The sequence below is a fragment of the Miscanthus floridulus genome, chromosome 13 (genome assembly GCF_019320115.1).
Source record: "Miscanthus floridulus cultivar M001 chromosome 13, ASM1932011v1, whole genome shotgun sequence".
Lineage (NCBI taxonomy): Eukaryota > Viridiplantae > Streptophyta > Magnoliopsida > Poales > Poaceae > Miscanthus > Miscanthus floridulus.
Window position 1 is genome coordinate 76121655 of NC_089592.1, and position 71351 is coordinate 76193005.

At 47.7% G+C, this 71351-nt stretch overlaps 3 protein-coding genes and 4 pseudogenes across 3 annotated transcripts; 4 read left to right on the top strand and 3 right to left on the bottom strand.

The window, feature by feature from the left end:
• Positions 1 to 3700: 3700 nt before the first annotated feature.
• LOC136500068 (protein ANTAGONIST OF LIKE HETEROCHROMATIN PROTEIN 1-like) lies at positions 3701 to 4849 on the bottom strand (annotated as a pseudogene).
• Positions 4850 to 5948: 1099 nt separating this feature from the next.
• Positions 5949 to 8632, top strand: LOC136501241 (E3 ubiquitin ligase BIG BROTHER-related-like). The gene is made up of 7 exons (XM_066496742.1): positions 5949 to 6391; positions 6504 to 6795; positions 6914 to 6981; positions 7552 to 7593; positions 7708 to 7829; positions 7916 to 8024; positions 8262 to 8632. The coding sequence occupies exons 1-7, from the start codon at positions 6158 to 6160 to the stop codon at positions 8322 to 8324; spliced, it is 930 nt and encodes a 309-aa protein (XP_066352839.1). The 5' UTR covers positions 5949 to 6157; the 3' UTR covers positions 8325 to 8632.
• A 1734-nt stretch (positions 8633 to 10366) lies between these two features.
• Positions 10367 to 12458, bottom strand: LOC136500069 (uncharacterized; annotated as a pseudogene).
• A 38-nt stretch (positions 12459 to 12496) lies between these two features.
• On the top strand, positions 12497 to 13333 carry LOC136501004 (uncharacterized). Its single transcript, XM_066496492.1, has one exon. It carries the CDS (start codon positions 12597 to 12599, stop codon positions 13047 to 13049), a length of 453 nt encoding a protein of 150 aa, XP_066352589.1. The 5' UTR covers positions 12497 to 12596; the 3' UTR covers positions 13050 to 13333.
• A 14140-nt stretch (positions 13334 to 27473) lies between these two features.
• Positions 27474 to 45394, top strand: LOC136500070 (kinetochore protein NDC80 homolog; annotated as a pseudogene).
• Positions 45395 to 53177: 7783 nt separating this feature from the next.
• LOC136502002 (uncharacterized) lies at positions 53178 to 55471 on the top strand (annotated as a pseudogene).
• Positions 55472 to 70333: 14862 nt separating this feature from the next.
• LOC136500071 (uncharacterized) lies at positions 70334 to 70942 on the bottom strand. The gene is made up of 2 exons (XM_066495494.1): positions 70869 to 70942; positions 70334 to 70736 (listed from the first exon to the last, which is right to left on the bottom strand). The coding sequence occupies exons 1-2, from the start codon at positions 70940 to 70942 to the stop codon at positions 70334 to 70336; spliced, it is 477 nt and encodes a 158-aa protein (XP_066351591.1).
• Between the last annotated feature and the right edge of the window lie 409 nt (positions 70943 to 71351).

The following is a 71351-nucleotide window of genomic DNA, read 5'->3' on the forward strand; positions in this document are numbered from 1 at the left end:
TTTACCAAAAAATTTCTTTATCATGGTTGCTTCAATTTCTTCTATGTTCTCATCACAACTATCATACTTATCACTAGAGGGATCGGGTGTAACATGTACCTTCTCCCCTTTAGCCATGAGGCAAGTTGGAGTGTAGTAGTCATTGTCGATGAGGTTGGAGAAGAGCTTCGATGGTGAAGATAGGTTGGGGAAGAGTTTTGGTGGTGAAGTTGAGTTGGGGAAGATCATGGTTGGTGAAGAAGAATGGTGGATGGCGATGTTTGTGGCTCCCTTCTTCTTCTCATCATCACTTGAGTCACTATCATTTGACTCCCACTCTTCCTCAAGATGAGCTTCACCTCTCTTCTTGCCTTTGTTCTTCTTGTCTTCATCTTTATCGTGCTTGTGCTTCTTCTTCTCATTAGGACAATCGGCTATGAAATGACCGGTTTGACCACATCCATAGCAAAACCTCTTTTTGAATCTTCTCTTTCCATCACCATGAGTCTTACAGTTGCTCTTCTTCTTCATAAACTTTCTAAGATTTCTAATCACAAATGCAACCTCTGCATCAAAATCTTCTTCTCCACTTGAGGAATCATCCTTCACTTTCTTCTTCTTCTCTTGACTTAAACCTTGACCTTCATATTGTTGAGTTGCTTTAAGGCCCGCACTCTTGTTGTATCCCATTGCATTAGTATTTTGATTGTGAGCATTGATTGCATCTTCATCTCGACACTCATGATTCTTGAGTTTTGAAAGAACTTGGGGTGTCATCTCATCATAACCGGGCCTTTCCATGATCATGGACGCTAGCATGTTGTTCTTGGCTCTATAGGTTCTCAACATCTTTCTAGCAACCTTGTTGTCATCCCATTTGGTGCTTCCAAGAGCTCTTATGCGATTGACCAATGACATAAGCCTATCAAACATGGATTGTGTTGTTTCATTTTGCAAGAACACAAATATTTCCAATTCACCTTGAAGTAACTCAATGTTGCCTTTTCTCACACTTCTATCTCCTTCAAATGACACTTTCAAAGTATCCCAAATTTGTTTTGCACTCTTTATTCCATTCACTTTTCTAAACTCATCCAGAGCTAGGCTTGACACAAGCAATGCTACAGCTTGTGCATTTTGATGGAGATTGTGCACTTCTTTCGGAGTTATCTCTCTATCTTCATTGATAGGAATCATCACACCAACATCCACAACTTCCCAAAGTCTTGTGGCAATGAGATGCATCTTCATCTTGTAAGACCAATCAGTGTATCTTGTTCCATCAAAGTGAGGTGGCTTGCCAATGTTGATGGAAGGAGTACATAGAGGTGAACCTTTAATGAGTTGTCCATAGTCAAAGCTCATGTTTGAATATATTCTCTTTCCATGAGCATGCTCACCGGCTCCAATATCACTAGCGACATTTTTGTTTGCTTCATTCTTGTCACTTGTTGTATCATTCTTACCACTTATTGCATCATCAACCTTCTTGCTCAATTCTTCCTTCATCTTGATCATCTCATCTTCATCTTCTTCATTTCATCTTGGAAGAACTTAACTTGAGTAGCCATCAACTCTTTAGCTATATTCTTGGTCATCTCGGCGGCAACGGCTTGCATCTTGTCGGACTTTGGCATTGTTTCTTCTCACACGGTGAAGCACTAAAAGAAGACCTTGCTCTGATACTAATTGAAAGGATCTAATAATGCATAAAGGGGGGGTGAATAGGTGTATCTAAAAATTAACTGCAAATGCTAAGTTCAAATTTGTCAGTCAATGTCGGAAGTCCCAACATTTTGGGTTGGAACTCCTGACGTAGTCAGAAGTTCCAGCACAAACGCTAGAAAATCCTGACGCCTACATGAACTACAAAAGCAGTGCCAAATTTAACTTTGCGGATAAATAATCTTACAACACCACCTTCTAGTGGTTTGGTGAAGATGTTGGCTCACTCCCTTGATACCAAAATGCCTCCAAACCATAGATCGAGTCCAAACCCTAAAATGAAGTTCGGGAGAGAGAGAGACAAGCAAATACAAGTAATCTTGAGTAAACACAACAACAAGCACACGGGACACAAAGATTTATCCCGAGGTTCGGCAACCCCACAAAGGAGCTCCTACGTCCTCATTGTTGAGGTGACCACAAAGGTCAGAGTCTCTTTCACCTCCTTACCTCTCTCAAAGCAACCACAAAGGTCACTTGAGCTTTCCACTAAGAAATCAAGGGTAATACAAACTTCCCAAGACTCTTCCACAAGATGGAAGCTCTTGGTCAACGCCTAGCCGACTAGGGGCAAAGCCCTAAGAGTAATAGACGCAAATCTAACCGGCTTGACGAAGAAATCAAGTGCTCAAGCTTGTCAAAGTGATTCTCTCACTTAATCCACTCTCCTTTCACTCAAAACCCTAGGGGAATCGAAGAGTGGAGCAAAGGAGGGAGGAGAGATGTGCCTTTGTTGCTTGGGAGCTATTGAACATGAAGGTTGGTGAGTTGTGAATAAGTCCTTAATGGTTAGAAGTGAAGAGAGGGCTATTTATACTCATAGTAGAAATCTAACTATTTAGATCTACGTTGGAAGTTCCGACGCAGATCTCAGGACTTCCGACCTTAACAGAAAACACTGTTCACACAGGGTCAAAGTCCGCATGAGCAAGTCAATGTCGGAACTCCCAACAAACGTCGGGACTTCCGACTATCGGGACTCCCGACGTACGTCGGGACTCCCGACATGCGCAGATAGCCAACCAGCAAAACCCCAGGTGTCGGGACTCCTGACATGGGTTGGGACTTCCGACTATCGGGAGTTATGAAGTACGTCGGGACTTTCGACAGGCGCAGACAGCGGCCAGCAAACCCCCAGGTGTCGGGACTCCCGACTTGGGTCGGGACTTCCGACTCACGTCGGGACTTTCGACGGCCACTGTCATTGCGCAGGCTAAGTGACAGGGCGTTAGGACTTCTGGCATGAGTCGTGACTTCCGACGGTCGGGAGTTTCGGCTTACGTCGGGACTTCCGACACCAACAGTCACTGAAAAATATTCTACGTGCTCGTGGAGTGCTAGAGTGTCTCTCTTTTGATTTTATTTTTATGCTTGAGCACTCTATCTTCCTTAGACCAACTAAGTTTGCATCCCTCTTTATAGTGCGACGGATCCTAAATTCAAAAACAAAAATAAAACCTTTGGAGAGCGCTTTGAGTTCGTCCACCTTTACAACTTTAAGAATTGAGGGATACCATTTCATCTTTATCAACTCTTTGAATCTTTCATAGGACTAATAGCTGCGACATATCTCATTAAGATCATATTAGTCCCTAATTTGGATGTCATCAATACACCAAAACCCACATAGGGGGCAAATGCACTTTCACTAATTGAACTCATGTTTTAGTACTGTGTTGCATTGAGGATTGTTGTAGTTAAGGCTAGCTTGTGTCTGTGTTGTATGGACTTGTTGTCGTGATAATAAGCTCCATACATAACATGATTACAATATTTATGACTCCCTACATAACAGGATTTCAATGTTCATGACTCCACACATAACAGGATTACAATATTTATGACTCCAAAAGAACCATATGCAGGCAGAGCAGCCACTTGTGCTGGACCATCTTAGAACCTAGATTAGGATGAACCATGCAACATCCATTGGTGTTCGATAAGATCCATCTGTAACTGGCTATGGATGGCAGTATTCTTCAACTTATGATGTTTATTAATATACTCCACTCTCTTGGGTTATGGTCTGGTATGGAGTAGCAGGAACCCCAACATTGTCATAGTCCATGTTCTCCGCAAGTTTCCCTTCATCCTCGATAATCATATTATGCATAAGTATGCACGCTGTCATAATATCCCTAATCTGTTCACGATTCCAACCAGATGCAGGGCCTCGAACAATAGCCCACCTAGACTGAAGGACACCAAAAGCGCGCTCGATATCTTTACGAACTTTTTCCTGCTCCTTAGCAAAGTGTGCTGCCTTCATATCTAGGGGATGGGAAATGGTCTTCACAAAAGCCGGGCAATTGGGGTATATACCATCAACAAGATAATAACCCATGTCATACGTGTGACCATTAACGGTGAATGATATCGGAGCTGCTTGGCCTTTCAAATATGCGGAGAAGACGGATGACTTTTGAAGGACATTAATATCATTGCAGCTGCCTGGCATGCCGAAATAGGCATGCCATATCCAAAGGTCATGCGAAGCTACCGCCTCAAGTATCATGGATGGATGCTTCCCACGCTTTGTGAACATGCCTTTATATGCCGAGGGGCAATTGCGCCACTCCCAGTGCATACAATCAATGCTTCCAACATTCCCGGAAATCCACGTTGCTCTCCAATTCTGAGAAGCTGTGCTACATCTTTCGCGTTCGGAGTGCGTAGGTAGTACTCCCCGAATACAAAAATGATAGCCCGACAAAAATGGTGGAGAGCCTTACGAGCAGTTGACTCACCAATACGGACATACTCATCTACAGCATCAGCAGATAGACCATATGCAAGAATGCGAATAGCAGCAACTGCCTTTTGCAAACCACTGAGCCCAAGACGGCCAATGGCATCCTCCTTTTGCTTGAAGTAGGAGTCTGCACCTTCAATCGCTTCGACAAGGCGCTCAAACACATGGACGCGCATTCGAAACCTACACACAAAGATAAGGTCTATCAATGTACTGCAAAGTAACACATGACGGAATCCATGACTACCAGATTATAGAAACACACCGTCGACGGAACTGGAACGCCGAGTAAACATGATTGGGACCAAAGTAGTCAGCACGGATCCTCGCATCCCCGACCGCATAATCCCTCTGTCGTATCTGCTTTGGTGGACCATCGGAACGACGTCTACGACGAGAGGGTCCAACATTCTCGAGCTCGAACGACTCCAGTACCTCCAAGTCATCGTCATCAACAATCAAATGAGAATCATCTTCGTCCTCCTCTTCCTCTATCACCCACGTTCTACACATGGAAGAACCAAAGCAGCCTGCCATGGCCGTGGAGGGAACAGGCGACGGGGGTGGACAGAACAAGACCTCGATGGAGTGGAGGGAACAGGCGACGAACCCTAGCACTCTAGCAGCCAGCCATGCCGAGATCAAATCTGGCTATTTGGGCTGCCAGGTGGGGCATATGATAGCTCAAATGGATGCTTCTAGGCCATGGCCACTCGTAGCTACAAGGAATCGACGAGGAGCTCATCGGACAGGAAGGAGACGGCGGCACAGTCCACGCTCAGTGGCGGCAGCGGCAGGTTTGTTTGTTCGTTGAGTTGGGGATCGAAATACAGGCGGCTGGCGGCTGGCGGCAGGGCCGATGGGCCATGCCCTGTTTACAGGCTGCTTTAGCGGAGGAGCGGTGCGCTTAGCCTAAGGGTTGAGCACCTGCCCAAATACACCCTATGGCTCCAGATGTCTGGATGGATGCTTTGCTTCCGCATCATAATTGGTTCTTGGCTCTGGACTCTGCCGGAATGTGAAGCTGCAAGTTCAGCGATGCTTACGATTTGGGGCCTGAGATGACTTATTTCCTCCATCATTTGGGCACCGGCTGGTTGGAGCCGATCTGTTATCGGCGTACAAGCGCATAGCGTAAGCAGAGGTTATCAACCCAGTGCCTGCACCTTCAGACGCCTCAAGAATATCCATGGCGCATCCGTGCAAGAAACCAGTTGGCGCTCGCATGCTGATGCCGGGCCCGTGCCAGGCATGATCTACTTGCCGTGACCCCACGGCCTGCTGCTCGCTAACTTCGCCGGCAAGGTAGAAGTCGACCACAAGTTTCAAACTTTCAATTGAACTTGTCTTCCGTTGTGCTCCATTCCGTGACCGTCACCTATTCGATGCGTATTCTGACTAGGTGGACCCTCTGTGTCCGACATGAAGGGCCCACCACCCACCGTTATATGAAACGCTGCAACACGCCACGCATCACAGGCGGTGTGCCGTTGTCTTCGTCTCGCGTTCTCAACCGGATCCCCCCTGTTTTAAATCGGAACGCGACACCACAATCCCACCGGCCACAACCCAGACCACGCCGCCGCCACCGCGCTGCTCGCCGCTTTCCCAACGTTTTAACCCCCACGCGCAGACCGAAGCACACGACACCGCCTCCCATCTCCTCCGTCGCTCTCGAATCCCACCGCCGTGCTCAGCGCGATGGACGGCTCATCCAAGCGGATCGGCGGTGGCGGCGCCGACAAGCCCAGCCCCGACCACGACCAGAACCAGAACGCCAGCCCCAACGTCCCGGCGTCCACCGCCGGAGACGACGGCGCCTCGGCAGCTGCTGCGGCGGCGGCGGCCGCGCCGCCCGCCAATGGGAGGCGGCCGTTCACTAGCCTCAGCCAGGAGGAGGCCGACCTCGCCCTCGCCCGCGTCCTCCAGGAGCAGGTAAGTGCCGGAGATCTTGCGGGGTCGGTTGCGCCCGAATCGGTCCCCATGGGGCTAGCCGGGTAGGGGCTTGCTACGAGACTTCGCCGCTGATTCCTCGTGCTTTCTGCAGGAGCGGGCGTACATGATGCTGACCGGCGGCGAGTACGCGATCTCGGACGCCGGGAGCTACGACTACGACGAGGAGGAGGGGGAAGATGACGATGGGAGCGACTACGAGGAGGAAGGGGAGGCGCTCGACGAGGACGAGCAGGTTGGGGACGCGGAGGCGGAGGGGGGCGAGGAGGGCCTCGACCTGGACCCTTCGCAGTACGAGGACGACGAGGCCTTCGCGCGCGCCCTGCAGGACGCCGGGGAGCGCGACGTCGCCGACAGGCTCATGGCGCTCGTTGGGATCGGTGATTGTGAGTATACAGACTGATGTCGAAATTTTTTTTGACCGAATACTGATGTCGAAATTCAGTCACCTTTGATCTTCTTTTCCCCTTTTTGTATGATGCTTAATCTGCCGCTGTGTACCAGGGCGAGCCATGGAGCAGGATGATGCTGGGGACGAGGAGGAGGATGAAGATGATGGGGTTCATACACAGGTGACATTTTCTATCTAATTCAGTTCACGAACAGGACGAATCAGATTATGTACCTTCGGATAGTTTCATAAAGAATTCCTAAGATTATTAGTAGTAATAATACAAATGCATGATTATTAGTGGTGATAATACAAACACATGAACTGTTTAAGCTAGTGAATTTTCTTGGAGCTCAATACGGTGGTAGTACATCATAATCTTGAGGTGTAAGTCGTTTTGGCTTTTATATATGCATAGCTTTTGTTATGTATCTAGATATACATTATGTATATAGATATAAAGTAAAAACTATGTATCTAAAAAAACACAACTTACAATTTGGAATGGAGGGTGTAGAATTTTAATCGAATGTACTAAAAACAGTTTAATTAGGAATGAGAATTTTCATGTTACTATTGATGATTGGTTGTTGAGAAGCAATCATGTAACTGCTTCCATTTGAAATCTCATATTGAAAACAATTTCTTTTATTTGGAAATGGTTCTTATTTTGTTGATAATATTGATTGAAAATCTCCTTGGAATAAAGCTGGTATCTGATATTTAATTGTTATGTTATTTTGAACTTTAGGATGCATGGGAAGATGTTGATCCAGATGAATACTCTTATGAGGCAAGTTATCTTTATTGAAGAGAATAGGATGTTTTGTGTATTTTTTCTACTTTCCGTGTAAACCTGGAACCTGAAAGATGTGTTATTAAACATTCATGAATCTGGTGATTTCAGGAGCTAATTGCATTGGGTGAAGTTGTCGGTACAGAAAGCAAAGGCCTTGCTGCTGATACAATTGCTTCATTACCTTCGGTAACTTACCAGGCACAAGACAAGCAAGATGGCAACATGGAACAGTATGAACATCATTTTCTTATGCTTTGTCCCTAAAAATGCTATCTGTGTGCAGAGTGTTATCCTGATTTATCAAACTCATTTGCAGATGTGTTATTTGTCGTGTGGAGTTTGACGAAGGCGAGTCATTAGTTGCACTTCCTTGCAAACATCCCTACCATTCTGAGTGCATAAACCAGTGGCTGCAGTTAAACAAGGTATAAGCACCACCATATATTTTCTGAAATCCTTCTCTAAATATGATGTTTAAGCTTTCCCGGAAACATCGGATTTTGGAATGGTTTTACGATTCTATCCTTTTATTAAGATACACCATTTAGCATGATAAAACAATCAAGAACAGCGTTACTCTGAACGCAACTTGGACATACAATTGAATAATGGATAAGTGTCTGAACTGCATGAATTTGACATATATCCTTTGACCGTGTCAGGTATGCCCGATGTGCAGTGCTGAAGTTTCCACATCTGTGAACAATGTGAACAAGCAGGCATGACTATTCAATTGGAAGAAAATAGCGGCGGCTTGATATTTATCTGCCATTGGTGAAATAAAAGCAGCGGCAACTGTTGAATTGTTCAGATAAGCAAGGGAAATGGATGGGTCTTTTTCCCTGGTTTCTTCAGTTCAACAGGCTTAGTCTCCCTGTACCTGCTGCTTATTTTTATGGCCACGCCGCTGGTTATTTATGCATTCCATTAGACGCTGATGATTCATTCGTGATTCATTGCTTGTAGATGTAAAATAACAATCATACCAATAGACAATAGCCATTGTTTTAATATTTATCTGATCTTTTCATGTTTAAAATGGTGGCATTTTTGTTCCTTTTTTTTTTGATACGGGGCATTTTTGTTCCTGAAGATGTTGCTTGTGTTCAAATGAGTTGAGTTGACTCAGGTCAGCACTGATGCGTAAGGGGCCTGATTGGTTCGCATCCAAAATTTGCCATATGCCAAAGATTTGGTAAGCTATGATTTTGGCTAGTATTTGGTTTGCTACCAAAACTTGTCTAACTCTAATATTTGGCTTGCCAAATCTATGGCAATTTTTTTGCCCAATTTTTTGCTTGCCAAATCTTTGGCATAGCAAATTTTGGAAGTCAGCAGTGCCGATCACCCATTGAAACGGGCAGGAATCCATGAGTCAAAAGAACAGTGGTATGCTGGGGTCTGCGGAATTGCCTCTGCCGGATACTGAAATTGTTTAGTAGGTACCACAGAAGTTTCTGGAAAAATCTTACTGTATACAGTAAATGGGCTTACAGTCAAGCCTGTTTGGGGAGACTTACTGTAGGTACCACAGAAGTTTCTGGAAAAATCTTACAGTATACAGTAAATGGGCTTACAGTCAAGCCTGTTTGGGTAGACTCACTGTATATTATACAGTAAGATTAACTTTAGAACACGGGAATTTCATAAAAATTGTGTAGAAAATTTAAAACAAACACAGGAAATATAAGAACTCCTTCCTTCCAAATGGTGCATAAACGAGCTCACAACCAAGTACTGATAAACCAGAGCAAAAAAAGATACAAACATATGGCCATCATTCAGTGCAGGGCCTGATGTGTTTAAAGAAGTGGAGGACATGGAAGAAATAGTAACATAGTTTACTCTACTCAAGCTGTTGAGTGTTCTGAACAAAATTCTGACAGCACAGACTTGACATTCAGATACAAGCAGCACATGACCATGGTGATGGGCAAACAACATCACAGGTAAATTAGCACAAAGCAACAGTTGTCAACATGATGTAATTGTTAAATTGCACAGCAGATACAAATTCAGGACCAATGGTAACGCAAAGCTTATTTGCTGAAACTGAACAGCTTGGATATTAGCGCATCCTGGGCTCAGAAGAGCAGAACAAAATAACAGGTTTGATTGAACTTATAAATTACCGTAAGTACTTCTGTCTGCGAAACATTTCCAAAGCATAGATCAGGACAGGTAAAAAGGCCTGCATCTTACTGAAAGTTTCTGAATTACAGGATGAAGTCAAATTCAATTTACCACAAATTGGACGTTCAAAAACATGATCAGCAGCATTATAAATTTTACAAATCGTGTCTGTCCACAGTTCAGCAAATTTCATAAATAACCACAAAATCTAGAACAGCCATATCAAAACAGAACAATCTAAACAAAAACCACAATGGCTCTCGGCTGGCTGCATGCCTGTATTGATGTTCAACTTAAACAGAGTACCAACAGTGATATAACATATCACAAACAATATTCTAACCTGCAATCGTGGCTGCAAGATGGGTAGTTCAGGAAAGAAAGGGGTCCATCAGGAAACCTCAAATACACCCGAAAACATAAGAGCTACTACAGTCTACAGTACTACTGCTGCAATCACCACGTGATTACCACAGAGACAACGCAAATCATTAAGCAATCCATCAAATATGAACTGACAGCGAAGTCAACATAGTACAAAACTAACCTACAAAAAGGATAAGAATTAAGTAATGGTAATAAACCAAAAAAGATACAAAGATATGACCATCACGGCATCATACACCAAAAAAACTCATGCTGAGAAACACTGCAACTTGCGCAATCGCTTCACAGCAGATGAAGGCTGCTTCTTCAAGACCTTCTTTGCAGATTTTGCCTTTGGCTTAGGGCGCGTTTAGTTCCCAAAATTTTTTGGAGTTGGCTACTGTTTGGCCACTGTAGCACTTTCGTTTGTATTTGGTAATTAGTATTTAATTATGGACTAATTAGGTTCGAAAGTTTCTTCTCGCGATTTCTCACCTAACTGTGCAATTAGTTTTTTTTTTTCATCTACATTTAGTACTCCATGCATATGCCGCAAGATTCGATGTAACATTTTGGGGTGAAAATTTTTGGGAACTAAACGGACCCTTAGCCTTCTTCAATGGCGTCGGTGCTATGGGCCCTGGCCAAACGCCCTTTTTCAGTGCGCTTCCTCTTGGAGGAGCCGAAGGTGGCAGCCTCAAACACTGCGGTGTCAAAGGATTGTGAGGTTTCCAAACTAAATTATTCTTCATCGAGAACCTCACCTTCTTACCACTCTTCTCTCATATCTGCCTGTTCGTTTGGTTGATAAGTCATGGTTGAAAGTACTATTGACTGATTTGTTGTGAGAGAAAAATACTGTTCGTTGACTAAAAAAGTTTGACTTATAAGCCAAGCGAACAAGACGATTACCTTCGCTGCCATCATCCCCATGAGAAGCTTCAGACAGCCTATCAGCAGATCTTAAACGCTTCCTCTTTGTTGTGACTTTCCCACTAACGGCTGTCACTGGTGAAGCGCTTGAGCTGCTGCCCCCTTTGCCATACCAGCTTCTGCTGCAGCCGCTGCAGCCATCTCAAACTGCTTCTGCGGATTGGACTTTAATGCCTCATCAAATGTCATGCCATCAATACCATCACCCATCGTACTCTTCTCAGTGGCGTTCCCTTGATCGACAACCTCCACCTTCCTCTTTTTCTTCTTCTTCTCTTTCTTCTCCTTCTTGTTTTGCTTTACCTTCTTCTCAGGCTTCGAAACCTTGGCCTCCTCCATCTCACCTTCAGCAAGTGCAGCCTTCTTGGCTTTCTTCTTCTTCTTCTTTTGTGCCTTTTCCTCGCCCGCATTTGGCGGCACTGGCACCTCGGTAGCCTCAGACTTCAGCACAGGGATCTCAAGACCAGATCGCTGCAAACCCTTCTTCACAAATGCATCCCTCGACCCAAAGACCACCTTCCGTTCGATTGCACCGTCTCTGCCTTTGCCCTTTGCACCAATATCCAGGAACCTCTTACTGAATCCAAACAGCAATCCAACTTTCCCGAGCTTCTCCTCGACTGCCGCTCTCCAGTAACCACCACCCGATCCGTCGACTTCTCCAACACAGGGAAGAACGGAGCCAGCAAGGCGTCCATCGTCTCCAGGCTCACGGGGAGCACAGCACAGGCAAGAGCTCGTAGTACACATACATACTCGTGGGAGTCTTTGATCTACAGAACAGGACCCAGCATATCACTGCTGCGCGCGACACACGAGTTTGGGTCCGCCGGGGCCGTGCCGGTGTCGGTGCGGATCCTTTCCCACGCAGTTCCTGTGTGTACACGCTCGGAAAAGCGGCTTTTGCTCTGCATGGACAAAAGCCAACTCTTGGCGTGTGGTACGGTGCCGTGGTCGGCGGCGAACCGTCGGTTACCAGCAGCACTAAATTTCACCGGAACAGGGTGGCGGTGGATGTGGACATTGCAAGTCCGCCCGTCTGGCACGAAGCACCGGCCGTAGCGCAGGACTGCAGTGGAAAGCGGATGTCAATGGCTTGACAGCGAGGTACAGTGGTAGGCAAAACGCCGTTGCTCTCCTCAGCCGCGCAAGAGTCAAGAACCGACCAGTCAGTCCCAACTCGCAAGTCTCAACCGTCGTGCGGTGCCAAGAGGCGAACGCAAACACAGGTCGGCCGGGCGCCAACGGGGCAAACCCGCAGGAACCCGAATCAAAACACAGGTGCTCCCATCAATCAGAATCAGGGGGGGCAACTGGGCGGACGAGAAATCCGCGGGCGCCGGACAGCGACGCGCCCCCAGGTCCGGGTGCGCCGCCCACCGTGGCGCGGGCGTGTCCCCCAAGCACAGGACGACGCTGACGCGCATCCACCTCCTCTATTCTTATCTCCAACCTGTCGAAAATCAGCTATAAGACGCGCGGGCGGGCCACGGACGCCAACCGCCTGTGACAACTTCCCCCATTCCTGTCTCCTCAGATCTTTGGATTCTCCGTCCCTCCGTCTGATGATCTCTGCGCCTCTGCGGGTGTCGGCGCCGAAGGCTGCCATCGGGGGCTCGTTGTTCCTGTTCGGCGGCGCGTCCTCCGTCGAGTCCAAGTCCAAGCCCAGCAAGACCAAGATCCGGTGCGCCGCGGCGCCGGCGGTGGGGAGAGGGGCCGCCGCCGCCGCCACGCTGTACGAGGTGCTGGGCCTGCGCGCCGGCGCGACGGGCCGGGAGATCAAGGCCGCGTACCGCCGCCTGGCGCGGGAGCGGCACCCGGACGTGGCGCCCGCGCCCGGCGCCGCCGCGGAGTTCGTCAGGCTCCACGACGCCTACGCCACGCTCTCCGACCCGGACACCCGCGCGCGCTACGACCACGGCGCCGTGGCCACGGTGGCCGTGGCGCAGCGACCTTGGAGCGGCGGCGGCGTCTACGGCCGGCCCCGCCGCACATGGGAGACGGACCAGTGCTGGTAGCAGAGACACGGGCCCGAGCCCCCACGCTGTTCTTGTCTGTCTGTAGAGTAGTTAGACCTTCCCTGCCGCCAGCCATGCGGCCATGGCGGCTCACCTTGGATTTTTTTTTTTTGGGTATTGGTGGCCATCCATGTAGCGTGATTACGTTTTCCTTCTTCTACCTGCACCTGACCTATGTAAATACTACTTGGCGAGAGGTTTGAAGGAAGTAGCCCTGCCTCTGTTAAATCTACTCCTAATATGTCTGTGCGGTTCCAAATTTCCGGCGACCCTTTTCATTCTCTGGATGGCCAAAAGGGTCCAGGAAATGTCGTGCTTCAGTCTCGTTCATCCGATGCCAGCGAGCTCGAAGGCACGAACGTTGACCGCAAGTGCAAGAAGAGCGTGAATGTTCCATGCCAAGCCTAGCAAGTTGGAAGTTGGAACTAGGAGTGGCGCCTGGCTGTGCGCCTGTGCCGGTGTTGCGGTTTGCCTCTTGTCCGAAAGGTCAAGCATGCCAATTGGCAATGGCAAGCGAGAGCTGAGCTTCCCCATCTTCTCACCTTACGTGACGTAAAACTCTCGTTTTCATCACGTTGGCCTAACACATGGTTTCAGGCTTTCAGCACTCAGCAGTGATGGACTCACGTTGGATGCCTGAGCAGTCGTTCAACAAGCTGGCTGGTTTTTAGAAGTCATCGGTGCGTGAATGCAGAGCCTCCTTGGTTGTATGCCAATTTTTTGCCAAACCAAAGCATGGGCGAGTTCAAAAGATTTGACGTGCAATTGGCTTGGTGTCAAAACATTGGCAATACCTTCCAAAATTTTGGCAAAATAATATTTTTATCTCTTGTTCGTAGCAAACCAAGTACTGCCTTACCAAAATATTGATTTACCCTAACATTTTTTTTTTGAAACTCGGCTCTCTGGCCTTTTAATTAACTTCCAGCCCAGCTGAAACGTGGGCAATATGGCTAGTTACAAGAACAGGAATGGGATACTCCCAAATTTCCTCCCATCCTGGAATTTGATTCAAGCCTAGAGCTGCTACCTCGTGCGTAGACGAGTTGCAAAGCCTTGAAGCATGAAAACTATCAAACTGGATAAAATGTTCCCTTACTAACGAACGGATATCCTTGAAGATGACACCCGAAGGAGCTTGGTCCATCTCCGAGGAAAGCACAGCCTTCTGGAGCAGCAGCGTGTCAGTCTCCAAAATTACACGAGAAATAACATGATTCATAGCCGTTTCAAGAGCCTTCCAACATGTAACCGCTTCCGCCATTAAAGCATCATACACTTCATTTAGATGACCGGCACCTGCAAGCACAGGGTCCCCAGTAGAATCACGGACAATGAAGCCCCAGCCCCCCTGCTTAGTTGCCTGAACAAATGCACCATCAGTGTTGATTTTCAGCACACCATCAGGAGGAGGCAGCCAGGGAGTCGTCCTTCTATTTGATCTGTTCGCTTGGATTTTCGGCTCCCGTTGGACTGCATTCGCTAGATAACACATTGCTCTAGTCACTACTGAAATTGGTTCCGGATTTTCCCGCGCATTCACTTTATTACGGGCTGTCCACCATCTCCATAGCAAGATTAGAATTAAGTTGCACTTGTCTTCTGGCATTTGTAGAACTCTCTCAACCATATCACGGGCAGATTGCATTTGTAAGAGCTCACATCTTTCATTTTCTAGATTCAGCTCTTGCCAACATTTACGGACAGCTTTGGATTTTAGAAAGCAATGCCCCCATCTTCATCAAATCGCTTACACACTGGGCAGATAGTATCTGTTGGCACACTCCTTCTTCGTATATTCATCTTCAGAGCCAAACTGTTGTGAGATAAACGCCAGACAAATTGTTTTACCTTAGGTGGGTAGGTCAGCTTCCATATCTTCTTCCACTTGAAGCTAATCGGGCTATCAGAGCTTGAACCCGAGGACTCCGCCGTTGTCGTCATGCATCACGTTCTCGCTGGTCATCCAGTACATGATAAGCCGATCGAACTGAAAAGATGCCCTTTGAATCAAAATGCCATGCCACATAGTCATCATGACCCTCCCTCACAGGAATCAACATGATTTCCTTCACGTCCTCCTCCCAAAAAATATAATTAAGCAGCTGCACATCCCAACTGCCTGTGACAGGGTCAATAAGCTCTGAAACTTTAGACAACTCTTCGCAGACAGCCGAAAGGGTTCGTCCAGGCAAGTGCGAAGACGCAAGGCCACCTCCTAAATTGCACCGCGGAGTCGGTATTGGTTGTTTTTTATTTATGTAATTTTGAAACGTGAGTCCTTTTGCTAGGATGGTTCAGCTACGGCTGTTTTGTCAAACTCCTTCGGCGCTCGATAGATGCGCGTTGTTTGTAAGTTCAAACTCTTCTTCTTAATACAATGATACGCAAATCTTTTGCGTATTCGAGAAAAAAAACTTTAGACAAAAGTGTCACCCCTCTTGGTGTAATAAGCTGACGTATAACACCTCTCGGTAACCAGGGATCCTCCCAAATCCGAATCTGTTCCCCATCTCCTACTCTCCAAATAATACCATTCATCAACGCTTTGATTCCTCGGACTATGCTTCTCCATGAGTAGGATATACCTGGACCTTCACCAGCCTCCATAAGTCTCCCATTCGGACGATACTTAGCCATCAATCAAGGAGTCGTCACCAATCTCCAAGCCTGTCCAGCCAACATAGCAAGGTTAAATAGATGGAGGTCACGGTACCCCAATCCTCCCTTCTCCTTTCGGCTACACAATGTGTCCCATGAGAGCCAATGCATTTTATTCTCTTTGTATTGCTGGGCCCACTAGAACCGATTGATCATTTTATTGATGTCATCGCACAGGGATTTAGTAACATCGCATCTAATATTGGTATACCCATATTTTGGCTTGTCTTAAAATTGGCATAGCAAAGATTGGTGTTCAACCAATTAGGCCTGCAGTTGCGGCTTGGTAGCAGGTGATGTTAGACAGGCTTAGAAGAAGTTACTGGGCTCTACGTTGGCCCAACAATAGACCCAACGGATTAGCCCGCGAAATCATATGACTCCTCCCTTTGCTCCGCACCGCACGTGGCACGCCCGGCTCGCCCTTTCCCTGCCGCCGGTGCCACTCCTTTCCAAAAAACACCCAACCTAGTTTTTTTAGTTAAATGCATGAGTGTAGGGTTAAGATGACGCTCTAGAGGGGGTGAATAGTCATTTCTAAAATTAATCGTGTCGGCTAACCGTAATAAATACGGAATTAAAACTATCGGTCTAGCCAAGACTACACCCCTCTATCTAAGTTATCAAGCACCTTAAATGGATCCTAATAAGGCAACAAAGGTGCCGGGCTAGCTAGAGCTCACCTAACCTATTCTAGGAGCAAGATCACACAAACCTATGCCACTAGTACTTCAAGTACGGGGGAACTCCTACATAACTATTGAGCAAAAGCACAAAGCTCCTAAGCTCACTAGCAATGCTCAATAACAAGATAACTAATGTCAAATTAGAGAGCAAACTAAGCAATGTGACTAACAAGATTACCAAAACCAAATTAGCCACGTAAGGTAGCTGCTTCTATGCTAAACAAGTAAGAAGGTAACTAGCGAGCTACACAAGCTAACTTATTACAAGAGCAACTACACAAGCACAATGTATAAGAAAGTAATTGCAAGCTTGTGTAAAGGAGATGCAAACCAACATGAAGACAATGATGACACGGTGATTTTATCCCGAGGTTCACGTGCTTACCAACACGCTAGTCCCTGTTGTGTCGACCGCTCACTTGGTGGTTCGGCTGCTAATTGGCATCACCTGCCAAGCCCACACATTGGGCACCGCAAGAACCTACCCTGAAAGTGAGGGTAGCTCAATGACACGCTCTATTAGAGTTGCTCTTCGCTGCTCCCACGGGGCAAGCACAACACCCCTCACAATCACTTCTCCGGAGCACCGCATAAGCTTCTTGCGTGCTTCGACGGAGACCACCACCAAGCCGTCTAGGAGGTGGTAACCTCCAAGAGTAACAAGCACCACCGGCTTGCAACACAATCACCTAGTGCCACTCGATGCAATCGCACTAGAATCGCTCACTCACTCGATCGGATGATCACTATCAAGCACAATGAGTTAGAGGGCTCCCAAACACACCCACATAAAGCCACCAAGGCTTAAGGATGCTCAGCAACTGGCCATGGCCGGCCAACACTTGGTTTTATAGCCCCCACGAGAAAAGAGCCGTTGTACCCTTTCACTGGGCACAACACGCAGCGACCAGACGCAACCGGCCATGGCCGGCCAACACTTGGTTTTATAGCCCCACGAGAAAAGAGCCGTTGTACCCCTTCACTAGGCACAACACGCAGCGACCAGACACGCATGTCCAATCGACCAGATGCGCCAAGCCCTGTGTCCAATCACTCCTGGCCATCCACGTGTCCCTGCCATTCAATGTCGAGCATTCGATCCCAATGGTCGGTAGCCGTGCGCCAACGATCAAGTGATGACCGGACACGTCGAGCCCTGACCTGACGCTGTCGTGCTGCGTCAGATCACGCGTTGCCAGCACTCGGCCAGCAACTGACCGGACGCGCCACCACGACATGACCTGACGCTCCACCGCCAGAGTCTGGTCGTTTCTAGAGAGCTCCCTGAGCCTCTGTTTTGCGACCGGACGCGTCAGGTGAGTCACGATCGGACGCACCACCTGAGTCTTGGTCCTTCACAGCCTACCACGTGTCAACGCCACGCCCGTGCCACTATGTCAGTGTACATCACCACCAATCGGACGTGGCCTGTTGACGGTAGTTATCATCCATCATACAACCGTCAACTTAACTTGAATAAATGCATAAACATGATCACCAACATAGATTTAGGGGTTTAAACTGACAATTTCCATAAGTTTTGGTGAATCTGCATTTTTAGCAGGGTTTATCCAGAAAACTGACAAGAGGGATCAAATCGTCAAATAAAAACACGCTTATCCGCAGCGAAAACCACCCCAGAATGTTTCAAAAGACTCGGGAAGACACCACACTGAAGCGGAGGCCAAGGCACTAACATGTGGGGCTGCCCGGCCCTACCTGTAAGCCGCCCGGCCCCCTAGGCCCACATGTTAGTCCCTCCTTCGAATGTCGGTTCTCCACCAGCTCCTAGGTTGCATCAACATTGTTCTTTAAGTCGGTTTGATCCAAGTGCTCACGTTGGACGCTCCGGCCTATATAACCAGCCCCTGCCCCCCCCCCTCTAGAGCACGCTGCCATAAGTCAAGATCAGACCAGAAATTAGGGTTTCCAGAGAGAAGAGAATAGAGCTCCAATTCTTCGAGTTTCTAGAATAGGCTAGCTAGCAAGGTTCAAGTAGAGTATGGGCTATTGCTCAGGATTCTGTATCTATCGTCTGGAGACTGGTATAGCCATCAAGAGAATAGAATCTCCTGCTTAGCCATACAATATTTTATGAGTCTCTATTTCTATCTCTGGAATACCATGAACAGGACAAAGCTTATTATGTACCTTCGGATAGTTTCATAAAGAAATATTAAAATTATAGCCGGTAATAATACAAACACAGGAACTGTTTAAGGTAGTGAAATATACACCATTTCTCGGTGCTATGAATTAATACAGTGGTAGTGTGTACTCTTGATGATAAGAAATGGAATTTTAATTAATTTACTAAAAACAGTTGAATTGGAAGTGAGGATTCTCATGTTTCTCTTGGTGATTGGCTATTGAGAAGCAATCCTATAGCTGCTTCCATCTGAAATGCATATTGAGAACAAATTATTCTATTTGGAAACGGTCCTTATTTTTTCTTGGTATATTTATTGAAAAATCTCTTTGGAATAAATATGGTATCTGACAGTTAATTATTATGTTATTTTGAACTTTAGGATGCATGGGAAGATGTTGACCCTGATGAATACACTTATGAGGCAAGTTATTTTTGTTGAAGAGAACATGATGTTTTGTGCATTTTCTTTCTACTTTCCGTGTAAAGCTAGAACCTGGATGGTGTGTTATTTAACTTTCATGGATGTGGTGATCTCAGGAGCTAATTGCATTGGGTGAAGTTGTCTGTACGGAAAGCAAAGGCCTTGCTGCTGATACTATTGGCTCATTACCTTCGGTAACTTACCAGGCACAAGACAAGCAAGATGGCAACATGGAACAGTATGAACACCATTTTGTTATGCTTTGTCCCTAAAGATGTTATCTGTGTGCAGAGTGATATCCTAATCAATCAAACTCATTTGCAGATGTGTTATTTGCACTACTATAGATAAGCTTTGTAGGGACGGCTCATGGACATTTGTAGGGGTGGTTTGGCTAGCCGCCCCTACCAAAGCGTGGCTATAAATTGCCAATTTGTAGGGGCAGTTCCCAGATCGCCCCTACAAATCGATTTGTAGAGGCGGCTGATGTTCCTCTACAAAATCAATTTATAGGGACGGCTATAGTACCAACCGTCCCTATAATACCTGTTTGTAGGGGCGGTTCAGTCTAGAACCGCCCCTACAGTATATTTTTTCGTAAAAAAAATCAAATTTATAATTTAAATTCGACCAGAACACACATATATGCATGTATAATTCAAATCTGACCACAAGCACAAGAGCACAAGGTGTTGGTACTGAGGATTTCTACCTAAGTGAACGTTACAAGTATGCATACAAACATATAAGCTAATGAGGATCGTCGATATGTATACATCTTGACACATGCTGCAACTCCTCTGTGTGTACGGTGTGCCAAGAAGTGTGCCACTACTCAATGTAGTGATTGCATCTAACACCCCCCGGAGCATTAGATTTTCAGACTGCAATATATTATTTTTCTCAAAATCAAATAACCGTTTTGACTAATGCTGCAAACTCAGGTTACATACTGAAATTAAACAAATAGAGGACTCTGTAGCAGATACTACAAATCAACTTATATCTTAGTTACTAATGCACATATGTAGTAAAAATTTCAGAGGTAGTGACATTGTTTGGAGGCCCAACACTAAAGACAGTAGTTGAGCATCAGAAATTTGAGATATCTAAGAAGTCAATTGAGCTTACCTTCACTGTTATTGACTTAATACTTTCCATTCAAACAGGGTCTTGACTCCTAAAGACAGTGGTTCACTAGAAGTTTGGAGCATCCCCTGGGCCCTAATGATGTATTGATGCCCCCATCAATATTAAGAGCTTGTGATCTAAATAAAATATTATAAAAAAATCTTAGAACAGGAGGTAATGAATGTTATAAGAGATATTATTATTCAGATCATGACTTGCTAAATATACAAATTAGTATAATTCAGATCAAGACTCGCTAAAAATTCAGATTGCAGCCTAATATATGAGATAGTATATATAAGTCAGATCCAAACATGCTGAAAATTCAGACTGCAACTGAAATAATAAGAAAGTACTTGCTGTTAATTTAGCATAAAATAGAAAATCATAGGGACAACATTAAATTGTTAACTAGCCGAACAAGCAGTGTCAACTAGCAAAATAATTACACTTATTAATCATGTTTTGGACCTCTATCAATCATGTTTCTTCCAAAACTTAAAAATATACTTATCGAACTGGTTTATTAGTTCTTCCAGAATCCTAGTACACTAGAATTTATCATGCCAAGGTACAAAGTCAAAAGAAATTTAGGTATCTGAATATAAGGGTATTCCATAGTGAAAAGTTTTCAAAAAAAAGTGAAAAGTTGATAATAACTTTGAAACAAAATAACATGTTTTACGAGCACAACCACAGTTAGTCATTTACTATTATTAAATACATTGTTTGTGAATAGCACATACACATACAGATAGTTTCTGAACAGCTAGATTCTGAACATTGCCAAATTCTAATAATCTTATTCAAGTTTCCAAAATTTTAATGATCTTATTAGTGGCTGATACCTCTTTCTGTTGCCATAGATTTTTGCATGCATCTGTAATCTTGTTCTTGCTAAAATTTTAAAGAAACAAAGCTACCACGCACACTGTGATGCAATCCATTTATTAAAGATAGTAGCACCAACTATCACTTCATATGAGATTCTAGAGCAAATATAAAATTTGAGATGCAGATCCACAGCCAGTAGGAGACTTTTTCATAGAGCCACTAATATTTCATAGTGAAGCTTCATATATGCTCTAAAATAAAAGTCAGGGGCTGTCATAAGCTAACAACCTAGAGCTGTTATCACAAAAGCATAAATTTTTCTCCAGACCATCTCATGAAAAAACAAGCTTAATTTTTTAACTAGCAAAAGATAGAGGCATCCAGCGTTGGAACAACAGGCCATACCGCAGAGCTCGGGCTTACAAGCTCGGGCTTGCAAAGAAGAGGAATAAATAAGATCCTTGCCTAACGAGTTCCGGCTTGCAGAAGATCAATGGTGGCCTCATCCTTCATCTGTCTCAGCTCCTGCAACAGAAATAAGAACTCAACTTTGAGCTTCAATCAACACACATAGTGACAGACAATACAAAACTATCAAGTAAACCAATTACCAACACTTGATACACATGTTCAGTCAAGTTTTATGCGCTGGTTTTATTTCAAAAACCACCGGGTTACCAGCAGGAACTAAAAAGATAAGTTATCAAACATAGATTTTTTAGCTTCAGAATAGAGAATAATTTAGAGAAGCATAAAATGTACTATTAGCAAGATGCATGTAACCCAGCAGGATGTATGTAACCCTGTGGTGATGCTCCATGTTGACTATTATACATGACAGGCTGGGCGCCATATGGTGGTGGGAACTGCAATTGAATTATGCAAATGCAGTGACTACTGACTATAATGTATTGCTCATTTAAAATCAAAGTTTGACTAATGAAGTACAACCTTCTGAAAAGAATGACTCAAACCAGTTACACTTTATTAATGCTCAAACAATTAAATGGTACAAATATATCATGAGAGGCCCATTCAGAAAACAAAATAGATGCAAGTCTACTCGTTTCATGGAATACTTTATATCTGTCTGTAAAATCGTCATCTTACAGATATGACTATTGTTCACAAAACTTTCTATTCTACTTAATATTGTAATCAATTCAGGAAATAAGAGAGACCAATTCAGAAATATTAGATTGGAGGGAAAATATAACAATAAGAATTACTACAAATGGGTAGTCGTGTCGTCGTGGGTAGTGGTGGCCGCCGCTGCCGTGGCCTCGTCCTCCTCAGAGATCGAACAACCAGCTCCTTCCTGAGCGCCTCTTGATGGGCCTGCGCTGCTGCCGCATCTCAAACCGGCGCCACTGCCAGATCCCGGACCGGCAGCACTGCCGCATCTCATGGCTGCGCGCCTTTCGAGCCACGTCGCTGCTACCTCCTTGGCCCTCGTGGAAACTGCAGCTGCCGCATCCCGACCTATGCCGGCTGCCGCTGCTCAGACCTGCGCCATTGACGCATCTCAAGCCCACGCCTCAGCATCCCAAGCCCGCCCGTGGCCACCTCTTGGGCTCGCGCCGGATCCGAGACCCTCCTCACCAGATCGAGCTCTTTCTTGTAGAATCGAGCTCCTCCATGAGGAAGAGAGCACCGGCCACCGAGTGGGAGAGCTACGGAGAGGGAGTAGGAGAGAGCGAACAGAAGAGGAGGTGCAGAGGGAGCGGTGGCTCGATAGATTGTCCGTGTGTGTTGTGACCTAGGATTGCCTAGGTGGGAGAGATAGGGGGGCGACTGTGCTCTAGAATATATACTCAGAGTCATTTGTAGGGGCGGCTCTAAAGACCAGGCGGTTTCTGATTCAGCCGCCCCTACAAATATTTTCACATATTTTTAAATATTACTTCTGCATATTTTTATAAATATGTAAATGTATATATAAATGTATAAATGTAATAAAAATAATTTGCTACATTTTCCCGTACACATAAAAAAATTACTTGCTTATATATATATAATGATACATTTTATTTTATAAAATAAAAAAATATACTTAAAAATTTTAAAATTTTAATTTGTGAACTTCGAATTGAATTTTAAGACAAAAAATGATTTAAAATGAAAATATTGTAAACATGAAAGTTGTAGAACTCATCAAGATATACAACTTATATTTTGGTCATCTTTTCATTTGACAAAATTTGAAAAGTTTAAATTTTGAATTTCAATAAATGGCAACTTCAAACAAGATTTTAAAAACTTAAATGATTTCAAATAAGAAAGTCATGAACATAAAAGTTGTTGAACACATCACTATCTACAACTTTTATTTTAATCATCTTTTCATTTGACAAAATTTGAATAGTTCAAAATTTGAAATTCAATAAATGGCAACTTCAAACAAGATTTTGAAACCTTAAATAATTTCGAATAAGAAAGTCATGAACATAAAAGTTGTTGAACACATCACTATCTACAATTTTTATTTTGGTCATCTTTTTATTTGACAAAATTTGAACAATTCAAATTTTGAATTTCAATAAATGACAACTTCAAATAAGATTTTGAAACCTTAAATGATTTCAACTACAAAAGTCGTGAACATAAAAGTTGTTGAACTCATCACTATCTATAATTTTTCTTTTGGTCACTTTTTAATCTGACAAAGTGTTAGTAAATATTGTTCACAAATTCATATATCACTTATAGTTTTATGAACTATACGAGAGACATGTTGATTTATGAATAATGTTTACTATCACTTTGTCAGAGGAAGAAATAACGAAAATAAAAGTTGTAGATCTTGATGAGTTATACATCTTTGGTATTCATCACTTTTTCAGCTGAAATCATTTGATGTTTTAAAATCTTGTTAGAACTTGTCATTTTTTAAATTTGAATTACTCAAACTTTGTCAAACAAAAAGAATGACCAAATCAACACAGTAATTTGATAGGACATGATTTTAGAAAATTTTAGAAAAAAATCATTACATTTAGAGTTAGTATGAGGGAGAAAGACTAGTTACAAATTTTACCCAGAGATTAAAAAGAAAAATCATAACTGTTCGTGATGATCAATGATTAACAAGTGTGATTTCTCTTTTTAATCTGTGGCTGAAACTTGTAACTAGTTTTTCTGTCTCGTATTAACTCTAAATGTGATGGTTTTTTTTGTAAAATTTTCTAAAATCACGCTCTATCATTTTAGTCTGGTCATCTATCTTTGTCAGTAATTTTGAACAATTCAAATTTTGAATTTCAGAAAATAACAACTTCAAACCTGATTTTCAACCACTAAATGATTTCAGCTGTAATGATGATGAATATAAAAGTTGTTGAACACATCACTATCTAAAACTTTTATTTTGGTCATCTTTTCATTTGGCAAAATTTGAATTTTTCAAAATTTGAATTTCTATAAATGACAACTTCAAACAAAATTTTAAAACCTTAAATGATTTCAACTACAAAAGTCGTGAACATAAAAGTTGTTGAACTCATGACTGTCTACAACTTTAATTTTGGTCACTTCTTCATTTGACAAAGTGTTAGTAAACATTGTTCATAAATTCATATATCACTCATAGTTTCATGAACCATATGAGAGATATATTGATTTATGAACAATGCTTACTATCACTTTATTAGATGAAGAAATAACCAAAATAAAAGTTGTAGACCTTGATGAGTTATACATCTTTGATATTCATCACATTTTTAGCTGAAATCATTTGGTGTTTCAAAATCTTGTTAGAACTTATAATTTTTTAAATTTAAAATTTTGAATTGTTCAAACTTTGTCAAACGAAAAGAATGACCAAATCAACACAGTAATTTAATAGTGCATGATTTTAGAAAATTTTAGAAAAACAATCATCCTGGTTGGAGTTAGTATGAGGGAGAAGGACCAATTACAAATTTTACCTAGAGATTAAAAAGAAAATTCATAACTGTTTATGATGTTCAATGGTGGGAGCGGCTGGTGATTGAGCCGCTATTACAAATCGCAACACTGGAGGCGGCTGGGGAGTGAGCCGCCCGTACAAATCGATCCATTTGTAGGGGCGGCTCATATCATCAGCCGTCCCTACTGTGCCATTTGTAGGGGCGGCTGGTCTCGTAGGTCCCGAGCATGCCCACTGTGGAGACAGCTCCGTCACCCGCCGCCTCTACGGAAAAAAATATTCCGTTGCTATAAATTTTTTTAGTAGTGTTGTCGCGTGGAGTTTGACGAAGGCGATTCATTAGTTGCACTTCCTTGCAAACAGGCTTAGTCCCCCCTGTACCTGCTGCTATTTTTTATGGCCATGCCTATGCATTCCATTAGACGCTGATGATTCATTCGTGATTCGTTGCTTGTAGATGTAAAACAACAATAATAGCCAATAGCCATTGTTTTAATATTTGTCCGATCTCTTCATGTTCAAAAGGGTCGTTTTTTTTTTGAGACGGGGCATTTTTGTTCCTGAAGGTGATGCGTGTTCAAACGAGTTGAGTTGACATGAGTTGTGTACTGATGCGTAAGATCGCCATCGAAACGGGCAGGAATCCGTGAGTCAAAAGAAGAACAGTGGTATGCTGGGTCTGCGGAATCTTTGTTTCTGCCGGATACTGAAACTGGTTAGGTACCATAGATAGATGTGTGTACCTACACAAAGTTTTTTTTTTTGGAAACCGGAGCTTCATATATATAAACAAGATTACAATCATCGTCTAAGATATTCCTAAGACCAGGTGGGGTTATAAGCCACTCCTCCACCAGGTTGTCACAGAAACTAGACGAGCACACTCATGAGCTAATCTATTACATTTCTGACTAATGAAAACCAAATCAAGAGCTTCGAAGCTCTGGCTGAGATCTTCCATCTGTTGCAAAATGGGATTAATCTCATATTTCTGGCATGTGCGGTTCGTCCATAGATTGGCGTACCTACACAAAAGTTGAAACGCGAATAAGGTTTAGGGTGTATTTGGTTGGGTTGTGGTTTTTGGAAAAGCTACTGTGAGCTTTGGGCTTTTGAAAAGCTGTTGTGACTAATGTGCTTTTGAAAAAACTCAAAGCCCTTTGGTTGCACAACCGTAGCTTTTGGAAAAGCAATTGTCCGCATGTTCCACATGTCAGCCAACCCCACTTGTAAATCTCTCACTCCCTCGTCTTCTCCAACCTCACGTCCATGGCACCATCGGGAGGGGGCCAGGTTGCCATTGGAATGGACCGCGCCGTTGCCGTTGGGAGTGGGAGGGGCCGCGCTGCCGCCGTAGGGAGGGGGCAAGGCCCGCGCCGCCGCCGGTGCCGAAGCAGGTGCCGCGCCCGCCTCTAGCCGCTGGGACAGGGGCCCATGTCACCACCGGGCTTTGGAGCAGGTGGCGCCATCGGGCTCAGAGCAGGTGATGCCACCGTCCGCCGAGGCAGGAGCCTGCACGTGGATGGAGAGGAGAAAGTCGACGGGGACGGCGGAGCTCGCATCCGTGGTCGAAAGGGAGGGCGGAGCTCGAATCCGACCACATCTGCTGCCGGAGCTCAAGCAGGAGGTCGCAGAGTGGAGTGCATCCGCCGGGGCCTGTTTCCTCTGCTGGGATGGAGCCCACGCCCTCTGTTGCTGCTCGCTCCGGGAGGGGTGGGGGTTCACCGGAGGTGGGGAGGCCGGCCTCCGAAGATATCGCTTGTCGGAGTGGGGAGGGGGGCTCGCCGGAGTGGGGAGAGGGCTCGTCGGAGTTGGGAGGACGCGTCGCATGAGCCGCGAGGCTAACGGGCGGACGCGACTTCTCTGTTTCCTCTGGCAAAAAGTCTATACGACCCACGAGGTATCCATGGTGGTCTACGTAACCCTCTAACTATAAAACCAGGTATCGTGCACCCTAAACTTTAGAAAACCGGACAAAAAAACCCTAGGTGTTATTGAAAGGTGGTTTTGCTTATGTGTCAATCCATGCTGGCTAGCTTCAACCATGTGGCATCTAGGACCCACCTGTCAGCTTCACTGGGTGAGGTTAGCCCAAGGATGAAATATATTAGTGCAGCCCCACGTCCTCGACGATGACCTCCTGCTCCTGGTGCTCGCTAGCTGCCGAAGCACCACCGCCGGGCGCGCGTACGCACAGCTGTGTCCCCGCCGCAGCACCACCGCCGGCTGCGCGCACGCACAGATGTGTCTCCGCCGCTCGCGCTTGCTGTCATATCGTGGACGCCTCACCTCCCGAGTCCCGATTGACGCTCCGCTCACGCCTCGCGCCCATGAGTTATGGTCTAGGTCCAGGAGCCGAAAGCCCAGAAGCGATGTGGTGGAGATTTGCATGGATGCATGCATCGTGGAGCTTCAAGCTGTGGTCGATGGACGTGCATGGTTTGTTATCTCAGATAATCAGAATGTAGATGCATTAGTTTAGGTGTTGCGTGGTCACCTGTTGTCCGGTTCTTGCGGCGGGCTGTGCATGTCCTATAACATCGAGGAAATCTAGCTAGCGCCTATGTGTATAGGCCTGCATGTACTCATCGTTTGGAAAATTGAGAGAAATCGAGACAAGAGGCCGGGGGAGATGCATACCGCCAGTCACATCTGCTCGGGCTCCGCCGCCCGGTCCTCCGCTTGCTCTAGCAGGAGCGGCACTAATCTGGACGCGGCTCCTCTCCTCCGTCGCGTAGGTAGCGCTCACGGCCACGCTCTGGCGCCCCCGCTGCCGTCGTCGTTCCGGATGCCGCTCAGGCGTCACGTTCGTCCGTCCTCCTCCGGCCACGCTGGTGAGGCGTCCGTTGCAACAGTTGGTGCCCTGGAGAAGGAGGCCGAGGAACTGGAGACCGAGGTGAATAAGCTCATCTCGGGTCCCTCGCGGCGGGGAGCGCTGGAGTCAGAGAAGGAAGCCTTCAGTGCTGATATTCTCAAGTTTGAGGCAGTACGTGGTGGATGCTTGGAAAACTAAGATCAACGAAAAGGAACAGACGTTGGGGAATTTGGAGAAAGAGTTGGAGGCAAAAGTATTGGACACCCAGCGCTCTGCTGCTGAAGTTCAGGATCTATTGAAACAAGTGGATGCTCAGCCGGTGAATGCGAGGGGTATGGATAGAATGCGTACGGAGATGCAGGCGATTGAAGATGATATTGCCAACGCCGAGAAGGGGAAAACCGCACTGGAGGATAAGGTCTGGGAAGTTGAAGCTAAGCTGGTTACCAAGCTTGAGGAGCTTGAGAAGCTTGCTGAGCAGTGCAACCAGGCCCTCAAAAAGTACGAACGTGTTGCAGCATCTCCTATATTTTCTTAATTTTATTTCTCTCCATTCTAATAGAAATTGTCTGTAGCTACACCTAGGAACCAATGCTAACCATACCATTCTTATTTACCTATTGATTGTTGATTCCTTTGTTTTGGTAAAAATAAACCTTTCTGTTCTGATAAAGAAAACTATATATAATCATTCATTTGAATATTTTTGTAGTCAAGTGCCATGCTCAAATCATTTTGCTCTGTATAGATCTTTAGGCCTTATATAGTTGTGGTTCTAAAAATTAATTAATTTTCTTAATTGTTTTTTTTTTGTTTCAGATATGTTTTGTTTCGGTTCTATTTGTGCTCATCATAGTTTACATTGTTACTCCTGTTGTTGGCATGCCCCTTTATTTGTGCTCATTGTAGTTCTGTATGACTTATATAAATTAGTGTAGGTTAGGTTGTTATCGTTCACTTGTATTTATGGATCTGAAATTTCATGAGTGGTTTTATTACACATTTGAATGCCTGATTTTTCAGTTATCCTTGAGTTTCGATTGGTTTCAATTTACAGTGCTACTATCTATCTGCAATCAACAAAATATCAAATGCATGAAAGATTAATCAGCTTGGCCTTATGACTTTGGTGTTGATCTATTTTGATGTTTTTTCTCATCACCATGAATGGTATATAAATCAGAGAACCACAAAGAACTTAAAATGAAAACCATTGTAAAGAAAGTCAATGCACAATGTGAAAAGTAATTTATGTACAAACTATGTTATTCTATTATATATTTTCTTAAAAATATTTAATGCCTGGTCCTTAAGACCTCAACAAATTGAATAATGCCGACTGGATATGGACATGAGTGATAGGATAATTTTGCTAGACGAATAAATTGAACTTGCTGGAATATGTGCCAAACGGTGAATACTGTAATTTTTTACGCTGAAAATTCGATTGTGAAGTCCAACGATTAGTTTCCAAGAATTTTTTGGGGAAAAAAACATTTCACTAAACTTTTGGGGCCTTTGAATAGCCAGCTGACATCATGTTCTGTTTGCTGTTGTTGTGTTTACTGTTTACTAAACAGAAAGGCAAACAAAGGTTGAAATGTTATTTTTTTAACTGTGGTTCTGTTGTTTGTATCTGCTCTACTAGCTCCTTTTGTTAGTTCTGTTTGTATTATGTACTCATTTTTAAACTTCTGGGCCACTTTTCAGGTTGAAACCTACTGTTGATTTTCAGTACATGATAAATTCAAAAGGATCTTCTCCTGCTGAGATGCTTGGTACTGGTTACAAAACAGTACTAAAACCTGCACTTGTGGCTCATGTTGAGGAGAACAAGAGGAGTTGTCTCTCAAATCTTGAAAACCTAAATGATCTACAGAAGCAGCTGCATGGAAATGTTAAGGTTCTAGAGGAGGAAAGGAATAATATTTCCAGTCTCTACGCAAACAATGACGAGGTCAGTCCATCTTTCCAAGCCCTAAATTACATTTTATAGCCTGCAGAGTAAATGTGATCTGATTATTTTGTCCTTTCTCTTTTATTTGTTATGCTTATTCTGAAATTACTTTGCACTATTGGCCAAATAATAGAACCTGTTGGTGCAAAAAGTGACCAACACGTAAATATTTGTAGTTTTGCCGTACGTTGTGATCGGATGTGGCCTAGCACTCAATGACACAGAGTTTATACTGGTTCAGGCAACATGCCCTACATCCAGTTTGAGTCAGTCGGTGACTTTATTCCTGTCGACGAAATAAGGTCGGCAGTCTACCTAGGGGTATGCCCAAGGTAGTAGATTATCGGCAGACAGGTGCGCAAGCCCCAAACAAGACGGTGACGCAAGACGGACACGAGGTTTTATCTAGGTTCGGCCGCCAAGAAGGCGTAATACCTACGTCCTGCGTCTGATTTGTATTGCTGTATGTCAATAGATGATGATTTTTAGAGGGGTCCCCTGCCCGCCTTATATAGTCCGGGGAGCAGGGTTACAGATCTGGAAACTAATCCTAGTCAGTTACAATTGCCATATGTGGCCAGATAAGGATTCCTATTCTAACCGACCAGGATCCTGCTTGATCGCCAAATCCGTCTTGATTCCTTGTGCGGGACTCCAATCAGGTTAGCTGGGCCGCACGTCGTCTTTCGGGTGGACTGGACCCGTCGATCCGGGCCAGCCCAAGTTTAGCCGTAAGGGTATAGGGGTTAATACCCCCACAGCTAGTCCCCGAGCATCATGTATTATGCTGCGACACGCCATTTTAACCTTCTCCGACAAGTAAGGCTTGAGTACTTGACGCCTCTGACCATCGTCATCACCGGAGAGGTAGGTTGTCCCAAGAATATATGGTGCTCTTAAGAAAAAAGAAAAAGATTTCTGTCCTGAGAAGTGTGCCCACTTGTATTTCTGAAAAGAAATATAAGTGGTCTTGAAGCATATCGTCCTTGAACATCAGAAGCGTAGGGGTCGAAAAACAAACACATTCACCGCAAGGTGAAGTGTGCCCACTTAGTCCTCGAGCCTGGTAGTAGGTGACGTAGGCACGTGGTGCCAGGGTCTAAAAAGAATTCCCAGTTAAGTTGAGAACCCAATCGTTGTACAGGCGATACGAGATGCACCAGCAGGTGCATCGTACCGATGTAGTCCCCGAGCTTGTTGGAAGGCGAGGTTTGAGCCTTGTAGCAAGGTCTAAAGAAATGTCTCTCAATTGTATGTGAGTACACATGACATGTGGCCGAGGAGAGCAAAACTCCAAGAAGTGGTCGGGAGAGTCCCCGAACACAGCAGTGGTCATAACAGTTCCTGAGTACGGTAATGGTCGCAGCAGTCCCCGGGCAGGGTAGTGGTCGGAGCAGTCACTATGGTCGGAGTAGTCACCGTGGTCGGAGTAGTCACCGAGCACGAAAGTGGTCTGGGTAGTCTCGAAGCACAAAAGTGGTCTGGGCAGTCCCCGAGCACAAAAATGGTCGGGGCAAATCCACGATCGCGTGCGCTGTGTAGACAATTATTTTTTGTATTTATTTGTCTCTATTCTCTGCCAAGTCCAGTCTAACACGTCTGGTCAAAAAAGCAAATGGGTATAGTACGCCATTCTGTCTTCTTACTCTTTTCTGGCAAACAGTCGGTTGACACCTATGTTGAGGTGTGTCAGTGTGGGCCCTCTTACACTATCAACGAAGAGGCGCGTACACTGGTAACGAAGGAGCACGTTTATTGGCGTAGATTTCGAGGTTGTGTGAACAACCGTCTGCGGCGCGTGCGCACGACTCCCAATATTCTCGGGCGAACGAAACGACGGGACTCTTTGCTTTATATAATGTAGATCTGGTAAGTTACTCATACCGTTCCCCACTGCCATCCACCGCCGCAACCTTCTTCTTCCTCTAGCCGAACCCTATTCTTCCAAAAATCATCACCAATCCCCTCGCCATCCCGCATCCACCCCCTTAGCAAGGATGGACTAATGGCGAAGAGAGACGCCCAGAAGAAAGGCGGGGTCATGGCGAAGGAATGGTGGAAATCGCGGAGCAATGAGCAGACCATCGAGGACCTCGTCGCCATGGGAGTGCTCCACAACAAGGCACTCGCGGGATGGCGTGCGCTGGAAGGAGAGAGCTTCCCCGATCCACAACCAGGTGAGATTGTGATTTTCGAAGATTTCTTCAAACGGGGTTTCGGGATTCCAGTGCACCCTTTCCTTCAGGGTCTCTGCTTGTACTACGAGATTAGGGTTTGCAATCTGCATCCCAACTTGATTCTCCTTATCTCCACCTTCATCCATCTCTACGAGTCTTATGGTGGCTTCCAGCCCCATTTCGACCTCTTTCGCCACCTGTTCTGTCTTCGGAAGAAAGGGAGCGGTGGCTCGAAGATAGCAAGAGGCGTCTACCTGAATCTGTGCGACGACATGAAAGCACAATACTTGCACTGCCCCTGGAACACCTCGCTGGATGAGTGGTACAAGAAGTGGTTCTACATCCGTGAAGAGCCGAACACCATCACCCTGTGTGATGTGGGACTGATTCCAGAGAAGAAGAATAGCTGGACAGAGAAGCCCGAGAACCTGGAGCAGATTGCCGAACTGCTCGGGATGATCCCATGGGGGAAACTAGATGGCCCAAGTGTGGTCGGAAACTTCATCAGCCGAAGGATCCAGCCCTGCTAGAAGAGGGTTCATCCAGGCTTCGAGTACCAGGGGAGTTCCGATCCGACAAGGACCAGGAAGGAGCCGCTCAACAAGATGGAAATCAAGGCCAGGATTGGGGAGCTCTTCAACCTGGCCGATCCCAACTACGTTAGGTTGAACGACATCGAGCACGCCTTCAAGCTGGCTCGACCTCCCCCAAAGGTAAATGATGCCTCCTTTTAATTGTAGAGTCACGTTGTAACCATAAATTGACTGTTGTCCCCGCTTTGTGCCTCAGTGGAATGGTCGTGATCGGGCAGCAGTGTTCGTGTTGCCTCCCCCCATTGTAGATTGGCCGCAAACTACCGGCCCAGCAGCCTAGACCAGCACCAGGACTGACGACATCCACTGGGTGGCCCTCGAGACTGTGGAGGACGCATCGACCAGGGCCGCTGGGAAGCGTCCGGCGGCCAGCAAACGATGCTAAGCCATCTTCCCCCTATCGGACGACGAAGCGGAGGATGCGGATGTCATCCGGCTTGTCCCTCGAAAGAGGAGAAGGCAAATGGGATCGTCGGAGCAGGATGGCGCCTCCGTGCCAGCAATGGTCGCATCACCGACCACTGCAACACAGGGGACAAGCGAGGGAAACGTCGAGCGTCAAACCCCGACGCCTATACCGGAGGTGGGAAAAGACCCGGTGGAACCTGCCGAGCACGCGGAGCAGGGGCGGTCGAGAAGACGCTCCTTTGCCACATCATTCCGCAAATCGAAGCTGTAAGTATCTATATTTTTTATGTAAGCTTGTAATTTATATTGGATACCATTATCTTCTGAAATTGTCTCTGATATATTAGATCGGCATCCACCGAGAACCCCGACCAGTTAGCCGGGTGCGGCACCTCTTCGCCAGCAATGGCGAGACAAACTACCCGGCAACTAGCCGTGAAGGAGCCTATAGTAGGCACTCCACCTGTACCTCAGCAGGCGGACGACCAGACGCCGGTCCCCGAGCAGCTGGTCGACAAGACAGCCGAGCAGAGTACAAGTGCTCTGAGCACGAACTCTGCCAAGGCAGATACCCTGGCACCAAGGGAGCCGGATCTAGCCGAGGAGCAGTAGCCAGAAGTGGCCCACGACGTTCTTGTCGACGCGATGGCTCGTGGAAAAGCCCTGGTGGTCGTGAAGTTTGCAGACTCCAGACCAGCGCCGCCTCCTGAACAGGAGGCTGAAGAGGAAGAAATAGAAGAGGTCCTGGGTCGTCCTCAAGATAGGTGACAACATGTATATGTGTCACGCTATCGAAACGACGAATGGGTCATGCACGAAGAGATCCCAGAGGTCGAAGAGACCCTAAGAGTCGAACGGGCGGCCAAGCGTCTGGTGACAGAAGTCCAGGTATATTTGACTTGAGTTCTTGACCCTGTTGTGTAGTCGAATTGTCTGACTTAGCTTATCTATATGCAGGACTTGATGAAAACTGCAAAATACCGAAAAAGGTGCTTCGACCAGATTGAAGGAATCATGGCGACCAATAAGGAGCTGGCGGCCGAAGTGGAACGCTTGCGGCGCCAACTTGAAGCCGCCGACCAGGAGAGGACAAACCGAGAAGCACAACACCAAAACCTGGTCGGCCAGCTCAATAACAAAGAGCGGGAGAAAACAAGTAAGTTTTCACCCTATCATAGCAAGTGCAGGACTTGTATTATTGTGTTCTTGGCAGTGACGGCTGTAATGCAGGTTTAGAAGCTGAAGTGACCCGCCTCCAAGGGGAAAATAGCCGTGTGACCGCAGAATGTGGTCGCCTAAAGGAGGACAATGAGAAACTGGTACGCAACCAGTCTGAACTCCAAGACCACACCACCAGAATGAAGGATGACCTGAAAAGTAAGTATTCCAGATCACCTTTCTCATTCTACCACCCTCCTTGCCTTGTCGTGTCATCACATTTGGTGTCTTGTACTGCGTTCAGTATTGAAAGTCAATGCTAAGAGGCACCTAGAGGCCATGATCAAAGAGCGCGACGACTAGAAAGCACGATGCCTCAAGGCCACCGAGGAGCGGGACACGTGGAGCAAGCGGTGCCAAGAGATGGCCACTGGCATTATGCCCGTCCTCGACCTTATCGACCCGGCGCTCACAGATGAAGAGCTAAGGGCGCCCCAGCTGGGACTGGTCGAGAGATGCAGACAAGCTTGGGGATGGTTCCAAGAGTTCGTGAAGGAGGCGGGTGAGTACACGGGTGCCCATGTACTAAGCATGGTGCGTGCCCACTACCCCCTAATCGATCTCAAGCGCCTGGAGACTGGGTACCCAAAGGAGGTAGACCCAGACAAGGTAGAAGAGCTTCGAACGGCCCAGCGGGACTTGTCGTCAAAGATAATTGGCGATATTAACCTGTGTGGAGGTGGGACAGCACCTGTACAGGGGATGCCATTGACAAGTCAGCTGGAAATGCCATCAGCTGCAAGCCAACCAACGAAGCCTGTGGTCTCGACCAGCCAGGCACCGGCGGGGCCATCCCCTTCAGCTCGACTAGCGCAAGAGTCCCCGAGGCTTGAGTAGGGTATCAGAGGCGACGAGCAGTAAATGCCATGCTCCCCGACCAGCTAATGTAATAGGCTTAGAGCTGTAGAAGGAGGACATAGTTGTGTTATTGTAAACTTGACCCTATTCAGGAAAGTTTGTAATAACGTAACTGTATATCATTATAAGCTTGTTTGCTTTGTACAAAACGTACTTAAGCTTGAAACTTTTTGTTGGTGTAACTAAGTGAGAACGTGTTAACATTCTGTTTAGTTGTACCGCTTTGCTCGACACATCATCCCAAAGAGTTTGTGCGGACCTAGTTTGGCATGTAGTCGGAGTGTGAGGTATCGTGACCTGTGCACACGTGGACGCGGACAAGTCAAACCAGGGGGCACCTGCCGATCACCCGTAACGTAGAGAGCGGATCCCGTGCACGTGTTGGGGGGAACCGGAGACAGGGCCTGCTCCGAAAACCGTAGAAGGAGTGGTGGTCGGCTTGTACTGGCTGTAAGACGTTGGTCGTGTGACTTCCTTGATCATGAAGGGTCCTTCCCATGGGGTTGCGAGTTTGTGGACACCAGCCTGGTTTGTCTTCCACTTCAGGACTAAGTCCCCGACCACGAAGAAACGCTCTTTAACGTTCTTGTTGTAGTACCTGCACAAAACAGCAAGGTATTTGGCCGTGCGTACACAAGAATCGAGCCTTTTCTCCTCTGCGTTGTTTACTTCTAGCTCTCATATTTCATTGGCCTTGCCCTCGTCGAAGTTCTCTACCCGTGCTGATCTGAAAGCTATATCTGGTGGGAGGACTGCCTCAGCGCCGTAAACCATAAAGTATGGTGAGACGCCGGTGCTGCGACTGGGTTGAGTTCGGAGGCCCTAGACCACGACTGGTAACTCCTTGAGCCATCTTCCGGGAGCTTTGCCGTTTTCTCTAAACATCCTCTTCTTTAGTGCGTCCAAGATCATGCCATTTGCCCGCTCGACTTGTCTATTAGCTCTAGGGTGCGCCACCGAGACATATTTTACTACTATGCTCCTTTCATCGCAGAAGTCCCAAAAAGCATTCTTGGTGAACTGAGTACCCAGATCAGTAATGATGCTGTTGGGTACGCCGAAACGGTGGATGACCTGGTCGAGGAACGTGACAGCCTTCTCTGAGGATGCCTGTACTAGAGGCATGTATTCTATCCACTTAGAAAATTTGTCAATTAGCACGAAGACGCATGTAAATTTCCCAGGAGCCGGTCTGAAAGGCCCGATCATGTCCAGTCCCCAGCATGCGAAGGGCCAGGAGGCTGGGATCGTCTGGATCTCATGTGTTGGTACATGGACTCTCTTGGCGAAGAACTGACAACCCTCACAGCGGCGGACTAGCTTCTCCATGTCGGCTACTGCTGACGGCCAATAGAACCCTGCTCGGAAAGCCTTACTGACTAGTGTTCTTGAGGCCGCGTGGTTGCCGCAGGAGCCAGAGTGGATTTGGTCTAGGAGATGCTCGCCTTCCTCCTGGGTTATACACTTCATCAAGATTTCCTCCTTTGCGTTTTTGTGCCATAACTTGCCATTGACGAGCATATACTGCTTACTGCGACGCATCAGGCGCTCATTTTCTATTCGATCAGTATAACCACTACCATCTGTTAAGTACTTGATGAAAGGTGTTCTCCAGTCTAGCTCATGAGTGGCCGGTAATGGCTCGGTTGTGCTCGGTGCTGGAACCATAGCCACTAATTGCTGGTCTAGAGCATTGTCGACCGTAGGCTTTTCATCTTCAATGGAGGGCATGAACAGGTCTTGGACGAATACGCCATGTGGGATTTTGGCTCGGGATGATCCTAACTTTGATAACGCATCTGATGCCTGGTTCTTGTCCTGGACCACGTGCATGTATTCGATGCCATAGAACCTGCCTTCCAGCTTTCTTATCGATTTGCAGTATGCGTCCATCTTTTCGTTGGTCGTATCCCAGTCCTTGTTGAGTTGGTTGATGACCAGAGCCGAGTCTCCGTAGACATAGAGACGTTTAACACCAAGCTCAACCGCAATGCGTAAACCATGCAGGCATGCTTCATACTCGGCGGCGTTATTAGATGCTGGGAAATAAATCCTGAGGACGTACCGGAGCTGCTCCTTGGATGGTGACACGAAAAGGACTCCTGCTCCCGCACCGTCAATGTTGAGAGAACCATAGAAGTACATCGTCCAATATTCGTTGGATCCCGGAGGGGCAGGCGTACTTAAGTCTGTCCACTCGACGATGAAATCGGTGAGTGCTTGAGACTTGATTGTAGTACGGCTTGCAAATTCCAAGGAAAAGGGGCATAGCTCCATTGCCCATTTGACGATGCGCCCGTTCGCGTCCTTATTGCGAATGATGTCGCCCAAAGGATACTCGGTCATGACCACCACACGATATCCGTCGAAGTAATGTCTCAACTTTCGGGATGTTATCAGTATGGCATAGAGCAGTTCTTGGATCTGAGGGTACCTGGTCTTGGATTCATTGAGTACCTCACTAATGAAATAAATTGGCCGTTGTACCTTATAGGCGTGGCCTGGCTCATCGCGCTCGACCACCATTGTAGTGGAGACCACCCGATCGGTTGCCGCAATGTAAAGTAGGAGAGTTTCGTCTTCTCTGGGAGCAGTAAGTACCGGGGGTGATGTGAGATATTGTTTTAGTTGCGTAAAGGCAGCGTCTGCTTCCTCTGACCACTCGAACTTCTCGGAAGCTTTGAGCAGTTTGAAGAACGGTAGCCCTTTTTCTCCTAATCTTGATATGAAGCGGCTTAAAGCGGCCATGCATCCGGTAAGCTTCTGAACATGTTTCACCTTTTTTGGAGGCTTCATGTCTAAGACAGCTTTGACTTTCTCTGGGTTAGGGCGTATGCCATCATAACTGACGACGTTGCCGAGCAGTATGCCGGAAGGAACGCCAAAGATACACTTCTTTGGGTTTAATTTCCATTGGAACGTATTGAGGGCTGCAAAGGTGCGTTCCAGGTTGTCAACAAGGGTACGTGCTTCCTTGGTTTTGACAACTACATCGTCCACATAGGCCTCGACGAGACCATCTTTTATCTCATCGTTGAGGCAGGCCTGTATAGCGCGTTGGTAGGTAGCCCCGGCATTTTTGAGCCCAAACGACATAGTCGTGTAGCAGTAGGCGCCAAAAGGCGTGATGAAAGATGTCTTGATCTGGTCGTCCTTTTTGAGAGCGATCTGGTGATAACCAGAGTAGCAATCGAGAAAGGAAAGCAGCTCGCAACTGACGGTTGAGTCTATGACCTCGTCTATGCGAGGTAAACCGAAGGGGTCCTTAGGGCAGTGTTTGTTGAGATCAGTGTAATCAACGCACATTCTCCATTCATTATTCTTTTTGCGTACAAGAACCGGGTTGGCTAACCATTCCGGATGATACACTTCTTTGATAAATCCGGCTGCTAAAAGCCGTGTGACTTCTACCCTAATTGCCTCCTTTTTGTCATGAGCGAACCGTCGTAGCTTCTGCTTGATTGGTTTGGCCTTGCTGTTGACATTTAAGGAGTGCTCAATCAAGTTCCGAGGTACACCGGGCATGTCGGAAGGTTTCCATGCAAACACATCCACGTTGCTCCTCAAGAACCTGACGAGCGCGTCTTCCTATTTGGGATCCAGGCTGACCCCGATGAGGGCCGTTTTGCTAGGATCGCCATCGACCAGCTGGATCGTCTTGTGCTCTTTGGACCTGATGTTCTTGCGCGGAGCCTCGAGCTCTAGGATCTCCAGGTGGTCGGCTGAGGTCTTCTTAGCATTGAGCGTGGTCTCGGCCATGCGAATGGAGAGGTCGTGGGCCTCTGCTATTTTGAAGCTGTCGTCCTCGCAGGTATAAGCTGCGTATACGTTGCCCCTAAGGGTTAAAACTCCTTTCTCGGTAGGCATCTTGAGCACCAGATACCTGTAATGAGGTATGGCCATGAACTTGGTGAGAGACGGTTGACCAAGAATAGCATGGTAGGTGCCGTCGAAGTCAGTGACCACGAAGTTGATGTAGTCGGTGCGGAAGTGGTCCGGAGTCCCAAATTGCACAGGTAGCGTGATCTGCCCGAGAGGTGTAGAGCTCTGTTCGGGGAGAACGCCCCAGAACTGTGCCTCGTATGGCTTCAGGTCCGCCTGGGCTATTTTCAGAGCGGGCAGGCTGTTCTTGAATAGTATATCAATGGAGCTACCGCCGTCGATCAGTACCCTGTTGAATTGGACCTTGTTTATACAAGGATCGAGGACCAGGGGAAAATGCCCTGGCTCAGGTATGGCGGCCCATTGGTCCTTCCTGCTAAAGTAGATTTCATGGTGAGACCATAGAGGAAGCCGTGGATCGGTGAGAAGGTTGTCGGTATTTGCCACGTTCAAACAGGCGTGGGCGAGCAGCTTGCATTCTCGTTTGGTCTCAATGGACACCTTACCGCCGATGATGGTGTGCACGCGATCAGTTGGCTTGACGTATTTATGACGAGGGTCTGCATCATCGTTGTCGTTGTCGTCGTTGCGCTGTTCCCCTGTGTCGTTAGGCTTGTCTGACGTATCCGGAGCCTGTTGACGCGTGTAGATAGTCTTGAGGATGCGGCAATTCTCCATGGTGTGGTTCGACTTAGGATGGAGCTGGTAGGGCCCCTTCAATGCTTTGGCGTAGTCGTCCTCGTAGTTACGACGTCCGCCGCCCTTTTTCACGATATTGACCTCGCCATCATCTTCCTGAGCACGCTTGCTCCTATAATCGTCATGGTGGTTGCGCCGTTGATTACGTTGGTCACGGTGGTCGCGGGAGTCGTTGCGCTGGTTGCGGCGGTCAAAATTGTCGTTCCGACCACGACTGCCGCGGTAATTGTCGCGGTGTGGAGGGTGATCGGAGCGTGGAACCCTTGCTGCTTCTTCAACAATTATCTTTTTAGCGTCGTCAGCGTCCGTATATTTCTTAGCGGTGGCCAGGAGCGCTGTGACTGATTTAGGTCTCTTCCGAAGGAGCTTGTCTCTTAGGGCATCGTGGAAGCGGAGGCCAGTGACGAAAGCCTTGATTGCTTTATTGTCGGAGATTGATGGGACCTTGATGCGCATCTCTGAGAAACGCCGAACGTACTCGTGCAGTGGTTTGTCTTTCTGATCTCGGATTCGTTGCAGATCGTACTTGTTGCCGGGTTGTTCACAAGTAGCGATGAAATTGTCGATGAAGGCCTGCTTGAGCTCCTACCAAGAATCAAAATAGTTCGCTGGCAGGCTAACCAGCCATTGGTGACCTGCATGACCAACAACGACTGGGAAGTAGTTAGACATGACGTGCTCGTCAGCCATGGCTGATCGGCACGTAGTTTCGTAGAGCATGACCCATAATTCGGGGTTTTCCTTGCCGTCGTACTTCTGAAGTTTCTCGAGCTTGAAATTCTTAGGCCATATGACTTGGCGAAGGTGTGGAGTGAACTGCTTCAGGCCCGGCGGGCCGTGGGTGGTATCATACTCCATAAGGCGGTGGCTTTCATAGGATGCTCGATCATCGGCTCTCTGGTTGATGCGAGCGCGTAGATCGCGTCCACCGAGGTAATGGCGGAGATCGTTATTGCCATCGCGGCGATCTCGATTGCCATCTGGATTAGCTCTACGACCGTAGTTATCACGGCGGTTGTCGCGGTTATCTCGGCGGTTGTCACCTCGAACGTCGTGGCGGTTATCCTCCCGGCGGCGGTTGTCGTCCCGACCACCATCATGACCACCGTTTCCACCATGACGGTTATCTAATGGGTCATTGTTGCGCGAGCCACGTTGGTTGAGTGGCTGTGAGCGACTTGAGTATTGGCGGCTGTGGCTTGATTCGACGGAAATGGATGGAGCCCGGGCTTGATTCATCTCTGCGGTCTGAGCCATAGCAGCTGTCAGATAAGCTTGTATGTCGTCACGGACTGCTTGGGTCTCAGGAGTGTTGGGCAGCCACTGCATTGTCGCCATGGCGACGGCTACATTGGCGCTTGGGGTCTTGAAGACTTGTTTGTCCCCCACCCTGTCGAAAGCATTATTGAGGTCACGTGGCTGGACCCTTATGCGTCGTGCCTCCTGGTCTGCTTTAGCTTTGATTTGTCGGCGATTAAACCGGTCAATATTGCGTGCTTCGCGTGCGGTCTTTTCTTGCTTTGTTTCGCCAACTGCCGGCGGCTCGTCGTTGCTGACAACATGGACCAAATCCCCTCGTCTTGGCGGGAAAGACGGAAATTGGGGGAAACCCGGGGCGTGGTCTGGTAGATCCAGATCGTATTCGACGCCTTCATCTTCGTGACGCTGAAGCTCGATGTGAACAGATGCGTTGGATGCAGTGCCGGATGGGGAGCCGAAGTCGCCCTCTCGGACTGTGTGGACGGATCCTTCTTGATAATCTTCAATTCGAACCATGTTGACGAGGTTGCATGGCTTCGGCCGAGATCGGTGTATAGGACACAGATCCGAGCGGTGTTGTAGGTTGTACGCGTAGCTGGCAGCAGCGTTTTGCAGGCCGTAGGGCTGGACCTGGTGGTTCTCCATCGGGGCTTCGTACTCGTCGGATCGGAGACCCGTCGCAAAGGCTGGCTGGCGACGAGCGAAGCGCCCCTCAGGAGTAGATACGACCACGAGATCTATTCCAAATCGTGTAGGACGACTGGTCCGTGCTGGTCGGGTAGATCTGTTGTGGGGCACGATCCCCTGCTCATTAGGTTGGCTTTGAATCGTACTTACCAGAGCTAGGGTTTCAGCGAGTTTGATGCTGACCCGATCGATGGAGTCGAGCAGGTTGGTGTTGTCGATCTGCTTCCCCCTGTAGCGGGGAAGCGGATGACGGGTTGTCGGCGTGGCTATAGGTGTGGTCGGAGCCAGATGTACCATGGTCGAAGCCAGATCCATCGTGGTCGGAGCCGCGTTCACCGTGGTCGGAGCCGTGTTCGTCGTGGTCGAAGCCGCGTTCGTCGTGATCGGAGCTGTGTTCACCGTGGTCGGAGCCGTAGTCGACGCAGGTGAAGTAGTAGTCGGCGCGGGCTGATTCCATGCCTCCTCCGTGGTCACGGCGACGGGGTCGTCAGAACCGGTGGTCCAGGTGATCTGGCCGACGGTGAACGTGAGGCCGTTGGGCGTAGCCATGGAGCCGGAGATGATGACCATCTTGTTTGCTTGGAGAGCAGTACGCACACCCCCTACCTGGCGTGCCACTGTCGACGAAATAAGGTCGGCAGTCTACCTAGGGGTATGCCCAAGGTAGTAGATTATCGGCAGACAGGTGCGCAAGCCCCAAATAAGACGGTGACGCAAGACGGACACGAGGTTTTATCCAGGTTCGGCCGCCAAGAAGGCGTAATACCTACGTCCTGCGTCTGATTTGTATTGCTGTATGTCAATAGATGATGATTTTTAGAGGGGTCCCCTACCCGCCTTATATAGTCCGGGGAGCAGGGTTACAGATCTGGAAACTAATCCTAGTCAGTTACAATTGCCATATGTGGCCAGATAAGGATTCCTATTCTAACTGACCAGGATCCTGCTTGATCGCCAAATCCGTCTTGATTCCTTGTGCGGGACTCCAATCAGGTTAGCTGGGCCGCACGTCGTCTTTCGGGTAGACTGGACCCGTCGATCCGGGCCAGCCCAAGTTTAGCCGTAAGGGTATAGGGGTTAATACCCCCACAATTCCTGAGCCCAGGTGCTCGGAGTTTGTTGTGGGGTTACAAATGGAAGGGAGTAAGTTGGGGGGTGCAAGAGGTCCGATCGGACTCTGGTCTGAAGGACCGAGAGTGACAGGAGCTCCGCTATATGCTAAGTGTTCGAGCGTGCGCTCTATATAGCTTTAGAGTGTCTAAAGCTAGCAGAGGGTGAATCGATGTGAGTCTCCAATCGATCGAGAGTCGTCCTTGTTTGGGAGAGAGCGTATCCCCTTTTATAGACGAAGGGGACGGCCTTACAAGCGAGAGAGAGAGAGTACGTATGCTACTAAGTCTTATTGCCCAAGCTGTCGGGTATAAGATAATTGTAGGCGCCCATAGTACTGTTGATGTCAGACGCATGTGGGAGGTTTTCACCGTGGTCACCAGGTACGGTAAATGCCAACGCCCACAACACTGTGGATGCCCAGATGCATGTGGGAGGCCTTACCGTGTTTGCCTGTTATGGGAATTGATGGCGCCCACAACACTGTAGGGTAAATGTCGGCGCCCTCAACACTGTTGGGGTTCTGACATGCCTGGAAGGTTGCAGGTTGCCCTTCTGCCATGCCCTGTTGGTATTGTCCTGCAGGTGTACATGGTACGGTCCTTAGTATTGCTGTTGACTTGAGCGTCCTGCTTTACTTGCTTCGCCCGTTTCCTGATCCTCACCAAGCGGGCGTCCCTGGTCGGTTGGTCCCAGTCGGCTCCGACTGCGCCAGTCGGAGAAGAGCTGTAAGCAGAGGTTCGGTGCATCCTCGGTCGAAGACGCGGGTCGGAGTCACAAGCGGCGTTTGGCCAGGCCTTCTGGTCGGAGAGACGGGCCGGAGTCGGAAGCGAGACCTTCTGGTCGGAGAGGCGGGCCGAAGTCGGAAGCGAGCGTTGTTCCTCCTTGGCCAGGCCTTCCGGTCGGAGAGGCAGATCGCTCTTCTGGCCTGTCGTTCAGGTAGTTTTGGGCCGGCCCAGGAGTTGCGCGTTGTTCGCGACGTCATCTGCTGCGCCAAGCCTTTGCTGGAAAGCCGGTCCATGAGGGACCCCGGGTTTATGAACCTGACAGAACCCATCACATTTTTGGAAAGAGCTGTGCTACAATTTACTGTATATGTTTAATGGGTACGACCAGACTATTAAAAACATCACCAGGGAATTGCTAGAGTTCCCAGTTTTTTTTAAAAAAATAAAAATTGGTTACTTGAGCTACACATTTTAGGTGATCAATGTTTTCTAGTGATATTGTGATGATATATCAATAAGACAATTTGTCAGATGTTGATGTAGTTTCTAGAGTCAGTTGGTTCAACTTGATAAAGCTTTACTGCTGGTCCTTTTAGTAATTTATTAGCTGGATTAACCAGTAATCAAGCCTTTTTGAGCTGATATTTATTAAAATCAGGAAGAGTAGTGCTTTTTTCTAAATAGGCTGTGCCCTGGGCATATTCGCACATCAAATTTGTGGCAAAAAGGCCCAAGTATTTGAATTCGACTAATAATGATTAATTGGCGCCGTTATTGGAAATTGCAGTTTGGATTTTAGGTCATGGATTATACTTTGATGTGTTGTGATTTGACTTGAGGGTTATCTAATCTATTGCTTTTCTAATGCTATGCCTTTTGATTAGAGAAGCTAGACAGTGGGCATAATGCAATCATCTGTTTTAGGCAGATGTTCGACCCTCCTTTTATCTCATTTTATATTTACGCATGAAACTTATGGTGAAGTTAGCATGAAGAATGCCTTCGATTAATGAAAGTTAATTTGTGCTGTTAATAAATCGGATTTTGGATTTATGTCATGGATTATACTGGTATATGTTGTGATTAGACTTGAGAGCTACTAAATCAAACTTCTCTAACTTTGACCAAGTTTATAGCTCTGCAACATGAGATTTGTTTAATTACATTTTCCATGAAATGTCTTTGTGTCTTTATTTGAATTTGTAGATGTTAACATATTTTTCTAAAAACTCGTTCATAGTTGGAGAAGTTTGATATAAGACAACGCCGAAGTGAACTATAATTTGGAATGGAGGAGTACGTGGATGCCCTCCAACCTTCATCTGAGTTTAGGACTTCTATGTATGTGGAGTTGCAAGTATCTGGAAAACAATATCGAATTTAGAGCCGCAATAAAACAATGAATATGCCGATCAGAGTCAAGTGTTGGAACAGTTGTCAAATATTTGAAATTAGATTCTTTCCCCCCTATGTAGGAGCATTCAATTGATTTATTATTCCGGTTTGCATCTTTTTTGGGGTGTTAATGAATTTCTTGTCCCACTCTCTTTTCATGGTGATTCTAGAGTCTAAACAATTATCGATATGCACAAGTGCTTGGCCTGACTTTTACCATACAGCTCAAGTTTGTCTGGATTCTTACAGAATAATTATTGCAAAATAATAAAGTCGACACCTAGGGCCAGCCAGCCGCAGCAGCCGAACACTCCCTAGATGGTTGCTCGTTTGAATTCACTGGATCGTGAAATTATAAATGATGACTCAAGATTCACATCTGAAGCTGGACAAATGAAAGATGAGTTGGAGCAAAAGAAGAATAGTTTGATTTCTCTTGAAAAGCGGGCAGATGATTTTTTTAAGGTACTTCTGACCTTTTGTTTTGTTAATACTTAAAACACATTCCTTTATAAGTTTAGCACATTAGAGTAAGACAATTCAAACGAAATTTGATTTGATAGATATCGGAGAAGAGGCTCCAAGATGCAACACATAAAGTTGAAGAAGAAACTCAGGCGGCTGCTAGGAACCTGCTGGAGCTTCTTGATGGCATGGCTGAACATAAAGAGTTCATTGAAACAACAATTGCTCAGAGGAGGACGACCTCTATGAAACTGCAGATTACATCCAGCCAGCCTGTTGGGCTGACGTCATCACCTTTTAGAGATGCAACCGAGCAGCAAATAGATGTCCCAAGAACTTTGATCCCTAGCAGGAACCAGCACTGGCGCAGCCGCCACATCTGTACAAAGCCTTTCTGATTGGATTCGGATGCAGTTTGTGCTTAGTTTTCTGTACAACTTGCGTCTACTAGCTACAGCTAGTTCCGTCGAAGTGATCATTCAAGGTGAACAACGAGAGCTGTTTGTGTATGTAGTTTACCTGCTGCTTTTCTCCAGCTCAAGCATGCGTCGTGCATCTCGAAACCCGACGGTTCAGGCACAGAACGTGATGATATTCAAGTGGGGCTTAAACAAACCCAGCAACTCAACGTGATGATGATGGGGCCTTCGATAAGTACCAGACGACCTTTGCAGCACCACTGTCTGCCTTCAAGCGTGAAGCCATTAGGACGCTGTTGTCTGTCAGAGATCGGCCTGGGGGAGTCGGTCCTCGTCGAAGGGTTCGAGTTGGATGCCCTATGACGGAGACGGTCCTCCCCGTGACTCCCCTCCTTTGGCTGGTTGATGTCGCTTTGATGTTTTTTTATGCCATCCGGAAACATTTTTTTTATATGGATTGTGTGCAGGTTTAATGGCCGCGCACGTCGCTGTGTGGTGAGAGGATTTGTGGCACAAGAGCGCGTCTCTCTGGTGAGGCCGCTTCCCAGTTCCCAGGAAGAACATGTGATGTCGTCGTGGATGCGCTGAATGAAATGATCTCTAATCCCGCTCCCAGCGCCCTGTTCTTGATGAGAAGACATGCGTCTCACTGACACAACAATCCGAAATTTTGGTCAGCCAATCTGCCAGAAAATCCCCTGCCGAGACCAGGGAACCCCTTCCTAGCGAAATTGGACTTTTGGTCAACCAAAGATCCAGGCTCCAGACGATGTCAAACAAAGCGTGAGGACTTTTTTTTTACAACAAACATATGTTACGGCCCAAGATGCGGAGCCATGCCTGCCATCAGAAGAGGAGGCCGCCACACATGGGCCTGGGTCGTATCCAAGGCGCTCCACCAGGACAAGGATGCCGAGCACGCGCACCAGCAGAGCCGAGTGGACGAAAGCGTGAAGCGCCTGATCTCTAGGGAATCTGATAAATGTAATAGGTTAGAGGAGAGAGAGGGTAACCAGGAAAAACCTTGTACCAATTACCTTGCCTCCGCAAGCTTCCTCTGAACCGCCCCCTTGCTTGCTCTCCTTCCTCCCTTCCAATCCAACTGTTACTCGTAAGAATCTATCAAACTATCAAACTTGTCTGGGTTGTGACAAATTGGTACTCAGAGCCCTCGATTCTTAGCCGATTTTTTATTTCCTTCACCTTGATCTGGGATCGTAACCCCCGACGGCTGGTTGATCGTCCTCGGTGCTGCGGCAACGAGTGATGAACCCATAGGTCCGTGTCCTCAGTTGATCGTCCTCGTCCTCGGTTGATCGGTGTAGGAGCCAATCGCTGGAAATCGATTCACCATGGAGCCCCACCAAATCGACCACGAGCATTTCATCCGCTTCCGCAAGCAGCTCGGGGCCATGGATATCAACACCAAACTCATTCTCGATGAGCTCAAGTCTGTGCAATCCAACCTCACTAATCGGATCGATGCCGTTGAGCACTCCATCGGCGCCCGCGTCGGTTCCCTGGAGGACGCCGCCAAGGTGCTCGACGCTTGGAAACCGAAGATGGACGCCTCCGTGGCGGAACTGCGCGCGGAGATTGGGGCGTTCAGGAAGACTGAGGAGAAGGTGGAGTCGATGCGGGAGGAGATGACTGCGCTGCGCAAGTCGGTGAGCCGCTCCGTACTTGACGCTACGCAAGCCGCGCCGACCGGCGTGCTACAACGCCCCAATGAGTCCGCGGCGTGGATTCCCGCTGGCTGGACTCACTTCCGCCCGTTAGGGCCCCACGAGGAATCAAGCCACCGGGGATTTGAGTCTTACGCTCGATCCCCGGTCAAGGGTACGTTCATCCCGCCTGATCCCGATTCCAAACCCAAACTGTATCGATCCTACTCGAGTTCGGCTCTCGTTGCGGGCACTCAGGGTGGTTCGGGAGGGGTGCACGGGTCTCAGGATCATCGTGGTTATGAGGACGGAGATGGGGGTAATCATTATCTACCTAAAATCAATTTTCCTCCATTTGATGGTTCCAACCCAAAATTGTGGCTCGGGCGTTGCTTAGATTATTTTGCGATGTACTTCGTTCCGCGCCGCCGCTGGGTCAAGGTAGACACCATGCACTTGTCTGGCGCCGCGGCGTGTTGGTTGCAATCGGTTGAGGAGCAGGTTCGCTCGGGGGGCTGGGAACAGTTTCAGGAACCGGTCATGAACCGCTTTGGTAAAGACCAGCATGAACTACTGGTTCGTCAGCTCTTTCACATCCACCAGTCAGCCTCAGTCCAGGAATATATTGACAAATTCATTGGGTTGGTAGATCAGTTAACTGCTTATGGTCGTAATACCGATTCAATTTACTATGCTATGCGTTTTGTCGATGGTTTGCGTACCGACATTCGTGCTGCTGTTCATATGCAACGTCCCCAGAATTTGGATACTACCTGTGTCCTTGCTTTGGTGGATCCGGTTCGTAAGAAGGAGCTTCGGCGACCTGAACCCTTCACCTTTGCCAAGGCTCCTGTCCGCGGACCACCGCCGCCGCTGTTTCATCCACCACCGCGTCTGGACCGTCAAGATAAGCCAGTGCTACCACATTCGGCCCCTGACCGCCGAGCTCATGGTATGGATGACAAGCTCTCCACGTTGCGTGATTATCGACGAGCTCGTGGCCTCTGTTTCTAGTGTGGAGAGAAATGGTCACGGGATCGTCGTTGCCCTGAAGCCATTCAATTGCATGCTTTGCAAGAACTGTGGGAGGTTTGTTTTTCTGGGGACTGTCAGGAGGAAGGTTATGATGACTGTTTGGAAGCTGGCACTGATGAAGCTCAATTGTGTATTGCCATCTCGATGGCTACTTCTGGCGGTCCATCCTCGGTCACCTCTATTCAGTTCATGGGGCACATTCAGGGTCATCCAGTTCGCATTCTCATTGATTCTGGCAGCAGTCACACCTTTGTCAGTGCTGCACTGGCTGCTCAATTGCAAGGTCAGTCGGTTCTCTCCCCTCCACTCAAGGTCATGGTGGCAGATGGTTCGCAATTGCTCTGTTCCTCTCAATTCCAGAACCTTGTTTGGATTGTTCAGACTCATGAGTTTGTCTCTCAAGCTAAGGTGTTGCCGTTGTCTTCTTATGAGCTCATTGTGGGCATGGATTGGCTGGCTTCTTATAGTCCAATGAACATTGATTGGCAACACAAGTGGCTGCTTATCACACAAGGACAAAACCAGTGCTTCTTGCCGGGTTCTCTCTCAGCATTGCCTCCAGGTTCAGTGGTGCAGGTATCAGCAGTTTTGTCGGATGATTCATTTGTTGGTCAGGGAGTAGTTCCACCAGAAGTCTCGGCACTCTTAGCTGAATTTTAGTCGGTGTTTGCTCCTCCTTCGGGTTATCCTCCAGCCCGTGATTGTGATCATACCATTCCATTGCTACCGGGGGCCAGTCCGTTCTCAGTACGTCCATATCGCTACCCTCCAGCTGTCAAAGATGAAATCGAGCGCCAAATTTTAGATATGTTATAGTCAGGAACCATTTAGCACAGTCACAGTCCTTTTTCTTCATCAGTGTTGCTAGTCAAGAAAAAGGACGGTACCTTCCGCTTTTGTGTGGATTTCAGGCAGCTTAATGCTCTTACTGTCAAAGCTAAGTACCTGGTGCCTGTTATCGAGGAGTTACTGGATGAATTGACCCATGCCTCTTGGTTTTCCTGTCTGGACCTCAATGCTAGGTATCACCAGATACGTTTGAAAATGGGAGAGGAATTTAAGATTGCCTTTCAGACTCATTCAGGCCATTATGAGTTTCGAGTTATGGCCTTCGGCCTCACTGGAGCTCTAGCTACATTCCTGAAAGCTATGAATACCACTCTCCGGTCCCTCTTGCGCAAGTGTGTGTTAGTATTCTTTGATGATATCCTCATTTTCAGCCGTACCTACGATGAACACTTGGAGCACATTCGTTAGGTGTTACAGTTACTGCAACGAGATCAGTGGCAGGTCAAGATGTCCAAATGCCGCTTTGCTCGGCGCCAGTTACGCTACCTTGGTCATATCATTTCGGCTGAAGGTGTCACCACGGACCCTAAGAAGGTTCAGGCAGTGGTCCAATGGCCGTCCCCCCAAACAGCCAAGGATCTGCACAGTTTTTTGGGTCTCGCGGGATATTACCGGCGTTTTGTCCGACATTTTGGCAGTATTTCGCGTCCCTTGATGGAACTGTTGCGCAAGGGCGCTCTGTTTGTCTAGACAGACTTGCAGGAGCAGGCATTTGTGGCTCTCAAATAGGCGCTTACATCTGCTCCTGTGTTGGCCCTTCTTGATTTCAGTCAACCCTTTTCAGTTGAAACCGATGCAAGTGGTACTGGTATTGGGGCAGTGTTGATGCAGAATGGGCATCCCTTAGCCTATCTGAGCAGAGCTTTGGGTCCTCGTTCACGGGGTTTGTCCACTTACGAAAAAGAGTATATGGCAATTCTGATGGCTGTGGAGCAGTGGCGCAGCTACCTTCAGCATGTGGAGTTCCAGATAGTGACTGATCACCGCAGTCTGGTGCAACTCACCGAGCAACGCCTGCACACTCCTTGGCAACAGAAAGTGTTCGCTAAATTGGTTGGCCTTCAGTACAACATTGTGTACTGCAAGGGTGCAGACAATGGTGTGGCCGATGCCTTGTCTTGCATTCCCTCATCTCAGCTTGCTGCAGTTTCAGTCTGTAAACCGCAGTGGCTTGAGGAAGTGGTTTCCACCTATGCTCAGGATGCCCATGCTCAAGAGCTCCTTACTAAGCTCTCCATTACACCTGATGCAGTACCCGGTTTCACATTGAGGGATGGCCTGCTCCGTTATAACCAGTGCGTTTGGGTGGGTCACAGCAAGGATCTGCATGTTAAATTGATTGCAGCAGTGCATTCCATAGCTATTGGGGGACATTCCGGTGTCGATGTTACCTATCGCCGTCTCAAACAAATCTTTGCTTGGCAAGGGATGAAGTCAGCTGTCAAGGCTTTTGTGGCTGCTTGCACTGTTTGTCAACAAGCCAAGCCTGATCGAGCTAAGCTTCCTGGTCTGTTGCAACCTCTTTCGGTTCCTGATGGAGCTTGGTCAGTCATCTCGATGGATTTCATTGAAGGGCTCCCGTCTTCAGGTGGCTTCAACTACATTTTGGTTGTGGTAGATTTGTTCTCCAAGTATTCTTATTTTCTGGTCCTCAAGCATCCATTCACTACTGCCTCTGTTGCTTAGCTCTTTCTTTCGCAAGTCTATAAACTACATGGTCTTCCCAAAGCTATCATTTCAGATCAGGATAAGATCTTTACTAGCAACTTTTGGCGTGAGTTATTCAAATTGGCTGGTGTGGAGTTGCATATGAGTACGGCATACCACCCACAGTCCGATGGTCAAACGGAGCGGGTGAATCAATGTGTCGAAACATTTCTGCGCTGTTTTTTGCATGCCTGTCCTCGCACTTGGCAGCAGTGGCTGGACCAAGCAGAGTTTTGGTACAATACCAATTGGCATTCTGCTCTCGGGCGCTCCCCATTTGAAGTTATGTATGGTTATGTTCCCCGGCATTTTGGCCTTGCTAACAGTCCAGATGTTCCAGCGACAGATTTGGCCACCTAGGTTTCCGACAGAGCTCTTATGACTAATATCATTCGACAGCATCTCAACCGTGCCAAGCAACGCATGAAGAAGTATGCCGATCAACATCGCTCTGAGCGTCACTTTGAGGTAAATGATTGGGTGTTTGTGAAACTTCAACCATACATTCAATCTTCCTTGAGTCAGCGCGCCAATCAGAAGCTGTCTTTCAAATTCTTTGGACCGTACCGTGTGGTTGCTCGTGTGGGTACCATGGCTTATCAATTGGAGCTGCCCGCTTCTTCCTCTGTGCATCCAGTCTTTCATGTGTCACAATTGAAAAAGTCAGTCGGTGCTCATTATACTGTCACACTTCATCCCCCTACAGCGGATTTTATTTGGAGTATTCCTGAACGGATTTTGCAAGTCCGGCCCGTGTTCAAAGGTAAGCGTTCAATCTCTCAAGGGCTGATCAAGTGGTCTCATTTGCCAGCTTCTCTAGCCACATGGGAGGACTTGGAGCATCTCCAACAGCAGTTTCCTCGCGCCACCGTCTGGAGTCGGCTTGGCGCGCAAGGAGGAGGGGATGTTACGGCCCAAGATGCGGAGCCATGCCTGCCATCAGAAGAGGAGGCCACCACACATGGGCCTGGGCCGTATCCAAGGCGCTCCACCGGGGCAAGGATGCCGAGCACGCGCACCAGCGGAGCCGAGTGGACGAAAGCGTGAAGCGCCTGGTCGCTGGGTAATCTGATAAATGTAATAGGTTAGAGGAGAGATAGGGTAACTAGGAAAAACCTTGTACCAATTACCTTGCCTCCGCAAGCTTCCTCTGAACCGCCCCCTTGCTTGCTCTCCTTCCTCCCTTCCAATCTAACTGTTACTCGAATGAATCTATCAAACTTGTCTGGGTTGTGACAACATATTATTATTCAACAGCATCTAGCTGTAATTAAAGAAACAGAGTTGATGCGCATAGACTGCAGTGCAACCAACAGTGGGCACTGATGTACATGAGATGTGTTTGAACAAACACAAGAGGACAGGTTGGAGGACTGAAAGTCCTGAAGAGCCTGTCTAGCTAAAATATCAGCCGTTTGATTTAGACTTCTTCTGATCTTGAATATCTTTGTGCTTCTTTGTTGCGAGCAATTGAAGAAGTGTTGTGTGAGATGCTTGATTCTCCAATCTGGAGGGTCGGAGTGATCTGTAGAATTAAGAAAGTGTACCAGCTCCTGGTTGTCAGATAAGAAGTTCATGTGTTGAAGATTGAGGCGCTTGGATATGTCAGCAGCAAGAGCCAGAGCTGCTGCCTCTGCCATCAGCACGGAATAGGATGCTGCCATGACTGCCTTGATGTAGATGTGCTGTGGCGGATGCACCTGAGTGTTTACGACGAAAACACCTAGTCCAGCGTTTTTAATCATCATAGAGGCTTGATCAGGCACCGTTGATGCATCAGTATAACATCTGGGTCCTGTCAAACAATGCCGGAAAGTGTAGTATGTATCTTTCCTGTGGTGTTAGCCTTGACCTGTGCGCCTGGACTGTTGTTGGGCTATTTCCTGCAAAGAGAGGATTTTATACCTTGGAATGGAGTGGCTTGGTTAAAGGGTCGTTGATGCAACAAAGCGTGAGGACTGACCTTGTTCTTTCTTCCTCTCGCACGCGGCATGTTGGTACAGTACAGGTGACACTCCCGTTGCACTGCCAAAGCGTGCGTGACATGGGGTTTCACGAGGCCATCCATCTGATCTGATGCTCCTGCATTGCATTCGGGCCGTCTGTGCTTGATCCAGCGGCCTCTAATCCAACGCCGCCGGAGGATACGAACGGAACAAACTGGCTGGCGCGCGCGCCCCCTTCCCATTCCCCGCCTCTTCCCCTCCATTCCATGGTCGCATCTCGCAATGGCACGACCTCGCCATATTGGGCAGCAGGCCAGCCGGCTCGCTTCCACCCTTCCTCTTCCGTTCCAAATTTAGCTCGTCACCTCCGGCATCGCCGTTCTCGTGTTCCCCTTCCTGCCGCCGCCGGACGACGACAGCCGGCCGGCGGGCCGGCCGCGACGCCGCGCCGAGGGCTCCTCCAGCCTCGTTCTTCCTCGCTCGCACGCGGCATTGTCCGACCGATCGATCCCTTCCACTGAACTGAACGTGAACGGCGGGGGCTCTCGCGGATGGACGACCTGAAGGCGAGCCTTGCGCGGCCGATCCAGCTCGCGGAGCAGGTGATCAAGTGGGCGGACGAGGCGCAGACGTGCCGGCAGGAGTGCCAGGACCTCAAGGCCAAGCTGGAGCGCCTCTCCACGCTGCTCCGGCAGGCGGCGCGCGCCGACCTCTACGAGCGCCCCGAGCGCCGCATCCTCAAGGACACCGACAAGGCGCTCGACAAAGCCGCCGCGCTGCTGGAGCGCTGCTGCGGCCACGGCTTCGTCCGCCGCGTCTTCACCATCATCCCCGCGGGGTCCTTCAAGAAGGCCTCCTACCTGCTCGACAACTCCCTCGGGGACCTCACCTGGATCCTCCGCGTCTCCAACTACGCCGCCTCCGACGAGGACGAGGAGGACGACCACATCGGCCTGCCCCCCATCGCGCAGAACGAGCCCATCCTCTTCCTCATCTGGGAGCAGATCGCCGTGCTGCAGTCCGGCGGGCTCGAGGCCCGCGCCGACGCCGCCGCCAGCGTTGTCTCCCTCGCGCGCGACAACGACCGCTACGGCAGGCTCATCATCGAGGAGGACGGCGTCCCGCCGCTGCTGCGGCTCATCAAGGAAGGACGCGCCGACGCGCAGGAGAGCGCCGCCCTCGCAATCGGGCTCCTCGGCCGCGACCCCGAGTGCGTGGACCTCATGATCCTCGCCGGGGTCTGCACCTCCTTCGTCAAGATCCTCAAGGACGCGCCCATGAAGGTGCAGGGGATGGTGGCGTGGGCGGCCTCCGAGCTCGCCGCCAACCACCCCAAATGCCAGGACGCGTTCCTCCAGCACAACATCATTCGCCTCCTCGTCTCCCACCTCGCCTTCGAGACGGTGCAGGAGCACTCCAAGTACGCCGTCGCCTCCAAGATGTCCATCCACTCCGTGCTCATGGACAAGAAGAGCAACGACAGCTCACAGGACCCCTCGGGCAGCGGGGAGCAAGCCGCCACCGCCACTGCCGCCGCCGCCGTGGCCGCGGCGAAACCAACCGTGGGCGGTGGCGGGACGACAGGCGCCAGTAGTTCTTTGAGCGCGACGGTTCCCGGTCCCAGTGCCAGACCCGTCGGCATGGCCGGGATGAGGCTACACAACGCGTCCATGTCCGCCACGAGCACGCGGGGGAGGGAGTACGAGGACCCGGAGATCAAGGCCTACCTGAAAGCGCACGCCGCCCGGGCGCTGCGCACGCTGGCCACAGGCAACCCGGCCATCTGCAAGAACATCACGGAGTCGAGGGCGCTGCTCTGCTTCTCGATCCTCCTCGAGAAGGCCACGGGCGACGTGCAGTACAACTCGGCGATAGCGCTCCTGGAGATCTGCCTCGTGGCCGAGCAGAACGCCGAGCTCCGGCGGTCGGCGTTCAAGCCGACCTCCCCCTCGGCCCGCGCCGTGGTGAACCAGCTCCTCCGCGTCGTGGAGAAAGCCGACTACGACGACCTCCTCATCCCCTGCGTCACGTGCCTGGGGTGCCTGTCGAGGACGTTCCGGGCGACGGAGACCCGGGTCATGGGAGGCCGACGTGAGCATGGAGGCCGCGGCGGCGCTGGCCAAGTTCGCGTGCATGGACAACTACCTGCACGTGGACCACTGCAAGTCCATCATCGCCCACGGCGGCGCCAAGCACCTGGTGCAGCTCGTCTACTTCGGCGAGCAGGTGGTCCAGACGGCGGCGCTCGTCCTCGTCTGCTACCTCGCGCACAACGTCCCCGACAGCGAGGACCTCGCGCAGGCCGAGATTTTGACGGTGCTCGACTGGGCGTGGAAGCAAGGATACATGTCACAGGATCCGGTGATCGAGGGCTTGCTGCCCGAGGCCAAGATTAGGATGGAGCTCTACCAGTCCAGAGTAGGATACTATTGATCAAACGCTGCTGTTAACTTGTGTTATTACAAGGGGGAAAAACAGAAACAGAAGGATGGCTGCCGCTTCACCCTCACATCAACTGACTACTGTATATAGATCATTCAGGTAACTTTATTCATAGTCTGGTTAACCTTCCTATGTTCATTCAGAGGAAAAAAACATAGGTGAAAGTTTTTGAAGTAATCCGTGTCGTTTTCATGTTTGGTTGGGACCTAGGTTCTTGATACTGGAGGCGATCGTAAAGTTTTGTTTTGTGGATATAATATATCATCAGAAGGTTTTGTTTATAGGTTTTTTCTAAACCTGTATCTCATTTGGTGGTGAACGATGTTGTATAGCCCTTCCTAGGGGAGATACTTAGCCCTTAATAGTGGAGGCAAAAGTCAGTAATTTTTTTGTTTGAGGATTTCAGCATCCGCTTTAATTCTTAACTGTATCTTATTTGGTGACTAGCACGGCTACATTTTGGGGCAGATCAGCTTATTGTACTCTCTCTTGTCACTTGACCTTGGTCAATATTGATGTATATTAGGTTTTAATCATTTACGGAAAAAGAATTTCTTTGACTTGAATCACGTGGTTTATTTGCTGCCTCTTAGGAATCCATCCATGTACTGTGCGAATGCAGGAACTTGTACCATATACAGCGCTAAATTCTTTGATATCTGTTGGACAAAAGGAAATTGTATCTTCATTTGTTAATTGGGAAATATCAATAGTCCATTTACTACTTGTCTGCCTAATAAACTTGTGTTTGCGTGTCTGATCCGGATGGTGTGCTCGGAGGACACAAGCGTTTATACTGGTTCGGACAGAATGTCCCTACGTCCAGTTTGAGGCTGCTCATGTTACCGACACTTGTTTGTAGTAGGAGTTACAAACGGACGAGAGAGGGAGAAGGTCCCAAGTGTGACAGAATCGCCCAATTTATATAGATCAAGTACGGCTGTCCCCGTTTAACACGTTGACGTGCGCATACTTTCACTTACATAAACCTGGTAGTCCGCCGAGTGCCACGAAGGACCTCGGTAAATCAACATTATAACCAAGATCGTATGATTAAGCAAATACACATCACATATACAGAGTTACAGCAGAAATAATATTACAAATGGGTTCACAAATATAGTACAAGTTTGGGTTTCAAAACCGATTAAGAAAAAACAATATAGCATTCAAATGATTACATTAATATAAGTTTCAAATACATTGCTAGCATAAGTGACATCCTCCGACAAAAGCATATAGATGAGAAATAAATATAGAGTCACTGAGCTCACCGATGGTTAGCCACCATCTTCAGCAGGTCAAAAACTTTACCTGCAATATGGTGGGATAAAACTTGAGTACTCGAATGTACTCAGCTAGACTTACCCGTCACAAACCAGAAATAAAATATCTCCAAGGATCATGCAAGGCTTTATAAGTGGAGCTAGCTTGACAACATTTTGCATAAAAAACCACTAATTCAGCTATACATTTTATAATTCGGTCATCAAGTTAATTACATCTATTCATCTCTAGATTAACAACTAACATGTGCCAAACTTGTGGCATATCATTTAGTAACATGCAATAGTAACCATAGCCGGTGTAATAATTTCATGTTCATCATATTCCATAATTCAGTTACTACGATGCTGGAGCTAGTCGAATTTCTCATTATCCGGGAGAGACGACGATTTGAATCGATTTCAACCAGCTGAAAATTTATTTCAAACACAAACCCAGATCTACCAGCCATGGTAGCCTTAGGTCACCTTTGATAAGGTTCACATTTCGCGGGTTCGACTAGCTTCGCACAATTAGGGACGATCAGCTGCCAGGACGATCAGGACTATCCTTCCCTTGGGCTCACGTCTAGCTCCGCGCACATCCTTACTATCATCCAGAGTGCGCACTCTAACAAAATGGGGCCCGGCCCGAGTTGAGCTACTCGGCTTTATGGTCAGAACGAGTTATCCGGCCAGCTAAGTGAGAGGCATATGTTTAATCTCGACAGAGATGCCAACAATGGTACAGTCCTTAATCGACATAGACGGAATAAAACATGCACACAAGACCTCCATGTCCTGCTGTCTCTCAATCACCAAATCCCATCCGGTCTTCATTTATTCATCATCACATGGTTATTTTCCACGATAGCAAATATAGCTAACCGTGCTTTGGTATCCATCTATATTTTCCAGGTGACAGGAAATCACCCGACGTCTACCGGTTTAAGTATTGCTAAGCATATATTCGATCCTGGACCTACATAGGGTTCAGGGTATATTTCTAAATAAGGAAATTATATGCATCAAGTGGTTCCAATCAACTCTTATAACCTAATGCATCAAACATAAAGGACTCAAGTGATATTTATAAAAACATAGGAGGCTTAGAATGCTCCAGGGCTTGCCTGGGATCCAACACTAGGTTAGTGTTTGTTAGACGACACTCGCTTGGCGAGCATCTCCCATCTTAACACTTGCTTAGTCCTTCCGTCTTCTGGATGGATTCACCAAACTCCATCTTCGGGTTTGGCTCCAATATCACGTCCTTCACGTGATGAATCTAGCGTGCCTAGATGAGATAAAAAATACAGATGTATGAATGCATGGAAAACAACTCATGATGCACTACAACAGGCATACAAAGGCAAGGACAAGGTAACATCATATTGACTTAAGCACTAGAGAGCAAGCCATTTAACTAATTATTGCACATGCTTATCATAGTAAGGTAGCTAGAAAATAACACCAAGCATTCACCAATGAGGCATTCAAATTAAGTTACTTTAAGGAATCATCTAGCACAAACTAATCATAGTAATCATACAATCAAGATCAAGCATAAGCAATCAACTTCAAGTATATGCACAAAATCTGGATAGCAACATAGCAGCCATATAAGCCTCCAAAAAGGGTGATCCTAGACTTTCTGGAAAGCTAATGAAATTATCTAAAGCTTTGTTATTAACATCAAAAGCTAATTCAACAAATATCCAGGTCAAAATCCATCATGAAACAGAGCTTATACAACTAAGGACAAAAAACTGATAGTAACTTCAGAAATGCATATCTTAAGTTATATGCATCCAACAAGCATGATCATTAGCTTTATAAAAATCTTATTAAATTATCTAAAACTTTATTATTATAATCTTAATATAATTCTACATCTAACAAGGTTAAACAACATCAAGAAGGCATCTCTGTCCAGATTTGGATAGAACCTGCTATTCCACTTTGAACAGCTATAACTGGAGTTATAGACCACTAAAAGCAGTGATTGTAGACATTTTGGAAAGCTTAACAAAAGAACTATAACTCTCCTATTATTACCAATACATGATTCTATGTTTAAGTATGCCAAATAAAATAATCATTCAGATATGTTCAGGGCACAAGCAAAAGTTGATAGCAAACTTGTAAAATCTATAACTCCTAAACCAGCAGGCCTAAAATCATGAAATTTTAGGACAAGCAAGATAAGAAAATTATCTACAACTTTTGTATTCACCATATTTACAGAAAACATAATTTGGTCAACAAAGTTATCATCAAAACAGAGAATGCACATGCAGCCATTTCAGAATGTAACAATTTGATGTTTCACTTGTTTTGCTAACAAAGAGCATGCACACATGAGCCATTCAAGAACTTCAACCACCACTAACATAATTAGCAACACTTTATTGAACATCAATCACTCAAAGCTTCACCAGATACAATTACAAGCTTTATCTATGATTATGCATTTATTAATTCTTTCTCCTAATAAACATATATATATAATTTTAGTGATATATGAGAACAACTAGTTTGGGGTTGAGACATTTATGAGTGCTATATGTTATCAAAATATGGCTACTGTATAAATTTCACATGCTTAGATTTTATAATTTAATTACTATGAAAAAGACAAATTGCTATTGCAAGAAAACTTGTAAAAGCAAGATAAATCTAAAAATCATCATTTTCTATAAATATATAGCCATATTATGGTTTCTCAGGTCAAAATATCACCATGCAAGGGTAAAGGAACAACATTTCACATTTGTGCATATATAAATTATTTATAAACCATTAAAAACCATTTCTCAAGCATTAATCAAGTTTAATTCATAACTCAGTCATACATGCACTAAAAATTATGAAATTTTAACCAGAGCTCACACATGCTATAAGTATACTAGCATAAAATGTTTTAGGTCATTTGGAGCAGTACAACAGAAGATATGACGATAGCAAACAAAGTAAGCTAGAATTAACCATTAATCATGATTAAATTAAAACATCATAAAAACAGTGATCAAACAACATGTTTAATATTTTTCTTAGTTAGAACATGCCAAAACAAGACTCCCAAAACTAGAATCACATTTTTAGGACATTCCTACCATAAGATATGCATCTGACAAACTTAAAAGGATTTCTAAAGCACTTTATAAGAATAAATAGACACAACAGAAACTTTCTACTAACACATATCATATTATGACTCTAATACTTAGATCTACTCACAAGGATTCCAAAAAGTCCTCATTTGTTATTGTATAATTTTTCTATGATTTATTTTGATTTTCCAAATTTTTAGCCATAAAAGAAAAAACAAACTTGCACCGAGAACCCCGAACTTCCATGAAAATAAATTCCAGCGAAACAGTCCTTCTAGCCACTATTCACATGAGTCATGACTCTATAGAAAACCCCTTCCTTTTCTTCGAATTTGAGTGCGATGTCCTTCGCCTTCTCTTCTTCATGGGACAAAGCAGGGGACGGCTTGGGGTTGGTCGACCTTGGCCTGTAGGGGCCAGCAGCGGCGGGGAATGGCGGGGGAGTGTCAGGGGGCAGCACACACCTACAGGTGGCCTCGGCCTAGCCTAAGGCGGTTTGTAGCACCACGTCATGAGCAGCAGCGGCTCTAAGCCATTGGGTTCGGCGTCGGTGAGGAAAACGGCGACGACGGCAGCTGGGGACGGCGAGGTTGACTGGGGAAGGTGTAGTGCAGTGGCCAACTCGACCAGAGGAGGGAGGTGGAAGGACCGGTGGTGGAGGAGGGGCTCTGCTGTGGCGGCCATGGTGGGCACACCCGTGCTCACAAGCAGAGCGATGGTGAGGGAACCGAGTGCGAGAGATAGAGTGAGAGAAAGAGAATGAGAGAGAGAGAGCGAGTGAGAGGAGGGCGCCGGGTCTCTATTTTCTTGAGCAGGGGGCAAGGTGGTGCACATGTGAGGGCATGAGGGAGCCACATGGCCTACAGTGCCTACGTGTGGTCGAACAATGGCACTGCTCCTAAAGTTTTTTCAAATCTGTTCAAAAACTGACTGAATCCCTAAATTTCTCCCCTCTCTAACTCCCAATTTCATGATATAGCGGATCAAACCTTCTTACTATGAGTTGTAGAGCTATATGTGGCAAATAACTTTGCTTAAAGGATCCAAGTGAGATTCGGCTCAGTTTGAGAGATCTAGAGCTCTGAAGATAAGTAAACGAAACTAAAAACGAGTTCTAAACATTCAAACCAAAGTGCAGTTTTTAGAGCCAATATTCGATTTTGGGATTGAAGTTTGAAGGTGCAAACGTGATCCAAACTTGATGAGACTTATTTTGTTGTTTCCTTCACAAAGTGTACTTAAACTCATATTAAGGAATCTAGTTGAGCTGTCACATGAATTCAGAAGATAAAAATGTCACAATCTTGTCAACTCCCAGCTGTTAATAAGGGACTTAGAAATATTTCATAGGGCCACTGCATTCAAACTTAAGACGACTGTTTGAACCATTTAGGAGTTGAAATAGGTCTTAGTCCAAAAATAAAGTTTGTTGTACTCCACTCAAGATTCAACTTTTATTCAAGGTACAACTCCATGCAAGCACTCCAGACAGTTGGTCAACACAGGTCAAAACCATATCATGAAAAGGACAATTTTAGCCATTCCCACACTTAGAAGCATTTTCTTGATATTTGCTCAACACAAACCCTTCATAATTTTTGTTCATGAGTTTAATTAGAGTTGTTTGAGCAAGGTTTCAAGGTTTGGTCGACATCCCATGTTTCTTGCTAAATGAAGCAAATTAAGCAAAAATGTAACTTATCATTTCATATGACTTTTTGGCTCCAAACTTCATAAAACTTTTCCACTGGTCGAGATGGATGCATGTTGATGTAATGTACATGAAATAAGCATGTTTAACATTACTTATACCTAATCTTAACTAGAGTCCACATGTAAGCAAAGGCGTGTTGTCCAAGTTCAAGTTGGAACTCAATTTCATAGATTGGACCTCAACACCTTCATCATCACTTTAAAATTATGAACTAGAGCTCTTGATTACCACTGAACTTGTCATGTTGGAGCTCAAACCCACTGCTTAACTGGTGACAAACACCTAGGGTGTTACACCAAGTCTCTGATGGAAGGGTCAAATGGAGTTGAGTCTAGTTGAACTCGTTCAACCATTCAGCGTTGAGCCATGCCCTTCATGGGGCGTCCTGCTTTCCCTTTTATAGTTGAAGGGGAAGGCGCAGGTTACATGAGAGAAAGAGAGAAAAGCAAGGAGGAAGAAGGCCTCTGGGGTTGCGGCACCCTTCATCTTCTTTACATGGGTCCCACCGATCCTGCTGATGATGACAAGGGTGGCTTCATGTCGTGACCCTATTCATCACTAGCACTATATGTGGGCGTTGTTAGCTGGTCGTGGTGCTCTATTCCATCCTGGTGGGCGGCATGGTTAGCAAATACCTCAGTCAGAAGTCATACGGGATTAGGTAGCCTAGCGCCAGCACGCCCGACACTGTTGGTGATGTGAGTCCTAAGGTATGGCCCGTCGTGGCTGTGGGTCACGTCAAGACATGCTTACTCCCTTTTTGGTGTTAGAAGTTTGACCCTAGGCTCATAATCTTAGACGCATAGTGGTTGGAGGTGGTATGGACCCCCATTGGGTGAGGTGGAAGCCCCCCCTTCGAGGGATCTGGTGAGGTGAAGTGCGCACCCAAGGGTTCAGGCGAGATGGAGCCCGCACCCTCAGGGTTAGACATGATAGAGCCCGCGCCCTTAAGGTCAGGTGTGATAGAGCTCACACCCTTGGGGTCAGGCGACACAAAGCCTGCACCCTCAGGGTCGGGCGTGATAGAGCCCACGGTCGGGTGACACGGAGCTCACACCCTAGAGGTCGAGCAAGATGGAACCCATACCTTTGAGGTCGGGCATGATGGAGCCCATGCCCTCGGGGTTGGGTGACACGGAGCCCGCAATCTTGGGGTCGGGCGAGATGGAGCCCGTACCTTTGGGGTCGGGCGAGATCAAAATACGCTACTGACCATCTAGGTGAGTTAGCGTTTGCGGCCATCAACTTCCTTCTTCCAGGTATCCCTAATACTGATACCCCACAGTAGCCCCTGAGCCCACGGAGGAGTAGGATACTTCTTCAAAGGCTTTTTTAGACGAAAGGATTTTGAGGGTCTTAATCTCCCTTTGCGGGCTACAGGATGTCTTGGTAGGGTCATGATTCCTTTCCATCACATTCGGACTCTTCGAGAGTATGCATCTATGGGATTTAGGGGGTCAGAAAAAATCCCTCTTGATTCTGATTCCTCCCTAGAACCCGATCGATCTATCATTGATATGCAATCACATACTCAGTCTCCTCGTGAGTCCAGCTTCCCTCGAGCCCCACTCATAGTAGGGGTCTAGTTGAGGGGTCAACTCATCTTGTGGTCATCCTCCCTCAAGCATTTTTTCAATAAAAGTAGAGGGGCTAAGCCGTGCCATGTTTTCCTCAATGGACGAATCATGGTGCTCAGTGAGCTATTAACGGGTTAGTCTGAGTGGGGCCCTAGCTTACCATTTGTGGGGGCTTAGCATGGGTCAGCTGGTGATCAACTCTAGATTCCTGACAGCCAGTCCATATAGTTCTTAGGTCTATTCGACTGGTCCTAAGGGCTCGTTGTCTTTCTTTGAGGAAAAAATGGACCGTGCTCTGGCCAAGACTCGAACATGGGTCGGGATGCTCGTGGCACTCATGCACTCAATTGCTAGCCACTAGTAGGCCCATCCTTAACCACCCCTCACTCTAAAGATGCGCTGGAGCAGTTGTCAACCCGTCGATGGGACAACCTTCGAACTCCTAGGCCTTAATGGGTTGTGGGAGTGTTTTTAGCTCCATATCCCCTTTTACCTGCTGTAGTTTTTGGCCCATCAAGGGGGTGAACCGCTGTCCAATGCGCCCTTTGAGGAGCGGCTAGGGTGGCGTGTGCATGATTTTTGGAAAGGTGATGTGACAAGGCGCGGTAGGCGTGTCAATCTAGGCAGACGGTTCGTCCCTCGCTCCATCTTCCCTTATAAATAGCGACCTTTCCCTTTGCCTCTTGGTATGCTTAACCGTAGCCTCTCCTTCTCTGCTTCTGTGATGCTAGCACTTTAGATCTCTTTGCCCTCACTCCTGCGCTGCCAGCAAAATCCTTGTTCCTTACCCTTGCTTCCCATGGAGTCGTGGTATCGCTCCGACATCACCCATGCGCACATGGAGGGCCTTGTCAAGCACGGCCTTCTCTGCAGGAGGACTGACACTATGGAGTGGCTCGTGCCCAGTCATGAGGAGATGTCAGCGCCACCTGATGGCTACGTTATGTCCTTCGCGTCCTTCCATGAGCATGGAGTCATGATTCCTCCCCACCCATTCTTCTAGGGACTACAGCACCATTACTAGATCAAGTTGAAGCATCTAAATCCCAATGGGATCCAGCACATCATGGCCTTCATTGCGCTATGCAAGGGATATCTGGGGATCGAGCCCCACTTTGAGCCATGGAGGTACTTCTTCTCTGCCTCCCTGCTCAAGAAGAGATATAGAGCCGAGGACCTACTGGTGCCGATGGGATACATGGGCATCCTCCTCCGGGGGTAGTGGTTCGCTGAGTACATGCCCTACCAGCTATTAAGGTCCAACAAGGGATGGCATGCGCTTTGGTTCTATGTGAAGAACAACACCGCCGCCCCCTTGCCGGACTTCACCGGACACCTCATCGAAGTGGCACTATAGGTGTGGTCATGGGGACCTCCCGAGAAGGAAAAGAAGAGGATGTGCAATATCCTAAAGAGCCATGGCCTTTGCAGGTCCATTGTCATTACGGCGTATCAAACGAGGAGGGTGGCACTGCTTATGGCGCACACCCTCCTACTATATGGGATGCACCTAGCGCATAGCTCGATGGGATGGTGCTCGCCCAGGGACTGCTCCACAACAGCGAGGTCACACAACACATCAAGGAGGCGACGAAGGAGTCCAACACCGTGTTCTTGATCCTGAGACATCCTACAATGCGCCCAGACTTGGGCTTCATCGAGCTAACGATGGGGTTGGGCTTTCAAGCCTTCGTCGCTCCACTGCCAGAGCACATGGCCATGAGGGCAATGAAGAAGGAGAAGGCAGCGGGCGAAGCGACGGGCAAAGGAGCGGGCGAAGCAGTGGGCGAAGGAGCGGGCGAAGCTAAACCGAGGAAGGCAGCGGCATGGCTCAGAAAAGGAAGAAAAAGAAAAAGAAGGAGATGGCTCTAGGTCGCCCGTCTAATGGGACGAGCTAGGAGGAGGAGATGAGGACCCATCTCTACCGCAGGTGGGGGCTTTCCCATGGCATGCCCCTAGGCAAGAGGGGGAGGATGTGCCCCCAGAGCTGGCGGAATCAAGCCGCCTAGCTCCATCCAGGCCTTCCTCGGCATCCTCAGAGCCAGCGGGAACTGGTCGCTCCACTTCAACTAGACCCTCTGAGCAGAGGGAGGGCTTGAAGTGGCAATGCATAGACAAGGCGCAGCTGGGGTTGGGCAGACCGACCGCAAAACGTCATCGTCCAGTGGCATTGAGGTGAGTTAAGAGTTTTTTGTCCTTTCGTTCTAATGAATTTTTGTCATAAACTGACCGTCATGTCTTTCATAGCGTTGGAGGACACAGGACTCTCCTTAGGCTTATGCTGAAGAAGAGCCTCGCCCTCCGGCAGACGCGTTAGGAGCCAGCTGGCATTACGCCAAAGGTGAGTAGGAGTGGCACCGGGGGGTCCATGGCATCAACCAGAGGGGCGCAGCCAGTAGCTGCATCCATAGGAGAGCAAACAGAGAGGGCGTGTCTAGGACACCCATGGTGAATGTGGCACAACCGGGTGTGGCCGCAATGTCATAGGCAGAAATGACATAGCTAGAGCCATCATCCGTGTACATGGATGCGATGTCACATGCGGAAATTGCATAACCGGAGCCATCATCCATGTAGGTGGCCACCTCTATGGTGGGGTGGATGGAGAAGGATGCACCCGAGATATTTGTGGCAGATGCCTTGTGGTCAGGTGTGGCTGCGACATCATAGGCGGAGACGGTGCAACCAGAACTGTCGTCCGTGTAGGTGGCCACGTCTGCGACAGGGCGGATGGAAGAGGGCGTACCCGAGGCATCTATAGCAGATGTGGTGATGGGGTAGGCCTCTGTGTCCACCTCACTCTACCATCGAAGGGGCCACTCTGGAGGTGTTGCTATCGCAAGTGGGGTTGGCGATGCTTGGGATCGGCATGGAGCCATCCTGATCTATGGTCCGAATGGGCGGTGACCCACATGCATGGGGAGGATCCTAGATTCGGTGGGCAGGCCGGCGGGACCCAAGGGTGACACTTTTTTCCCTTGATGACACCGCAGAGGAGAGGGAATATGGGAGCATCCACATAAAGGTTGGGACTGCGGTTCGCGCTCTAACCACCGCGCTGAGCTTGTTGCATGACATTGTCACCTTAGTTGGCTAGGTATGATGTGACCATGTTTCCGACTATCATTCTCCCTTTCTAGGCCTCTAAGTTGTGTCCTTTCCTTAGTCTTTTATGGTCCCTAGCCAGGAGAAGTCCCAATTCTTTCATTGCGAGAAGGATGTTTGGGACCGCCTCGCCGAAGAGATGGGCAGAGTGAGGGGCTAGCCACACAGCATGCCACCGCCCATCAGGAGGTGGCTGAGCTTGCCCCCACCACCCGGGAGCTAGTCGACCTCCAAGTTAGGGAGAAGGATGCTCACGAGGAGGCCTGCGAGGCCAAGGAGAAGCTCGTAGCCTTGATCGAGAGGATGCATGTGGACACCATGGAGTCTAAGTAGCTATGAAAGGAGCAGGATGAGTTGCTCCAGGCCATAGAGGGGTTCTGCATGGAGCATGACTTGGCTCTCCAAGAGTGTGCTGACACCAATAGTGGATTGACCTCAAGGGCGAGCTTGAGGAGGAGAAGGACCTGAAGGTTGTGGCTGAGGGCGTGTACGCTAGGCTCACCACAAAGGTCGGTTAGTGCTAGGAAGAGGTTCGGCGCCTAGAGGCCGAGGTGACATGGTAGCACGATGAGGTGCATAAGCTTCGGGCGGACATGAACGGTAAGCCTCTAGTTTCCCTTGTTGTCTTTCTCCCTAGAATATGTGGTAGTCCTTTTGACATGATCAGTATGTGACTTGGATAGGTCTCAACAATAAGGTTGGGGCGCAGGTGAGGAAGAGCCATGGCCTAGAGAAGGAGCTCGGCGAGGTGAAGGCCTCCCTCCTAAAGGGGAGCGATGAGCATGATACCCTGTGCATCGCCATCTAGCTAGTCTAGGATGACCTCGAGCTAGCCCCAAAGTAGGAGATGAGCTCGCTCATGGTCCACACCATCTAGATTATGGATCAAGCACATGAGATCGTGAGGCACGCACTCCACTTCAGTGTTCATCGGTCGTTTGCGATTTCTCGTTCTCATTATGAGAACATTGATCTACCGATGATGAGTCTAGGCTTTGTGCCCAGCTACACCAAGGCTGAGCTAGAGGAGATTGAGGAGACGGTGGCCCCTGGCATAGGATCTAGCTATAAAGATTGAGGACGAAGTCATCCCCCCAAGGGGTTAGTTAGTTGGATGAGTCGGACGGTGAACTTGCAATAAATGGACAAGTTTTTAACTTTTGTTTTGGACAAATAGACTTTTGGTCCTTCTCTTTTTTTATGTACAAAAAGGTTGATGCGATCCAACCCCTTCTAATGTTAAGGTTGTAAAGCTCGAGGTGTGAACAAAAAAACTCTGATCACGCTGGTGAGCAAAAACGCCGTAGCCACTGGGGCATAGGTTTCTTGCAGTCCGACCAGTTTTACTCAGCGTTTGTTTCCGCAACTCTTGCTTCTAGATCTCAATGTAAGGAGGGGTTGGGCGCAAAGAATGTTTCTGAGTAGATATATTCTTATTAGCCCCTAAGTGAGGCCCGAGCGTCGAGTGATCACGCTGGACGTCTTGGCTCCCTACTCATTATACGCCCAGACCCTCGGCACTTCGTAATCGAGGTCGATCGGGAGGAGTGCTTCAGAACCATAGACCATGAAAAAAGGCGTGTAGCCAGTCGCCCAGCTAGGGGTCATCCTCAAGCTCTAGAGTACCGTGGGAAGCTCCACAACCCTACGTCTATCGAATTTGTTCAGTCAGTTGAAGATTCAAGGCTTGAGGCCTTTCATGACCATGCCATTTGCATGATCGACCTGCCCATTTGTGCGAGGGTGCGCCACGGTGGCCCAGTTTATGTGGATGTGGCAGTCATCACAAAATTGGAGGAAGTTATTCCTGGTGAACTGCATGCCGTTGTCCGTGATGATGGAGTTTGGGACTCCAAAGCAGTGGGTGATGTCGAGGAAGAATTGCACGGCCTACTCAGATTTGATCACAGAAATTAGCTGAGCCTCTATCCACTTCATGAACTTGTCTATGGTGACAAGCAAATGCATGTAGCCCCCGGGCACCCTTTTAAGGGTTTCAACTAGATCAAGCCCCTAGATCATGAACGGCCATGTGATGAGGATCATCTGGAGCGCCTAGGCCAGTAGGCAGGTTTGATGAGCATAGTACTGACATCCTTCACAAGTACACACGGTCTGCTCAGCGTCAGCCACCATAGTTGGCTAGTAGAAGCCCTGTCAGAACATGTTCCCAACTAGGGTCCTAGGTGTGGCATGATGTCCACAGACCCCGCCATGGATATCTCTTAGTAGTAGCTTCCCTTGTTCGATGGGGATGTAGCGCTATAGGATCTTGGTATAGCTTCGCTTGTAGAGTTCCCCCTCAATAGTGTCGAAGGATTTGGCACGATGTGTGAGCCATCGAGCCTCCATTTTGTTAGTTGGGAGCACGTCGCGGAGGAGGTAATCGAGATAAGGTGTCCCTAGTCAGTTAGAGGGTTAGGCTTTGTCACTAGGTCTTCGTCAAGGTCCATGACTTCGAGGTCAGAAGGAGCCGATGGTTGGTCAGCCTCCGATCCTAGGGTAGGCAGCCCATCACCAGTCTATTCTAGCTCCTCATAGCGAACTGAGGGTTTGTACTGATCGCTAGTGAAGATGCTAGTCGGGACCGGCTCTTAGCCAGACACCATTTTTGCTAGCATGTCGGCCTCCTCATTGAGTTGTCTCGGGAAGTGGTTGAGTTCAAGGCCATCAAACTTGTCCTCCAGCTGGCGGACTTCTTGGCAATATGCAGCCATCTTGGTGCTATGGCAGCTTGACACCTTCATGACTTAATCGATGGCTAGCTGTGAGTCACCCCGGATGTCAAGCCATCGGATGCCCAACTCGACTGTGATGCGTAGGCCATTGATGAGTTCCTCATATTCGACCACATTATTGGAGGCAGGGAAGTGAATGCGAACCGTGTACCTCATGCGCACTCCAAGGGGTGAAACAAAGACCAGCTCCACACCAACGCCTTTCTTCATCAGTGATCCATTAAAGTACATCATTCAGTACTCTTGATCGATGGCTACTGGCGGCATTTGGATCTCGGTCCATTCTGCAACAAAATTGGCCAGCACCTGGGACTTGATGGTCGTCCTAGGGGCATATGAAATGCCCTGACCCATTAGCTCAAGTGCCACTTCATGATTCTCCCTATGGCATCCTAGTTTTGGATGACCTCACCGAAAGGGAATGACATCATGACCGTCATTGGGTGTGACTCGAAGTAGTGATGCAGCTTCCTCTTGGTGATCAGGACGGCGTACAAGAGCTTCTAGATTTGGGGATAGCGAGGCTTGGAATTGGATAAGACTTCATTAACGAAGTATACGAGATGCTACACCATGAGGACATGTCCCTCTTCTTCCCATTCTACCACCAGGGTGACGCTGACCACTTGCGTGGTGGCCACAATATAAAGCAGAAGTGGTTCCTCATCGGTCAGTGGGACCAGAATCAGGGCTATCATCAGGACTTCCTTGCCCTTGTCAAGTGTTGCCTGAGCCTCGGGTGTCCTTGCAAATCGGTCAATTTTCTTTAGAAGCATGTATAAGAGGAGGCCTCGACCACCGAGGCGCGAGATAAAATGGCTGAGCATGGCGAGATACCCCAAAACTCACTGTACTCCCTTTAGATTTTGAATCAGGCCCATCCCCATAATGGCTGTGATCTTCTTTGGGTTGGCTTCGATGCTGCGCTAGGAGACAATGAACGCAAGCAGCATACCCCTCGGGACCCCAAAAACATATTTCTCAGGGTTGAGTTTGATGTTGTTTACCTAGAGTTTCACAAAGGTTTGCTCTAGGACAAGTACGAGCTAGTCAGCCTATTTGGTTTTAACCACGATATCATCTACATAAGCCTCAATGGTTCGCCCGATGAGGTCCCTAAAACACTTGAGCATACAACGCTGGTATGTAGCCCCTATATTTTTAGACCAAATGACATCGTGACATAGCAGAACGATCTGAATGGGGTGATAAAAGAAGTCACGAGATGGTCAGATTCTTTCATCATGATCTGATGGTACCCGGAGTACGCATCAAGAAAGCAGAGGGTTTCGCACCTCGAGGTCGAGTCGACTACTTGATCTGTATGTGGCAAAGGAAACGGATCCTTTGGACATGCCTTGTTAAGACTCATGTAGTCAACACACATTCTCCATTTCCCATTCTTTTTTTGTACGAGGATGGGATTGGCTAACCACTTGAGATGATACACTTCCTTGATGAATTCGGCCGCTAAAAGCTTCATGATCTCCTCGCCGATGGCCCTACACTTCTCCTCATCCAAGCAATGTAGGCATTGTTTCATCACCTTAGAGCATGGCCTAATCCTCAAGGCATGCTCAACGACTTTCCTCGGAATGCTTGGCATGTTTGAGGGTTTCCATGCGAAGATATCTTTGTTGGAGCAGAGGAAGTCGATGAGCACGCTTTCCTATTTGGAGGAAAGCGTGGTTCTGATGCACACCACTTTGTCCTCAGAGTTGCTGGGGTCTATGAGGACCTCCTTGATGTCCTCCATGGGCTCAAAAGATTTGGCCAACCGCTTGGGGTTAGATGCTTCCTCGGTGGTCCCCTCCTTGATGACCACGAGCTCCTCAAAGGTGATAATCGTGGAGGCATGCTCATAGCACTCAACCTCACACTCATAAGCATGTTGGAAGGAGGTGCCGATGGTGATGACCCCATGTGGGCCTAGCATCTTGAGCTTTAGGTAAGTGTAGTTGTGGACGGTCATGAACTTCGCATAGCACGGTCGTCCTAGGATGGCGTGGTAGGTTTTGTGGAACCCGACCACCTCGAAGGTGAGGGTCTCCATCCTATAGTTGACCAGATCCCTACAGGTGATGGGTAGGTCAATCTGCCTAAGCAGTATGGCTTGTTGCCCTAGCACAATGCCGTGGAAAGGCACCTCAGTCGATCGGACACATGACTAGTCAATGTCCATGGCATCAAGCGTCTCGGCATACATGACGTTGAGGTCGCTGCCTCCATCCATCAGCAACTTGGTGAGCCGCTTCATGCCGATGATTAGGTCATCCATTAGCGGGTACCTTCCTAGCTATGGGACACTCTATGGGTGGTCAAATCGGTCAAAGGTGATGGCGGACTCTGACCACCATAGTGAAGATGGCGTGGTGGACTAAGTGTGTAGACCTCATGACGTGCGAGCTTTCAGCAGCGCTTGGAGTCGTAAGCTGCCACCCCACCATAGATCATGAGGTAGCCATTTGGTGTTGGGAAGCTACCATCCTTCCCCTCGGCGTCGTCTGCCGCCAGCTCAGGCTTCTTCCCTTGGTCCCCCTTTTTGGTGCCATAGGATAGGAAATGCTTCATGAGTGCGCAGTCCTTGTACAAGTGCTTGATGGGGAAGGTGTGTTCAGGCACATCACTTCAAGTAGCTTCTCAAAGTGGTCGGGAGCACCCTTGGTGAGCGTCCGGTCGCCTTTCTA

Bases quoted from the DNA above. Each gene is read 5' to 3' on its own strand.
- LOC136501004 (XM_066496492.1), top strand. From the start codon at position 12,597: ATGATCTCTGCGCCTCTGCGGGTGTCGGCGCCGAAGGCTGCCATCGGG.
- LOC136501241 (XM_066496742.1), top strand. From the start codon at position 6,158: ATGGACGGCTCATCCAAGCGGATCGGCGGTGGCGGCGCCGACAAGCCC. The intron at 6,392-6,503 runs GTAAGTGCCGGA...TGCTTTCTGCAG, and splicing joins CCCGCGTCCTCCAGGAGCAG to GAGCGGGCGTACATGATGCT. The intron at 6,982-7,551 runs GTGACATTTTCT...TTTGAACTTTAG, and splicing joins ATGATGGGGTTCATACACAG to GATGCATGGGAAGATGTTGA.
- LOC136500071 (XM_066495494.1), bottom strand. From the start codon at position 70,942: ATGGATGACCTAATCATCGGCATGAAGCGGCTCACCAAGTTGCTGATG. The intron at 70,737-70,868 runs GTATGCCGAGAC...CATCACCTGTAG, and splicing joins GGCAGCGACCTCAACGTCAT to GGATCTGGTCAACTATAGGA.